We start from the raw sequence: 71844 nt of genomic DNA on the forward strand, positions 1-71844 counted from the left end.
AGAATGTCAGACCCGCAAGACCTGCCGTGATTGGCGGGCCTGAGGCACTCAGGCTCCACGGCACGTGCCGAGAGCGGGCGTCGGTCTGACTCTGCGGCCTTAAGAGTTGAGATCCTGCGCATCCTTCGTAGCTCGGCTTTTGCGCCTTTCTCCACCCAGATGAGCCCCCCAAATTGAATTTATCAACGGATGGTGAACATCAACTGTGAAAGGGTTGCTGGGCTCCAGTGTGGTTCACTAGCAACGTGTTGACAGTCTGACTCAGCACTCTAGAGACAACAAGACCTGGCGTCGCGGGCAAAACAGGAGAAATTGGCGACTAGTCGGCCAGGAGACAGACTAACTGCACCTAAATCCTTCCAGACATGGGTGTTTGACCTGGCACGGCGTTCTGGAGAATGCGAGGCCACGCAGGTTAGAGTCCTTCGTCTAGCCCTCTAGTGTGCAGATAGGCTGAAGAATCCCTGTACGTGGCGTCAAATAACTCTTCTGCAATAAATTCGTCAATCTTACGACGTATGGCAGGTAACTCCCTGAGGAGCCGTTATTAATACCAAGCTCTTTTAATGAACGGGAGGGAAGAGCTGATGGTGCGGTTATTAATTTATTATTCCCACGGGGCCGATCGTCATACTCGAGATGCTATATATAGTCGATAATCTTGACAGGAGACCGGTCAATATTAACAGCACTAGGAGATGGTCTATCGAGCCCAACAGATCGATTAAAAGACTAGGATGGTCTCGATGGCATTCCGCCCAGGAAACGCTATAGTGTATCCGATTGCGTTCTGCGCCAGATCGAACGGCGACCAAGAGACAGGCCATCGCACCATCCAACTCCCGAGGAGAAAGTAGGTAGGGACCGCGTAGATTAGCTTGCTGATGCTCGGGTTATACCCTATAGGGTATCGTGCCTGCCCTGAATGCTGTCAGTGGCGCTGTATTTTTCATTTCCGGTAGAGAGCCCGCGGGATATTCACGCCCAAAGGACTGGAATCCCTGTCATGGCCGAGAAACTACGGGCTTGACAGCCGCCTTCGTCTGTTCCTGGCGAGCGCCTCGGCTATGTGGTCGACGCTCCATTGAACCATGGTCAATGGTCAAAACCAAGTTCTCCTGACGATCGTCTTTAGCATTCCAAAGATGGACCGAAAGAAAAATGAAGGAATCTGGATATGTACGCCGTAGATAAAACCATGCTCGAACGCACGTAGCAGTTCACGTTCTGTTCGAAGAACTGCCCGTATTTCGTCTCGATATGGATCTCGACGGGCCAGCTCTTGCGCCTCCCAAGGGTATCAAGCCAAATTTCGACAACCCTCCGAATCAAAATGGAATGGCACAGGCTATATTGACTGTTTGTGCGGCCGTGGCTTCAATATGCCTTTTCCTACGTGCATATGCAAGAGTGTACTTGTTGAGGAAGGTTCAGGTTGAAGAAAGTAGGTGCATTGAAATCAATTCCCGTGCTTTTATCGGACTACCGCAGGCTTCAAATGAAGAGCAAGGTGGAAGAGATCTTTACAAGTTGACTGCTACTAACACTTCATTAAATCTAGTCCTGGCTGTTTGTGCCTTTGTTCGTGTCACACTTGACCATAAAACATACACCAATTAACAATCTTGACTCTAGGGATGTTTCTGGGGAGCAATTTGGGCCACTTTCGCCATGGTCAAAATCCCTGGATATTTCGTTCATCAATGGAATATTCGCCTCCGAGACACCGACGCCGTCAACTACGTGAGTGGTGGGACCATATAATCCCCCTCTCCCTTGTGACTAATAGAAATCACATCTAGTACGTTCTAGTCTTCGGCGTCTGCTATTCCATCGTCCTACCCCTTCTCAAGGTCGCCATCCTGGTCGAATGGTGTCGCATGTTCGCCCCTCGAGGCCGACAATCTGAAGGATATTTCTGGTGGGGTTGTGTCATCGTCATCTTTGTTCAAGTCACAGCGGGAATCGCCATCGTGATTGCCTTGAACACGCAATGTATTCCTCACCAGGCGATCTATAATCTCGCCATCGAGGGGAAATGTTTCGATTTGTATAAGCTGGAAGTGAGCTCGGCTACTATTCAGCTGGCATCCGACATTGCTATCATGTTGTTGCCGCAGCAGGTGATCTGGACGTTGAAAATGACATGGCGCAAGCGTATGGGTGTGTCTGTTATTTTTGGCCTGGGTTTGTTGTACGTACACCCCGTGCTTGAGACTACAGCTTCCTCCCAAGCTAACATCCCGTCTAAAGAGCCTGCGTCTCAGCCGCCTTCCGACTAGCCGTGACAGTCCAACACAGCGAAGCCCAGGACTCGATATACCACCTCGCCCCTTTGGTATTTTGGGCTACGGCCGAAATGTCATGCGGCTTCTTCATCGTCTGCCTTCCGTGTATACCTAAGATTTTGAAAGAAACCGGAGTCAGCCGAAACATCAAGCGGGCTTTTGGGATGAAGACATCGGGAAGCAATTCTAAGGGGGTAGAACACTACGGCACTGGCCGATCAAATGGACATGCCAAGGTGGCCTCGAAGTCTGACACTTATCACAAGATTGACGAGGACGGACTTCCGTTGGGGACGCTGAAGGGATCCGAGTCAACAGAGCATTTAAATGCTGGTATTACTCGCACGACGAGGATCACTGTCACGCAGGACCCTCGGACTATCAGTGATGATGGGACTCGCGGTATTCTCTATCCATAGATTAGGTGTCCATTGTGATCAGGGTAGAAAGGTATTGGAGCATTGCGAAAAGTCATTTTCGTTTGTAATATCAATATGTATTCACTGCGTTAAGCAGCACACGGGGTGTTAGTTAAACATGAGTGAAAAGAACAAGTGGGGATCAATTTCGGCTGCCCCGTCATATGAAGTGGCACAATTCAATTAAAGAATGACTGTACTTTTGACAAGTTCTGATACATGCTCTTCAGTGTATCCTGAAAATCTGACAAGCAGCAGTCTTCCTCTTAAATATGCGGTTTCTATGCTTGCATGGCCGGGGGACATGTGCAAAGGTATGTTCAGAGGTTTACCTGCCATCCCTGTCGAAAGGAGACTGAAGCATGTCGCCAGATTCTAGAGATGCAAACAGGTAAATATATCCAGTCCTAAGTCCCAAAAGTCTACAAACTAATATTGGCAATAGCACGACTTCGTGGCAACCTTGAAGACCACGAATTCATATTCATTGATGGCACCGTAAACACAGAGCCTAGCGAAGGTCTGTTCACCTCTCCAAACCACTTCATGAATTGACTCCGCCAATAAGGCTAACAAGAAGCGATAACAGGGAGCTCCGACTTGATAGAGCAAGCCTACGGCTTCCTCCCCAACCCACTGACCTCCCTCGCGGTCAGAACCGCCTTCACCGACCTAATCGAGTACATCCAAACCGCCGGCCCCTTCGATGCGCTTCTCGGCTTTTCCGAAGGCGGTATTCTAGCAGCAACCCTCCTTGCCGAGGACACGCGCCGTCCCTTTGCAGATTTCAAATGCGGTGTGTTTTTCAGCGCCGCGACACCGTTGGATCCAGATGTGCTCCACACCGACAGTCACAATCTACGAGCTCTCGACCCAGCCATCGACAAGGTGGTTATCCGAGTCCCGACGGTGCATGTGCTGGAGGAAGACCTGAATCGGCTCAGGGGGGCGTCGCCGATGGCCCCTCTATGGGATCGAGAGGGGACGACGGATCCACAGGAAGGGCTGGTGGGGATCTGTGACGCGAGTGTCATTGAGGTAGTGAGGCACAGCCTGGGACATACAGTGCCGGGGGCGAAAGGGAAGGTTGAGTTGACGGACGTGGTTAGGGCTATTGAGAGAACGGTTGAGAGAGCTTTGGAGTAATTGGTGGAATCTTGCACATAGGTAGATACAGCGTTAGCCTAGAAACAAAAAGGAAACTGTTATTCGATCTCAGGAATGTACTCCGTACTCCGTACTACGAAGAATGCCCAGAGATACAACTAAAACGTGTCGGGAATATGGATCTTTCCTGGCGTTCAGTTCTACTCGTATTCCGTACTACTCCGGAGTACGCACCCTGACCGGAAACCACTCCACTCGACACCATCGACTCAAACTGACACTAGCTCACTGGAAGACTCGTCGAGACTGACGAATGCCTTCTCCGCGCCTATAATACTCACTTTATACCTCAAAAAGGTTAGTTAATCACTCCGTAACCCATGCAGCTAGTTCACCGGCAAAACACGGCTATTTTCCGGAGGAAACAACGCCAACAACGCCATGTGGGACGTCTCCACAAGCCAAGGGCCCTAAGTCGATTCAATTTCCATGACACAACATGACATGTCCATCTCTTTCCTGATCAGTGTAGCCCGGACTTTGTAGAACAGGCACGTACTGCGTACTGCGTAGAGCATCGCTGAGGCGAAGCCCGGCATTGGACACGCCACGGAGTGGGTCGATTCGGTACTCCGTAAGTAAGGTGGATTTGGATACAGATCCACTTTTATTGGGCCGTTGGCAAGTTTCTTGATACCCGCTAAGATTGCAGTTGGACTGGAAGGAATGCCACGGGCTTGAACATTCCACGGAATGGCTGAAGGCACGCTAGGCATAGTAGTGAGGGATATTCGGTAGTTGATCGCTTCCAGCGAGTCGGGGATATACGGCAGGCTTGTGCTAGGGGAATTTTTAATTTTGTATTTCGAATCATGGGGCGAGGATCAGCCCGCTTTGGATTCCTGTGGGTGGGTAGTGGGTGATGGTCGGGTCTAGGTTCTTGGTTTGGTCCACGAGGTGGTCAGTGTATCTCGTATGTGAATGCCATCGGAATCGGGACGGGGTGATTGTATGAATCATTGAATTACTACTGGTTCATCGGACAGGATTATTGCATGAACCTAGTGGTCGTGGTGAAACCTGTTTGTGGCATCTGAGTCCGTGTACAAACGCTGTTCTCCTCTGTATTATTGGGAATAAAAAGATGCTAATGATTTAGTGTTATGACGGCCTAGGAACTGGGTAGCATAGAACTCTTCATTGATCGCTGGGAACCCCCCAAATTACTATTCTCCTTCTGCTCTTGGTCATGTTCTCTCAGGACATGCGTTTTCACAACAATATACTTGTGAAGACATATTAGCAAAACACCACCCAAAATTAGACATGAAGATTTCTAGCAGTGGAAACTCATTATCTGCATAATCTTATATGTCGGATTAAGGTAGTCCGGCGTAGTATACATTGAAATCAACAGCTAGAAACTTGAAATACTATTTCAAAACGACTGTCAATGCCAGAGATATTATCTGACTATACGGAATAAATTTCAACGAGGTGGACCTTGTGTACTCAGCCTCCACCTCGTAAGATACTTTCTTTACGCCTTCAGATGTCAGGTTGACTCGACATAGTAAGCCAATGTTGTTGAGTGAATTTACAAAACCCGCCCGATCTGAAATTTCCAAAATATTACAACACAGAACTCTGGTCCGATCTTCCGACAAGCTGGCTAGACCAAAGGTGATGAACTGAGAAACATACGGAATGCCTAGATAGGATAGACCACAGCCACAATTAGAACAGGTTTCAGAGTCCCAATCAAATGGTCACGCCTGGGCTATCGGTTGGAACAGGGAGGGGAGAAGCAACGCCATTTGGAGCGTTTCAAAATGAATCCAGATCGCACGGTAGCACGGTAGCACGCTATGGTCAATTGATGTCGCCTAGAAAGTTCGGAGCGTTGACCCCACTGGGCAGTGACAAGTTGCATACACTGCGAAGGATGAGAACGGAAAGTTTGTTGAATATGAAGACTAGAGGTCATTTATTCCTCGTCGGCTGTTAACGGAAGGTGGTTGACGATACACCTCTTGACAGCCAACGATCCATCAACTCGTCAAGCGATTTCCAAGTCAATTCAAACTTCCTAGTGGGTTTCGTTCTCTCCGAATACCGGAAATCATCAAAAATTGGCCATGCTTACCTCTATATTCAATGGGGCCGTGGGCCCCATAAACCAGCCCTTGTCTCAAGATTTAGACATTGACCCCATGACAGAAATTACAGAGTAAACTATGCTAGTTGAAGCTTGCCGTCGTTCATTACGATTGGCTGGTACAAAAGTCAATCCGAACCCAAGACAATGGACGATGTCGATTGACTAAAACATGATGACGATCTGTCTCATGTACAAGCAACTATGAGGAAGCCCACAGACTCAGAGTCCTCTATCATGAATGAAAAGATGGTAGAGCTAGATGATATTGCTATCGTCGGGTATTCCTTCAAGCTTCCGCAGGATGTGGACGACGACTTGAGCTTTTGGAAGATTCTTCAGGATCGAAGAAATCTTATGACTGATTGGCCGGAGTCTCGAATGAATGGGGAGGCTTTTGTCAACAGCAGTCACAGTGCCGTACGATGCCACAGCCATTTGAATAACCACTTGGACTGACGAGATAATAGGTGCATGGCTTAGGCGGTCATTTCATCAATGAAGATGTGCGCGCTTTTGACGCTCCGTTTTTCTCGGTCACGGCAAAAGAGGCAGCAGCCATGGATCCAATGCAGCGTTGGACCTTGGAGGTTTCATATCGCGCTTTTGAGAAATGTGAGGAAATTCCGCGAATGACGACGTAAGGGAATCTAAACTAATTACTCATGCAGCTGGAATCCCCGTAGAGACCCTGAAAGCCTCGCGAACCGCAGTCTTTTCCGCCACTATGATCCAGGATTACTCCAATATGATGGCCATGGATCCAGAAAATGCAGAACGTACAGCTGTGACTGGCAGTGTGGTTCCATGTATCATTCCGAATCGCATCAGTTGGTACTTCGACCTACGGGGGCCAAGTATCCATGTGAACACAGCCTGTTCGAGTAGCTTGGCAGCGGTTGACATGGCCTGTAAGACCCTGCGAAGCGGTGATGCTTCTTGTGTGAGTGACGAAGCTTTTAGGTCTTCAAAGGCCACGTGCTGACCCAACAGGCCATTGTCACGGGATCCAACTTGCTGCTCGACCCCGCCGTCTTCCAGATGTTGTCCGCTCAGAACTTCTTGTCTCCCGACAGCAAGTGCTACAGCTTCGACCATCGTGCCAATGGGTATGCTAGAGGAGAAGGCATTCTTGCTGTCGTTCTGAAGCCACTCGCTGCAGCCCTAAAAGCTGGTGATACAATTCGTGCAGTTATCCGTTCAACGGGGTCGAACCAAGATGGACGCACTCCTGTACTCACGCAGCCGAGCTCTCAGGCACAAGAGGACCTCATCCGGCATGTCTACAGGAAGGCCAGTCTTTCTTTCGAGCAGACAAGATATTTCGAAGCCCATGGTAAGTGGATGCATCATTCTTAATTTACTGGAAATGGTCTAATGAGATGTGATAAGGAACTGGGACACCGGTCGGGGACCCAATTGAGATGAGAGCAATTGGCCGAGTGTTCCGCAAAAGCCGGTCACTACAAAGTCCTCTCTATGTGTAAGTGAAGATGGAATAGAAGAACAACTAGGCCATTCCAAGAGAAATCTAACAGGTTGTATAGGGGCTCGGTGAAAGCAAATATAGGCCATCTGGAAGCAGCAAGCGCATTGGCCAGTGTAGTTAAGGCAATATGTAAGCTCTCCTGGGTACACATTCCTTTCTACCAAATAATTCCGACATAACCATCTTGAGGATGACAGTGATGCTTGAAAGAGGTGTCATTCTACCCAATGCGCTTTTTGAAAAAGTCAATTCCTCTATGGATCTCGACTTTTACAATATCAAGGCTCGTTCCCCGGACTCCGAATATCTCATGGTCATACCCACGTTCCAACTAACATACCATTTAGGTCCCCACTGAAAACATACCATGGCCAAGTCCCGGTCTACGTCGGATATCGGTAAATTCATTTGGATTTGGAGGCTCCAACACACATATAATACTCGACGATGCGTTTCATTACTTGCAAGATCGGGGTTTGACAGCACTTCATTGCACGATTTCCGATCGAGTCACTATATCATCTCCCTTGCCTGCTTTCAACGGCACGGCAGATGTGAATGGAAAGACCCATACCAAGAGCAACAATTTTCCAGATGAAATAGGGCATCAAGATGAATCACATACTAATGGAGATCAACACCTGAACGGTCAGTCTCATGTCAATGGAGTTGCCAGCACAACCAACAAGATACGCAGCAACGGGGTCAAAAAAGCCCTTATCGATGGGAATTCTCGAAATAACGGCGCTCTCAATGGGTTGGATAGTAACCATACAGGAACAAGCCGAATGGTTAATTCCAAGGTACTGGTCTTTTCTGCTGCTGATGAGAAAAGCGTTAAGCGGATGGTGAAAAACTACAGCAATTTCTACAGCAAGGCAATTGCCGATGATGCTGTCAGACTCGAGAGATTGAGCTTTACACTTGCCGCTCGGCGAAGCCATATGCTTTGGAGAGGTTTCGCCATAGTCACGAGCCCATCAGACAAGGAAGGGGAAAATAGCCTAGCAATGGCTAAACCAATCAGAAGTTCAACTGAGATTGGTCTCGCTTTTGTGTTCACAGGCCAAGGGGCACAATACGTGGATATGGGATGTGGTCTTATCCAATTTCCTGTGTTTGCTGACACGTTGAAACAAGTTGATAATATATATGGTGAACTTGGATGCTCATGGTCGGTATTTGGTACGTCCAAATGAGTAAAAGATACTTAAAGAAGTCAGTATCCACTGACTATGATGAGTTACAGATGCGCTGCGGCACAAGGAGACAATCGACAGTCCTGAATATAGCCAGCCTCTATCAACGGCTGTACAAATTGCTCTAGTGGAACTATTGCGGAGTTTCGGTATCATGCCTAAGGCCGTTGTCGGCCACTCTTCCGGCGAGATTGCTGCTGCGTGAGTTAAAGCCCTTGACCAAACCGGATGGGTAGCAAATGATGCTAATTATGGTCTGAAATTGGAAGATATTCTGTCGGTGCTTTATCACTATTTTCAGCTTGCAAGGTCGCATACTTCCGAGGGAAACTAGCAAGAAACTTGATCAATACCAGGCTGTCTTCCACAGGCGCCATGATGTCTGTCAATTTAGCCGAGGAGCAGATTCCAGAATATTTGGAAAAGTTCGAAGACCAAACTATGACTAGTTCCATCAACACTGCTTGCGTCAACAGCCCCAACAACTGCACTCTATCCGGCCTCGAACAATCCATTGATGTGATCAAGAGACAAATGGATAAAGATGGCATATTTGCGCAGAAACTCAAGACAGGTGTTGCCTATCACTCTCCTATAATGCAAACCATTGCAGCCGATTACTTCTCACTTATCGGGAAGCTCGAAGGGGTGGATCGTCGAGAGTCAAAAGCTGTAGCGGTGATTCCGATGGTTTCTTCGGTGACAGGCAAGGCCGTCCGGTCCGCTGTGTTGACTGAAGCACAGTATTGGGTGGATAACATGGTTCTTCCGGTTAGATTTAGCGACGCCGTGCAAACTTTGACACAGAAATCATCTTCTCTCAAGGTTGGTCTGGGCAATATTACTGATTTAGTTGAAGTCGGCCCCCATCCAGCCCTACGCCGGCCAGTGCAAGACACGATAGAACAAGAGAAGAATCGCAACAAGCAAATACGATACTCGAGCGTGCTACACCGATCACAACCGGCGATTCAATCTACCTTAGATCTCGCCGGGCGGTTGTTCTGCTTGGGATATCCGGTCACCATAACAGCAGTAAACCAACAAGATGCTGAGAAACCACAACCCTTTCTAGTTGACTGCCCTGAGTACCCTTTTGATCGGTCTCAGCATTATTGGGCCGAGTCCCGACTCAGCCGCAACTTCAGACTTCGCGGAACAGTTAAAGGAGAGACACTAGGGGTCCGGGTGTCAGATTGGAACCCCTTTGAGCCGCGTTGGAGGAATTTCCTTAGCGTTGAATCATCTCCGTGGATTGGGCACCATATGGTATGTTTAGCTGTGATATACAGGCAAGTTGGGATGCAAGCTGACATTGAGAGGTGAAGATCAGTGATACGGTAATTTATCCAGCTGCAGGTATGCTTGTTATGGCTATTGAGGCCGTACAGCAAATGGTCCCAGAAGGCCGAACTGCTGCCGGTTACTTGGTCAAAAAGGCCGAGTTTACAAGCCCAATTATTGTCTCGGAAGCATGGGAGGATCGAACAGAAACGCAAGTGCGACTGTTACCAGTTCAACGGCAGCACCAGAATGAGGTCGTGAGTTCATCTGACGTTGCTATCTTCGCATGCTCCCGCGGAGAATGGGCTGAGTGCTTCCGTGCTAAAATTGATGTGGATTACGAAAGTCTGTCATGTGTGGACGAGGGTCTCGAAAAGTGCCTGTCAAACGAAGCAGTTAGGAAGCAATTTAGACGAGCAACACAATCATGCAAACGTCCGGTCGACCCCCGTGTTTTGTACCGCGATGCTAACGAACATGGCCTACAATATGGTGATTGGTTTCAACTGGTGCAAGATGTCAATTGGGATGGCAAATCAAATGCTGTGGCGCATGTTGATGTATCCAGGGCAAGATATGGAAGCACTAGTTTCGTGCATCCCGCCGTATTGGACCAAGCCTTCCATGTTCTGCGGGTGTGCTCGGGGCAGCAGCCAGCGGCCAATGTTCCCGTTATCCTGGAGGATGCCTGGTTTTCATCTTCAGGGTGGCAACATCCCCAGACGAACTCAATCAGCTGGCTGGCAACTTCGACAACGGGTGAAAAACAAGGGTTCAATTTCGGTGAACAAGGAAGCCTTCAGGCTTTGGCCGACAATGGAGCCGTTTTGTGCACAATTCGAAAAGCGGTGACGGCAGCAGTATCAGCCGTTTCCACTGACATAGACCAGAAAGAGAGGAGATTGATATACGGCATAGAGTGGAAACCGCAACTTAGTCTGATGGATCCTGAGCAGATTTCAAAGATGCTAGCCAGTGGTACTGTCGCCGAAACGGAGAGGATCCTGGTCAGCAACTATAGAAAGCTGCGCTTTATTTTGAACATCACAGCTGTCCATGCATTAAGAGCTATCAACGATGCCAAGGTGCCTGAGAGCCTAAAGCGGCATGTTTCCTGGATGAAGCATCATGTCAAGAAACTGCCTTTATCGATGAGGGAAAACGCAGAAATGGCTAACATAGTCGATGTTGAGCGCTTGTTGAACGAGGTTGAAATGCTGCTTCCGACGTGGAAACTGTACACGACTTGTGCGCGGAGCTTGCCAGACGTCTTTGCAGGCGAGATTGACCCTCTCGAAATTGTTTTCGGGTCGGACTTGGCTGATATATTTTACGCTGATTTGTTCCAAAATCTATGCACTGATGGGCGGCTCTCGACCATTCTTGACTTAGCTTCTCATGAGAATCCAGGAATGCGCATTCTCGAAGTCGGTGCCGGGACGGGCGGTATGACGGGGCACGTTCTGGCAGCGCTGCAAATGCGTGAGAAGCGCACCGGAACGCTCAGCTTCGCTGAATATGATTATACTGATATCTCGCCATCTTTCTTCACTCGAGCAAGCGAGCGATGGGCCGACTTGCAGGCCGAGGGTCGAATGAAATTCAAGACACTGAACTTGGAACAGGCTATTGACAGCCAGGGTTTCAAGCCAGGATCTTATGATTTAGTGATCGCAGCCAGTGTATTGCACGCCACGCCGTACCTGGAAGCTACTATACAAAACGTTCGACGCGCTTTGAAGCCGGGAGGCCGTCTTGTGCTTCTTGAGGTCGTCAAGCCGGACGATATTCTGACGAGCTTCATGGCGGGACTGGTTCCCGGTTGGTGGTTAGCTCGTGAAGACTGGCGGTCTCTTTCCCCCGCGGTGTCAGAAGACTTGTGGGATCAGTGTTTACGAGAGAACGGCTTCTCGGGAAACGATATAGTGCTCCGCGATTACCAAGCTGATGAATGCCATATCACCAGCATTATCATCAGTACAGCACTGGAAACTACAGCTGTGACCGGCCCATTGCTCGAAACACGTCGTCTGGTAATTCTTGTTGACCAAGATCAATCACCCCAGCAGCTGCACTTGGCAGACTTGATACGATGTCACATCGACCCTAGCAACCTGATGGCGATAAGCATCTGCGCGTTTTCTTCGGAACACATGAAAAATATCCTGCCAGCTTTGAGCAAAGACGACACCATATGTTGCGTGGCTGAAGTTAATAACAGACCATGCCTCACACTGTTGTCGGACGAAAGTTTCAATGCCCTGCAGCAGTTGATTAAATTTGCACCCAATATGCTGTGGGCTACATCGTCCAGCATTAATAGTCCTGACTTCCCGAGTTATGGTGCGGTTCAAGGTTTCTTACGCTCCATACGGGCCGAGCAACCTGATAGCCAGATTGTGACTATGGCAATCGAGGGTGAAACAAATGACAACGAAAGCGCAGGATTCATAGCAAAGGCATTTCACGCAGCATTTGAGTTCCCGTCGTCAAAGGAAGTAGAATACATCGTCCGTGATGGATTCCTTGTGACAGGTCGAGCTGTCGAAGATATTGCTGGAAATGAGGCGATCCGACCTCTTCTATCACAGCAACTAAAACAAAGGCCCTGGAGGGAAAGAGAAGACTTGAAACTTTCAGCCAGAATACGTGGTGATATTGACTCGTTGTGCTTCGTTCAAGACAACCTTGGAAGTGAAATTGGCCCTGATGAGATCGAGATCGAGGCCCACTTTTGGGGGCTGAGCCACAGAGACATTCGTTCTGTCCTTGGTCACTGGGCCGATGACAATGATCGTTTGGTTGGGGATTGTGCAGGTATAGTGATTCGAGTTGGAAGGGATTGTGACCCATCAATCCAGTTAGGTGACCATGTCTGTATGGTAGCCCCATGCTGCATGCGCAAGTATCCTCGTGCGCACGAAGATTGTGTGATAAAGATACCCAACTTTCTGTCGACAGGGGTTACTATCGCAAACCTCCTTCCGGTTATGACCGCTTGTCATGCACTGTTAGAAGTCGCCCGGCTTGAAAAGGGAGACCGTGTTCTAATCCACTCGGCTGCCAGTGCCGTTGGTCAGGCTGCGGTTCATCTTGCCAAAGCACAAGGAGCTGATGTTTTCGTTACTGCGTCTTCAAGCGAGGAGAAGCAAATCTTGGTGGATGTCGTGGGAATTCCTGAAAATCACGTTTTCTCAAGCCGACACACCTCGTTTTCCAAAGGGCTCATGCGTGTCACGCGTGGATACGGAGTCGATGTTCTGTTGAACTCACTTGCAGGCGAGGACATGCAATATGCCTCATATAAATGCCTTGCTCCTGGTGGGCGATTTGTTGACATCGGCCGCGCGACGAGTGACTCCAACACAATGCTGCCTACCGGAGTATTTGCGCAAAACGTCACATTTTCCACGGTCGATGTTTTGGAGCTTCCTCGTCGAAAAACAGCTAAGATGCTAAACAAAGCTATGCAGTTGCTGGCTGAGGAAAAGATCCAACACTGCCAGCCATTGCGCGTTTTCAACTTATCAGAAGTTGGACAGGCATTCCGGCAATTTCAGGCTGGGGAAGTTATCGGTCGCGTACTGGTGCGCCTAAGACCCGAAGATGTAGTTCCGGTAAGTTGTTTGTCCATGCGGAATCCATTTACTTGTGCATCTGAACTAACTGACGTATCGCACAGCAATTCGGACATGAAAGACTGATTTGGACCTTCGACGAGCACGCATCCTACCTGATCGCCGGCGGAACGGGTGGTCTAGGCCGAGCAATTATGCAATGGATGGCTGATAGAGGGGCTAAACATTTAATAGTTCTGTCTCGATCAGGTCCTACTTCAACGGCTGCTGCGAACAAAATAGCTGAGCTTACTGCGCGTGGTGTCAAAATCTTCGCCCCGAAGTGCGACGTCTCCTCAGAAGCATGCTTTCGCCAGGTCCTGGAGGACTGCGAACTCACCATGCCACCCATCAGGGGATGTATCAACGCCAGTATGGTTCTTCAGGACGCGATCTTTCAGGATAGTATGACATTTGAGCAGTGGGAACTTACGATGCGCTCCAAGGTGCAGACGTCATGGAACCTGCATCGATTCCTTCCCGGAGATCTGGACTTTTTCATTCTTTGTTCGTCCCTTGCCGGTGTGGTCGGCCAAATGGCGAGTGCCAACTATGCCAGCGGGTGCTCATTCCAGGATGCCCTGGCGCATTACCGCATTTCTCAGGGGCAAGAAGCTCTCTCGCTCGATCTCGGATGGATGCGGAATATCGGCATCATCGCCGAAACAAGCACATATCAGCGACAGCGCGAGGGAGCCGACGACATGAACCCGATCGATGATACCGAGCTTCTCGCTTTGTTAGACCTATATTGCGACCCAAGCCATCAATTTGCCGTGACACCCCAAGCGCGAGGCCAGATTTTGTTCGGGCTGCGCACACCAGCCGACGTCCTCAGGCAGGGACGAAAGCCTCCAGCCATTCTCGAGCGACCCCTGTTTTCCACATTCTCATACATCACCGACCGTGGTGCGAGTACAAACACAGATAGGTCCCAGGCAGCAAGCGCGGCAGCTCTGTTCTACCAGTCAAACGATTCAACCGAGCGAATTCAAATTGTGCTGCGCGCTCTGGCAGTTAAACTGGCCCGGGCCATGTCCATTTCACCAGATGATGTCGAGCCGAGCAAGCCGTTATCGGCCTATGGTGTTGACTCACTGATGGCAGTGGAGCTGCGAAACTGGGCAGGGAGAGATTTTGGGGCTTCTGTGGCCGTGTTTGATTTTATGGGTGGCGTTTCTATGGCGCATTTTGCTGATTTGATTGTTGCGAAGAGCAGTGTGGGAAAGGAAGCAGATTGAACTAGAGAATAGCGAGCGAATTCTTGACAGTAAGGGCTTTCGTACTATGGAGCATCCATCATGCCATAAAATTCAGAGCAATGTATTTAGTAGGAAGATAACTGGTTCATCCTCACTTTAGTCTTTTGCGGATGCAACTATGAATGTAACGCCGAGTGAATATATATTCTGGGATGCCCCATAGTTCGGTGGAGCACTGCCAGTTCTTAGTCATCCACAAAAACCCGAGGCAACCACGGAGTCCGGAGAGAAAGATGTTCCGGAAGCAAGATGCGCTAACCACAATCAGCCTAGTGATTTATGCCCGATCAGGAAGGTGCGTCCCTGGATCCCGTGATCGCGACACGCAGCGCCGCTCCTTCTTCCTGCATTTCCCTCAGTTCCATCATTCCGCCTTCCTGCAATCGCCAGAGTTTCGCGGAGAGACACTTTGCGGAGCACAGTTACATCGTCCATTTCCCCTGTTTCGTGCTGCACAGGCGCCAGCATACCTGCTAGTGCCATCACTATTCCGGACCCTCGCTCAGACACCGCCAGAACCCACACGGATGGCACCGGCTCCTCCTTACCTTCCGGCGTGCCTCGTCATTGGCCATTGGCCATCCCTCCGACCGGCGGCGATGGCTCCTCGATGGTGTAAGCGAAGGGGGGGGGGATCTCGGACATGTTCGTTCTGATCTCGCTTGTCTCATTCCTGCCGTACCGTTGGCCCATCCACACTGAAGCCCATTCTCCCTGACCATCCCTGATTCCTGGCATCGGACCCTCTCCATCATCGCTTGTCCGCCCATGGTTCATTACGATTCGCGAGCTCAGCTCCCCGAGGAATCTGAGGAGCCGTCGCCGGTTAATGCCAGTCGAGCCTCCCGCCAAACGCGGTCCTGCAAGGTCTGCCGGTCCCGCAAGGTCAAGGTGCGTTTCGATCCCCTGTTCCTTCTTGCCTTAGCTTGGCGATGTCATCGCCGGGGCGAGAAATTATTTTGGCTTCATCCTGTTTTCGTTCCTGGTGATGTTTTTTTTTTTCTGGCTTTTTATTTTACTTCGTGTTTGTCGGTCTTTCCACGTTGCATTAATGTAGAAGGTTAAATAAATTAATTACTTTGGATGCTGCAAAATCTCATTGGTTTCCTGCGCGTGAGCCCAACTGAGAAGCCCAATTGACCACTGATAATAGTGTGACCGCGTCAAGCCCTGTCATGCATGCTGCGCCCATGGGTACCCGTCGAAATGTGTCTACGAAACGGCGCCAGACGAGGATCTCCAGCCTATCACCCAGGCCGAGGAGATACGTCATTTGCGGACGGAGATCCGTGAGTTAACGGCGCGACTGAATAATCGCGGTGAGTGTTGTTCCCACATGGAGTAAGCGAGACGCCTGTCATAATAGTTCCTGAGCTAATTTGCCGTCATCCTCTTCCAGAACAACGGAACCAAGCCCAACGGGGATTTGCTGAGCTCCAGGAGCTCTTCGACTCCATTCGCTCCGCCCCGCTCAATGTTGTCGATCACCTTATTGCGAACATTCGGGCCTCTCGGAGGGAATTAGACGCGGTTTCGACCGGTCTGTGGGAAGGAGCACAAGGTGCGTAGCGCTTGGGCCAATGTGGAGTATACTTGGGGGCAAACGGAACCCACTGACTTGCTGCGAAGGAAACGACGGTGCACTAGTCCCGCGCCTCTCATGCGAGAACGTCGATGACGAGGGGGATGACGAAGGGTATGTCAGTAATCGACCTGGCCATGTGGATTTCAATCGGAGCCCTTCAGAGGATTCCGATAGCTCGTCTATTAGCTCGATGATGTGCATGAGCGCGGCGCGGCCGATGCTCGATATCTTTATCGAGCGGTTTGTGGACGCTTTCAGCCCGGAGGTAGGCGTCAAATCCGGCCAGGCAGGGGCCTTGCGGCGCGCGGCCGAAATCCGAATGTTCTCGCCTATTCTTACCGACGCTTTCGAAACCGTTTCGGTTGCATTTTTCGGTCGATCTATCCAAGACAAGGGTATTGAGGCCTCGGGTTTCCGCACTTATCCCCGCGTCCTACGAAGTCTCCAAGAGGCTTTGCAGGATCCGGAACGCAGCAAGGCTGAATCTACTTTGGTGACGGTCATTCTTTTAATGGCCTTTGAGGTTCGCTGTCCTGATATTTTCATATTGCCCAAATTCATACTGACGGTACATGTAGAGTGTTGAGCGTACTACTCAGGGATCATTGTCAGCACATGTACAAGGTGCAGTACGACTGATCGAACATAGAGGCCCTGAAAACCACATCTACGGTGTAGAGCACTTATTATTTACGGAACTTCGTCCATATTGGGTATGTTCCCATATGTCTGGTGTGCTTATTTGGCCGTTTCTTAATCTCACGTTTGTCTTCAGGTTGGGGCTGCACTCGTCACACGAGAGCCATCATTCCTTGCCCAGGAAGAATGGAAAACAATTCCCTGGTCGGCTGGTACGACCAAGAAGGATATCCTACATCATCTCCTAGATTTGACGGTGGAGATCCCAGCCTTGCTTTCGCAACATGATGCCCTCGAAGCTGAGTTGCAGTCGGGCATTATGATGGGTGCGCACGAAACAGCGGTCAAGCAAACCACCTTGTGGAACAGCATTGCGGATTTGACGGCTCGATTTGTGCAGTGGAAAATCACATGGGTTGATAATTATCCTGATGGTCCACCGAAGGAAGTTGAAACAGAACCCAATGATCAATTTCCCACATTCTACTGCCGGGATCTGCGGACTGGTGCCATAATAAAACCTACGAAATTCGCTTATCCAAACCTCCGCCTGGCTCAGACCATGTGCTTGTATTACTCTACGCGGCTTGTCTTGTCATCCGTGGACACCCGACCGGATCGTGTTAGCCCCGCAGAGCAATACGGCCTGGGATGCGGCATTTGCCGGAGTCTGGAATGGTACATCCTCACCGCGCCGGGAAATATGATCAATCGCCTGGCTTTTCCTGTCCGTGTAGGATGGGAAGCGTTCCCTGACGGTGGTCCTGAACGCAAGTTCATGTATGAGGTGCTGAAGCTGGTAGAAAAACGGCATGCACTGGGTCTTTGGGGAAGTGCGATGCCTGAGCTATCTACTCGTTCCGGCTCACCACCAAAATCAACTTAGCATCGAAGTTTGTTGGCTCTATAATATCTTGGATACTGATAAAGAGACTGGGGAGGTTGCAGTGTTTTTCTTGGTTGGCAATCGCAGGACGAGCGCTAGCAAGGCCGCACAAATGAAGTAATGATTTATGTCAGCGCGATTCGACTCTACAAGCATTCGGCATTCATTCATCCAGGAGGGATAAGTTCAAAAGTCTGGGTTACAGTTCACCCCTTTTACGGCTTGTACAGTATGTCTACCGCTGGGGTTAATGTTGGTCTTTTTGGGTGTTGCGGCACTCGAGGCAGAAAAATGATCTGCCACACGTGTGTAAATATCTCACGGGTTTTGTTTCCTGATTTTCTCGGGTCTAATATTCACCTTCGTCCGTTCAATGATATGTGAGGACGCACTAGTTACATTTAAAGGGTGTGGCTACCTAGACCTCTCGTTATCTAGATTATAACTCAGTATCATCGCTCGGGCCCGTCCCAAACCTACTTGTGGTCAAATGGCTCTTCTTTGGCACGCTTTTTATAAGCCTGCTGGAACGGGTGACTATAATACCTACGGGGAAGGCGTGTGCTCCCGACTCGACACCAACCTTCTCAAGATCCCCCGCAGCAACAGCCAAAAGGCACTCCGTAACCATATAGTTCTTCAATGCCAGCGACAGAAGATATGCCAAAAACCTCGCGCCATCCGAGATGCGGATCCAGGAGATCCACCTCAGGCAACATTCAATGAAGTGCAAGATGAGACGGTCATGCTGGGCACCGCGAAGACCGTCATGCAGCTGCCAATTTCTGACGGAGCTGAAAAGTCCTTGTTATAGCTCGGTGGTCGATGAACTATTTGCGTTCAGGACGACTTTTCCCCCACCAACACTCGATATCTTGCCTGCAGATGGGACGCAACTCGTCGCATGTCTTCTTGCGTTGACGACACGTCAAGCAGTCGATTTGCAAGCGTTTGCCGTATCGGTCGGAATTCATGATCGCATGTAACGTTGGATACTGATCCTGGTGTGACGACCTCAGCGAGGCTCTTGTCGCGCATATTCCGCAGAAAAGCTAGTCAAATTCGAGACGAGGGCTGGACACGGATGTGAAAGCAGAGGATATGCAGGTACCTGCAGTGTGACATGATCTGGGGATAGTCATGGGTGGACTGTCACTGTCGAGATATGATATATATCATCGAAATAGCATCGCAAGCTTTCATGGCTAAATTCCAGCGCGGCAATTTGGAGCCAGAAATGGCTTAGCGGGACGATCCGCTGTCCCGGATGTGGGGACTGGTCTAGCCTTGTTGAGTACTGCTGCGGGATAAGGTCCCGAAAAAGATACAGTGATGAGTATACTACGCGTAGGAAAGGCATTCCGCAGGGATAATTAGAGCCAAGACCCAGATGGAGGAGGGTAGGTCGCCAATATTGGCAAAGAAGGCATGACTGTACATAATCACGGTTAAAGGTAATCAATGTCTTGCCGAAACCTGGCTTCAGTGGAATGTTTGCCAGCCGGGTGAATTCGGGCTGAAGGTTGATAAAGTAACATGCTCAATGGGCTACCAGGTAAGACAGCCCCATCCAAAGAATAGAAACTGCAAAATATTAATTGCCACCATGTTAGCCGTGGGTTGATTTGAGCACCAAACATACGATATACCCGGTACCCTGGTTCAAAGTATCAACAGAGAGTACGGTTTCCCACGAGATAGGTTCAATAATAAAGTATATAGCCGCTCGGTAAATATCATTTGTCATGTTCTACCCATATGCAAATAAACACGTACGTAAGCTCTGTGACCAATATGCACTTACGCACAGATAAGGCTAGTGGCGAGCATTATGCGGCAAATATTCCAGGTTCAGCGGATCATATGCACAGTCAAACGGGGTGGGAACAAGGACAATATTACAAGTGCGGTCGTTTCCGCGCATTGTAGGACCCTCCCCGGCCATGTCGACCAAAAGCACTGTCCTGGGGTTTATATCAAACGTGTCAAGTGAAGGAAATGATAGTGGTGACAGTAAGTTTAGACATCATTCTTCCCATCTATATATCAATTACGTCCCAGCCAAGCGCCATACTAGCCCAGTACTTGGTGCTCCATTCCAGCTCGAATCCTTCCATATTGCCACCAATAAAGCGAGGCTGTTTGGATCCCCACGGGTTTCAGGCTAATCTATTCAATCCCCTCCTAACAGGGTGGCACTAGACTTCAATTGGCGACATCATGCCAGACGTTACTCCCTTATTTTCCAGTCTAGAATAAACCCCGAGTTGCTTTAATCCAATGAGGACTTGGTGAGATAATGAATCAAGTGCTCTTGTTACGTCTAGACTATTCTAGAAATGGAAATAGATATGCTGGGGCTGGTCAAGCCGCGTGGAGACCTATCAGGCAGGTAAAGAATCGCGGGGTGAGGTTACATCCTATATTAATCTGGTGGGTTCGTTACTGAATCCATTGCATTGCAGGAGCCTAGAATTTAGCCAGCATTGTTAGCCCGAACGTCGCCCCATTTGCTAATATCACAATCTGAGGGGCTTGTCTAAGGACTTAAAACATTTCAGCCTGTCCGTCTTAGCACAATATGAAAGGTCTGTTTAAGGGCGTAGCGGAGTAGATTGTAACTTCTTGTATGAAAGAAGAGATCTCAAGTCGACCTTCTCTCCAGTAAATCTATTCTTATTGCATATCCAAATGACGCGCATAAAATGAAGGTTACCTCAATTAGTCCCTAAAGTTTACTCATTTCAGCGGTTTGTCAGGCGAGGCGAGTTAGATCAAGACGGGCATTGGCCAGAGTCGTTGTCTCTGGCGCCCCCAATGATAAAAGCCCCTGTCATTGATCTAGCCAGGTCTTTCAGTGATCATCTTGAAGATCGAAAAGCCGTCGCCCGCGAAATCCACATGGCATGCGCTAATATCGGCTTTCTCTATAAGTGGCCACGACATGACCAGACCACTATCGAAGAGTGCTAGCGTGAACAGTTCCGTCTCACAGGAAAAGCTGGAATGTAGCATGTCCAAGAACGTAAAGGACGAATGTGGCTATGCGCATGTAAGAAAAGGTCCACTGGAGGTACCAAGAGGAGCTTGATCCCGGTGCTACTGAGACTGTTGACTCTTCGCATAGCTTCTGGTCGTCTGACGAGGCCTCTTCTGTGTTTAAGACATAGATGCAAAAGTACTGATCTAGAATTATGCCTCCTAGCACGCCATTTGCCGAGGTTTTTCGCTCTTTCGCTCGATCTGGGAGATACATCTTTCGATTAATTTCCGAAGCATCCCTCGGTATGACTGGCTCTGAATTGCTACGAAGCAGCTGCGCCACAGAAGCCTGAAGGGTCTGTAATTTTGTTTATAGTGATTTGAAGATAAGTACTTTTTGTACCTCCATCGTATGGAGGGAAGTGTGTGACTGAACTGACCTGTTTGCCATAGTTTTCACCATCCTGTACCAGGACGATGTCAGATCATTGAAAGTACTGTCGAACGATCGCATTTGGATATCTGCCAACCCAATCCCTGGTACGTGTTCCACGCTGGCCCCTAACTGGCCTCATGAAACCGGCGGTCTCTGTTGTAGATCGCAGATCGGGATTATGGCAATCATTCCCAGGACGTTCGTAGTCAACGTCGGTGACACCTTGAGTATGTGGACCAACAATATCTTCCAGTCGACAGTCCACCGGGCGTATAATATCGAATGAAAGCACGACTGGGCATTCCGTTCTTCTTTGGCACAAACCACGACGCGATCATAGGAACCTGCCATCGTGTCTTTTGCGTCAACGGCCAGCGAAATCCCACCGGATTCGCAATGGAGACCACCAGAAAGAACGTATCTCTCTCCAGTATCGCGAAGGGAAAGAAGCGGTGCCGACATCAGACGTGTTGAAGAGCGGGAGATGGACAGCGTATATTGTCGGTCAGGGTGGGTGACATGGCTTTTGGACTAGGGCCAATAGTGATCACGGTAATTTGCCATGCCAGCCAATCGGAGACGCGCATTTACGGGCTCGGGCCATGTACTTCGACTAGTGTTGCGGATATGAGAAATTGGCCGCGAATCGCGGCAATGGCAAATTGTCGAATCTCCACTCTGCATTCCTGTTCGGGTTGGAATTAGCCGCCCTGTTTGTGATCTTGGAGTGATCAAGTGGATACCCAACGACCTGGGAGAGCCTGGACTGCGCTTTGGAATGCATTCCTCGCCCTTCCATTTCGAATTCTGCAGTCTAGCGCCTCCTAGCTTTTCGCCATGATGTCACATTCCAGCGTAGAGGCTTCCTTTAAATCAACCCAAACAACAATTATTGATCTTAGCCGCGACAGGCGTCACAATGGACTTGCTCATTCTGATAAATTACGGGCGAGCGCAACTCGAAGGACTTGCTCCTCGAGAAAACATTTCTCGCTCTTGATACCCGTCGCAAAGGAATAGACAAAATCTCTGAAGTGTATGGTTAGGAAGCTCGACGGTTCGATTATCGCAGGCACTTGGACTAACATGATTTGAAATGCGCAGTGAAAAAAATAAAATAAACCGCAGAAGGATGCTTTCGCTCCTAGACTTTTTCGCCACTTACGTTCTGCATGGAAGACAAACCTCGGCTGCAGATCAGACGCCTGCCCCCTCCTTCAAATGCACGCGACAAGAATCCCAGAAAACCTGGGAAAATGAGCTATCTGGGCTGATGCAAAGAGTCCATGCGCTCCACTGCAGGTCCAGGCAACAATCAAAGCTAGGCGCCCATGGAATCACCGACGCCGTGCAAATATGGAACGACCTTGCAAGCTGGACGCCGTTGAAGGAGCAGTTCACGACAGAAGAACAAGTGAGGCTGTTCGGAGCCTGCCGCTCTGCGATCTTCCTCTGGGCGTACTTTCTCATGCACCCGGACGACATGGAGGGATGGAAGGCCCAGGACTCGCTAAAAGATATATTGGCGAACGTGTCGGAAATCGAGGCCCCGGAGATCGCGCCTCTGCTGGTCATTCCGCTTTTCTTTGGTGGACTGACTGCGACAGACCCGGAGGATCTAGACGTCGTCAACGAGATGTATGAGCAGCTGGAGGGATCTATTCAACATAACGCCCTAAGAGATTCGTGGCATATTCTCCAGATGGTCTGGGATGAGGATGACAAAGGCACTCGACCCAGCTGGGACTGGATCCGGTAGCATTAATGTATAGAATAATATCGATTCTGGCCTCGCGGCCGTAGGAGTTTCACACTGCCTGCGGATGATAGAGTTAAGGTAGTGGGGGTTTCAAGAGAAATATAGATTCAGTCTCCACCGACAAGTTTTAAGTAGCTAGATGCATCCACTGTAGCATATCAGTTCTTGAGGAAACCATTTCCGGCCGTGCTCAAGCCTCCAAGTCCTTGGGTATGATAGGCTGTGGCTGGCCAGGATAATTAAATCGCGCTGCAACATTGGAAACCGTTGAGTTACCCAGATGCGCGGCTCGATCCTGACTCTGAAACAGATATGTCATCGGAAACCCCAGGTTAGCATCATACGCGCGCTCAATCTCCAAGAGATCGTCACGCGAAAGCACCAACCCCAATGTCTCCATATTGCCGAGAAGGTGCTCAATCTTCCGTCCACCAATGACAGGAGGAACACGGGGCACCTTGTGCATCACATACACTAGCGCTACACTAGTCACAGATGTATTGTGCCACGCTGCAACCCCCTCTAGTACCTTCGAAACCTGGACATCAACGTCCGGGGCTTGGCTTGTCGCCTTAGCTGCCGTAACGAGCTCGTGCAGCGAGGCCATGATTTCCTCGGTTGAGGTAGGAAAATCCCACCAGTGGAAGTACAGCTAGGTCACGGGTTGACCTAATCTTGTCTCTCGAGGCCGGGAAAAATGGCATCTTAACCAAGTTGATATATTTTGTCCGTAATTTCCGAAGCCATTTCTCAACGGAATATTTGAGACTTCTCACAGTGTTTCCCACGGGGTTTGCCTGGATCTCGTCTCTTTTGTATGTACGATAACTTGAAGAGAAGTTTGTGGCTAGAGCTTCTTAATATATTGACTCGGAGAAGGTCCTGAAGACAATCGAATCTGCTTTAACTATCGCTATCCAAGTTCAATTTGAAACAAATCATGTTCTGAGGGTCGGAAGGGATATAAGTTCAGCGGGGTATGTGGTCATTTATAGTCACTGAAAGGATCAAGGCCGGTCGAGATCCTCAACGTTTCGCTCAAGTCCGTGAGATTCTTCACCCAAAACCCATCAATGGATGTTACTCTCTCACGACGCGACCTCAAGATGCTGCACCACTTCGAATGCTTGGTAGGCCGAAGCTTTCATATTGGTATAGACTTTATAAGAGAACCAAGTCAATAGTTCTGAAATTTAACCTTACTCTTAGATGAAAGACCGGAATAATTTCCTACGTAGAACAACTATTTGCTTAGGTTTCAATACTCATTTTCAAGGCACGAAGACTAAACTCTTTTCGGAAGGTTTTTCATAATACCTATGAACATGAATACAACGAAGTTAGTATGTTAAAGGAGAGTCCACATTACCGATATCAAAATATACTGTCCAGCATATTTCTATATAAGATGATTGCGGCAAGAACCATTTATGGTTCGACAAAAAATAGCTAGATATTTTAACACGAATTGAGAGACATGAACACAGCCCGTTTGGTTGGTCAAATAAGTCATCTTTCTGTCCGAGCTGTATATCAGAAAGATGGAAAGCGGGAGGATGTAATTGGCGCTCCAGGACAACTTCGATCATAGTAAAAATAATGAGATACCGTTTTCTAGTCGATGTTAAAAAAGATACCAAATAAAAAAACATACAACAGCCGGGATTCGCTGGTGGTCACCCACCCAACTACTAACCGGCCGGCGGGAGGCTTGTGTGTGGTTAATAGTCGGGTGGGTGCCTCTAAACCGGCGACCCTGGCGATCGCCGGCGCCGTCGCGCGACCTCCTTGGGTGCGCTTTAGATGGCACCGGAGTCGCCCGGCGACACCGGCGACGGGCGCGACCTATCTGATTGCCCCACTTGGTGCTCCTTATTCCTGCAGCTAAAAGGAAATTATCAGAGCCATTGGTTTAGTATCCCACTTCCTGAAACAGCCGGTGCCTGAACTAGAGTTGCTGCGCTTCTGTGTTTGTTTAGGAAATAATATTCGCCGGTAGGTAGGCGGGATGCTACGGATAGGTGACTATGCAGAGTTATCCTTCTGCGAGCCCTGTGGCGTGCGACTTTAAAAGTCAGGAAAGCATCCTTAAAGCCTAGCGCAATATTTAATTGTGGCTTATGGAGGTGTTTCTGCCTTGACACCCTTACTGCAGCACCTGCTCAAAAGCACTTGAAAGTGATAGTTAAATTGATGATAAGATGTTGTTTGAAAATACTGCGATAAAGCCGCAGTGTTGGGGGCGGCCTCTATAGCAAGCTGTAGAGACCTTGGCCGCAGCACCAAGCTGCAACACTTACCTTTGTGACTCCCTCCTATCATCTAACGTAAACCACAAGCGAGCCGCGAATTTTCAATCAAGATTCACAAGCCTGAAATTTACGCGCATTATGCAGCTGTTAACCTACAATATTCTGGCAAAGTATTCCAAATTATTTATACCCATCACATTCCAATATAACAGTTCATCACTGTCGTACCTCGAAAGGTTTATAAGGAGTCGGAATGATGGAGGATCCATTGGTGAGAGGCATCGGAGTATTGAACATCGAATCCGTGACACTCCAAGCATATATCGAAATTATGGCAAGATTTGCAACAGTAGTAGGCGTCACCTAATGAAATGAAACACGTGCATACATCGCAATATCGAGAAGATGGGTTAAGTAGAACAGTAGCGCTGATCATACCGAAGTGATCATCCTCTAACTCAATACCTATTTTCTGGGCCCATTGGACCGCAAGATTAATGATATTCGGATTTCCGGTTTTGCTCGCCCACCAAAGCAAGTTCTGGCCTAATCCATCCTTAAATCCGGCTATAGTTTGTGTCAATGGAAACAAGAGCTGGACGACTTCTTCATGCCCGTTCCGTATCGCGGCGCAGATGGGAGTGGCATAATAGCTGTCTTTCATGTTTAAACAGGCAGAATATGAGAGGAGCAAGCGTATAACTTCGCTATGGCCTCTCGCGGCAGCAAGAAAGAGAGAAGTCCGACCTTTGGCGTCACAAATTTCAATTACCTTACTTGAGGATTGGAGGAGTAGCTGAACCGTCCTGAGATGACTGTTTTGTGAAGCTGAATTTAATGGCGTGCGGCCATCTTTGTTTGGGATGGTGATGTCGGCCCTGTTTTCAAGAAGGAGCTTGACCACCTCAAGATGGCTGTTCAATGAGGCAGTATTAACTGGCGTCCAACCATTATTGTTTGAGGTTATAATGTTAGCCCCCTACTCAAGAAGAAGCTTAACCACCTCAAGATAGCTATTTAATAATGCTAAATATAATAGTATACAGCCATCTTTATCTAGGATAATAATATCAGCCCTGTTTTTAAGAAGAAGCTTGACTACCTTAAGATGGCTGTTTAATAAGGCAGTATTAACTGGCGTCCAACCATTATTATTTAAGGTTGTAATATTAGTCCCTTACTTAAGAAGCAGTCTGACCACCTCAAGATAGCTGTTTAATAAGGCAGTATTAACTGGCGTCCAACTATTATTATTTAAGGTTGTAATATTAGTCCCCTGCTTAAGAAGCAGTCTGACTACCTCAAGATAGCTATTTAATAAGATAGTATTGACTGGCGTCCAATTATTATTGTTTAAGGTTGTAATATTAGCCCCTTACTTAAGAAGTAGTCTGACCACCTCAAGATAGCCTTTATGTGATGCTAAATTTAATAGTGTCAAGCTATGGTTGTTTATAATCATGATGTCGGCCCTTTTCTCAAGAAGTAGTTTAACTACCTCAAGATAGCTATTTAATAAGGCAGCAATAACTAGCGTCTAACCATTATTATTTAAGATTATAATATTAGTCCCCTGCTTAAGAAGGAGCTTAACCACCTCAAGATAGCCATTTAATGATATATTATTTACTGGCATCCAACCATCATTACTTAAGGTTGTAATATCGGCCCCCTGCTTAAGAAGCAGTTTGACTACCTCAAGATAGCCTTTATATAATACTGAATTCAATGGCATGCAGCTAACTTTATTTCAGATAGTGATGTCAGCCCTATTTTTAAGAAGAAGCTTAACCATCTCAAGATGGCCATTTAATAAAGCAGTATTGACTGGCGTCCAACCATTATTATTTAAGGTTATAATATTAGCCCTTTACTTAAGAAGCAGTTTGACTACCTTAAGATGGCCATTTAATGAGGCAGTAATAACTGGTATCTAACTATTATTATTTAAGGTTGTAATATTAGCCCCCTTCTTAAGAAGAAGTCTGACCACCTCAAGATGGCTGTTAAATAAAACAGTATTGACTGGCGTCCAACTATTATTATTTAAGGTTATAATATTAGCCCCCTGCTTAAGAAGCAGTTTAACTACCTTAAGATAGCTTTTACATGATACTAAATATAATAGTATACAGCCAACTTTGTTTTAGATAATAATATCAGCCCTATTTTCAAGAAAAAGCTTAATTATCTTAAGATGGCTGTTTAATAAGGCAGCATTAACTGGTGTCTAACTATTATTATTTGAGGTTATAATATTAGCCCCTTGCTTAAAAAGCAGTCTGACCATCTTAAGATAGCTGTTTAATAAGATAGTATTAACTGGCGTCCAACTATTATTATTTAAGGTTATAATATTAGTCCTTTACTTAAGAAGGAGCTTAACCACCTTAAGATAGCTATTTAATAATATATTATTAACTGGCGTCTAACTATTATTATTTAAGATTATAATATTAGCCCCCTGCTTAAGAAGCAGTTTAACTACCTTAAGATAGCTTTTACATGATACTAAATATAATAGTATGCAGCCAACTTTGTTTTAGATAATAATATCAGCCCTATTTTCAAGAAAAAGCTTAATTATCTTAAGATGGCTGTTTAATAAGGCAGCATTAACTGGTGTCTAACTATTATTATTTAAGGTTATAATATTAGCCCCTTGCTTAAAAAGCAGTCTGACCATCTTAAGATAGCTGTTTAATAAGATAGTATTAACTGGCGTCCAACTATTATTATTTAAGGTTATAATATTAGTCCTTTACTTAAGAAGGAGCTTAACCACCTTAAGATAGCTATTTAATAATATATTATTAACTGGCGTCTAACTATTATTATTTAAGATTATAATATTAGCCCCCTTTTTAAGAAGCAGTCTGACCATCTCAAGATGGCTTTTATATAATATTAAATATAATAGCATGCAGCTATCTTTGTCTAGGATAATAATGTCAGTCCTATTTTCAAGAAGAAGCTTGACCACCTCCAGATAGCTGTTTAATAAGGCAGTAATAACTAGTGTCCAACTATTATTATTTAAGGTTATAATATTAGCCCCTTTCTTAAGAAGAAGTCTGACCACCTCAAGATAGCTGTTAAATAAGGCAGTATTGACTGGCGTCGAGCCATGGTTATTTATGATTATGATGTCGGCCCCCTTCTCAAGAAGTAGTTGGACTACCTCCAGGTGGCCGTATAATGATGCTGAATAGACAGGCGACCGGCCGATTTTGCCCGTAATTGTGACAGACGCACCACTTGCAAGTAGATCCTCAACTATCTGGTAATGACCTTTTTCACTGGCTGCTACTAAAGCTGTCCGTCCCAGGATGACTTTCTCCTCAGCGGAAAACTTGTTCCCAGCCGTTAAAAACTGAACTGTGTGAGTCAAGCCAAGCAATGCTGCGTAATACACCGGGCTAGCTTGGCTATCCTTAATCCTGGATTCGGCATTTCCGCCTTCATTATGGTTCATATCAAATTATTCTCTCTATATTGCCCAAGACGGCTTCTTTATGTCAAAAAGCTGATTTATTAGTTCTACTATCTTGGCGTTCTTCGGGTCGCCAAGAGCAGCGTGCTGTTGCCAAGACCCCGCTGAGTAGTTCAAGAGAAAGCCGAGGGTTGGATTCTGTTCCTCTTGATAATCTTCTTGCCGGGCTGTCAGACTGTTTATATAACGCAGGTATATCTTGGCAAGCGAGGTATTCTTAACTGCTTCTGAAAAACAGCCCAAGGTATTCTGAGACTAGATAAATCCACTCTGGGTTGGAATATTGTAAAGTAAGAATTGTTTAATAGAGAAGTGTGCTAAATACACAGTCTTTAGTCCAGCCTTGCTTTTAGATTGAGGGCTCCGAACCTCGAGGAGTGATCCGTAGTAGTACGATAACCCGTTCTTAATGTAGTCTTCGTCAATTATTTCTGGCAGTTCGTCTACTCGCACTTCATCGCAATTTTCATCGATAAGCAGGGCTTCAGTTATCTCGTTAACTGTCAGCGGTCGCAGGGAAAATGCCGTCCAGCGTAGTAAAGATAGTGCTCGCTCGCGATCTTCCTCGGGGAGGCTCGTAATTTTAGTCCAGTTCTGCTCGTAGAGACTTTGAAGCCCAGTTGGTGTGGAATTAATTGCTTGTTCTATCTCCTTCTGGCTTCTCCAGCTGTTCCGACGCAGGGATTCTTATTGTAATGTGATCCAAAGGAACTGTTTTTTGCATCGATCAGCTAATTTCTGGGTAATAATATTCTTGGCGGCCTCCTTGCTTTTCTTCAGCTCTTTATAGACGATCTTTCGGCAATATGACGTGAGGTCAGTCCGAATATCTTTGGGAGTAATTTTATGCTCTATCACAGAGCAATTGCACGCATGGTTATGCAGCCAATTTCGTATCTCTGGTTCGTCGCGGCTTAGAATCAGAAGCCGTGTAGTTGAACCTTCAATAACTCGCCTTAGTGTCTCTAAAAAAGCGGAAATTGAATCGCTGACCCCAGCCTTCTGATGTTTATTCAGCCAAGTGCATTCATTAAGCCCATCTATGATGAGCGTGCTCCCAGGAATTTCCGTCACAATCTGTCGTAGAAGGTCCACGAGGTCCTTGCGGGTTGCCTTTGGTCCTTGCTGAGCGGTCTACATTTCGCGAGCTAATTTGAATGCCGTTGGATGAGACGTTATTTGAGATATCCACGACCTCATCGCTATGAAAGGGTCCTCTTGCTCTAAATCTGTTGAGAAAAAGAAATATGTGATATTTTTCTCTTGAATCGAAGACAGATGGTCAATTATTTTCGTGCTTAGAACTGTTTTTCCGAATCCCGCAGGGCCGTTGATCCAAAGAATCTTGGCAGACCCGTTTGGGAAGTCAGGTGAGGACTAATCCTGAAACCATTGCCGGGGTAGTACCCATTTACAGGTGCCTTCCATCCGTTTTCCCTTGTATGCCTCGTAGCGGTTGTTTGGAGTATGATTGCCCAGCAGCCATATTTGTAAATCTCGTCTTGCCTCGGCTTTATCCTTTAAGTCAGTGGAGTTGCGAGCAGTTATTGGGGGTTGAAAACAAACCTTCAATCTCGCTTTCGATTCTTATCAGCATGGATCTAAAATCGGCAAGCCAATCACCTTGAACTCCAGTTGCATCTAATGAATCAGTCAAATCGATTTGAGTAGGATGGTCGCCCAATACATACCACCTGTGTCCCTTAAAGAACTGGCTCTATGTGTATGTCTGTTGTGCCCCGAGATTGCCTCTGTATTGATAGGAATTAAACTATGCAGAATCTGCACTATCGATGAAAATTGCTTAACTTGTATAATCTGCTTCACTTTGACCCCCAAAGCCCAACTGAGCCTTTGACGTTTTGATTCGAATGGAGGAAAGTGGTCATCAGGGCCGCAAATGTAGCTGATGGCTGAAAGGAGGTCTTTGACTATACTCAGCGTGCGCGGATCGTTGAGAAGCTTATTGTGCTGGGCTGACATATTCCTATTTTTAATTCCGACAGCGTGTCCCTATTTTTCTAGCTGAAGCTTATAGGCTTTGAACTGTGCCATTAGTGCTTGAGAATCACTTTTATAGTCTCTCTAAGAGTCAAACTTGCTGAGGATGTCCAAGCAAGTATTGAAGAGACCAGCCAGCCTTATAATCCTGATAGCAAGACCTATTGGTTCCATGGTTGCTTGTTCGATATCAGAAAGTTGTTATGGCAAGAAAAGAATCAGGAGTGGCTTAAAACAGTTATGCTACGTTCTGGATTTTGAGTTGCAAAGAGTGGGGAACTATGGTTGACGCCTTAGGATATAGGAGCCTTGGGAGGGGTTAACACGAAGAGCGGTGTACGCCTTATTTTACGCGACCAATGATAAAGAAGGAAATTCCGAATTCCAAAATAAGCTGGTACGATACCCAGATATGATAAGAATAGGAGTCCTAAACATTGTAAGAGTTATAGAGAATGTGATGAACTGACCAAGGACCACTATATAAAGTGATGCGCATATCAAGTCTGTTGACTTGGTATTTTAGCCTTTTGGTTGGCTTCATCTATTCACTATTCCTGTGGATAACCATCGGCATAACATCACCATATTCTTGGACTAATATCGAGCCTGTTAACAGGGTTGTGTTATATCTTAACTTTTCGGATTCTTCCAGAACGGAGCTATGCCTGACCACCTCTTGTCTAACATGCATGTAAGTGAAGCTGAATATCTTTCCGAGTTGTAACTGTTATATCGCAGTAAGGACATGGCCGCTGAGCTACTGTTTGCTCTATGATGAGATGAGAAGTGCTTTCCGTAGTTTTACACTGACAGGAAAAGAGTCTGAGGGAGGGTAAGAAAACTGGATTGTCACCCTTTTAGAATGTAAGGCATACACATCAACCGTGGCGTGCGGGGAAATTGGAAAGCGCTTACATGTAGAGTTTGATTGATAGATTAATGAGCTGTCATGATTCCGGGATGCGTTTATTTTGTTTCCAAAGAGTGGGATAATATTTAAATTCCGTTGAGTAGGAGATAGGGCAGAAGGGAGATGATGATTTGACTCTGTAATTACAAGGAAGGGGCTTTGCGCACTAGTCAAGAAAGCACGTGATCTTTACTGCCTGGGGCATCAAAGGGCCTGGGCAAATGCCCAACTGGAGCCAAGCCCTCGATTTATGCAAACATCAGAGATGTAAATAGGTATTGCTCACAAGCGGTGGGGCAGTTCCCGCATAGCAATCGACTATAATAGGCTGGGACGGCGAATGAATAATACCGATACCGATACCGATACCGACCCCGCTTTTGGAAAGCGCCCAGACCATGAGCAATTGGGAACATCTTTCAACTCTCAACAAGTGTCAATCTCAATACTGGATAACTTGTGCTGTCGAGTTACCCATGTTTGGCATGAGATATTTTCAGAGCATTATATTCCATAGGCGAGGTTTTTATCGGCAAAGGTCAGCCCCTCGTGCAAACAATCCCATCGTCTCGTCGCTAAGATACATTCCCGTACATGAAAGCCATTTACCTTGCATAACAGCCAGCTTCCGACCCAACAGATTTGTCCAAGAGAGCTGATACTTTGCACGCCTTTTTCAATAAATTGTCGATAAAAAAGCGCCATAATAAGCATAATGGGTCTTTCAGAGAGTAAAATTGTCCTTGAAAGACTCAAGTCCGCGTGTATTGAAGTAGATTATAGGGGATGCGACAACATTCAGGATCTTATTTCTGATGATGAAGTATGTGACTACTACTACTGTCAATCTTTGCGCTAACATATTCAAGTTCCTGAGCCTTCTCAATTCTCTTTAGAGCTAACTTTCCCCTACTTCAAGGACAAAAATCTACAAAAGCACTCGTGCTAGGCCGAGAAAGCCAGCAATTCTTCCAAAGGCTGATGCCTCAAAGACCTTACTCGAATGTCTCCCGCGATGGCGAAACAATATACAAATATTCTTTACAGATGAAAAAACTCTTGCGCTAGATTGGAATCATCCTATAGCTGGTTCCTATAAATACCTATTACATTTGGAGAGACGGGGATAAATAGATATCTGGCGCGCAAGGTTTCTCAAGGTTGTTTTCAGTTGGCTCTTGGAAGCAACGTGTGGTAAACGCAAGCAGTCGGCCGGTATGAAGAGGGCCAAAACAATCATCGAAAAATCAGGGATTGTCAATGACAGTTCGGAACAAATTGACAACCATCTTACAGCCTGGGGTAACGCCGGAAGGAGATTAGAGTTGCTTTGTGGAGATTTCCGAGATATTGCGGGTCCAGGCTATAATATACATGTCAGAGACGACCAAACCCTGGAACATTGTGAAAACAACACAGAGTATTTAGGGTTTTTTTTTCGCTTGCCTGAATCCGTGACAGATGACTAGTAAGTACCCTAAATGATGTTTGTTCTTTGGTGTGTGTCTATATATTGAGTGATATTAGCTTAAGAAAGCTTCCGCTGAATGGACCAAAGCGGGGACCGGAAATAAAGCGCTTGAAGGAGAGTAGTCTGCACGCAGATGTCGAATATAATGCGCTTACAAACGTGGCTTCCCGGATATTCAACTTTTTGTGGGGATTGATCAAAACATTGCTGGCACAGGAGGATTTTATCTTACAAGGAGACCTAATGTAACGCAATCACCAAGCATCTCAGACCCCAAACGGAACGGCTAGTCTCGGTAACATTGAATCGCAGAGAAGCCAAAGGAGTATGAATTACAGCAGGCTGAGATCTCTTACAGGAACTCCTTCAAACCACAGACACGAGCTAGAGAATGAGGATACCGAAATGTTTTATAGCAATCCCCTATTGGTCGCTGAGAGCATGACTCATTCCTTTGGAGAAGCAGATGATCCAAATTATTCTGGCTCTGAACCAAGTCAACACAACCTACCAGATCTACCACCTTAAAGGCTGGAAATAACGCAGAGCACCTCTTCCGGATAAGCAAGTATTCCGTTTTCTCTCTCGAACACTCAAGCCGAGTATGTTCAAATGGATGTTGACACTGATGATTTTAATCCGCGCCCATATTTATTTTTTATGCCAACACCTATGGCACCCGTCCAACAGAACACTCTGCAGCCAAATCCTGTCCCTTCTCACACTTAATTTCTGCAGCAACCGCGGATGTTATTATATCAGATGTACAATCATACTGGGCATATTCCAGTTGATGGAGCCCCTGATGATTTCAATCCCCGACTTTATCTACGGTTTATGTTAACGCCTATGGAACCAATTCAGCCCCTTATTTCAGAGTCCGATTCTATTATGCCCCCAATCTAATTTCAGCAGCAAGTTCCTATGGTACTACCTCAGCCAGACAATGGCGAACAGATTCTGACGAATACAAACCCTTACGAATTTAACCCGCGATCTTATTTATAGTACACACTAACAGCTGAGTTTAGCCAAGCCAGTTAAGAATATTATTACTCACACCGAGATATGTTGAGCCAACAAACAAGTCTGATGTATCGCACTCCCCACGAAAACCCCTATCCTACGCAGGCTGATACGGCTCAGGGACACGTAATAGATCTTCAAGGATGCTCTCCACAGATGTTAACGGATGCATATGTAGACGGCTTTCGTGCATAGTAACATCATCAATCCCCATCTTCAATCGAAGAATGCGGTAATCGGTCGGTTGGCCTGCGCAATCATTTATCCTGCTCAGGCCCGATAGGGGTGTGTGTATGAACACTTGGAATGACAGCTAAAATGTTATTTTTGTCTCGGATCAATGTAACTAGGGAGCTCGAGGATAAGAAAACTTGAATATGATTATTTTAGTATAACCCGTGATTTCCTATTTGTAACCTGAATCTGGAAAAATGACTAACTGAGGAGTTACTTCATATAGATTATAACTGTTGCCCCTGGACTAAGACTTGGTTTATCGGTGACATATATAAGATGGCCCTCGGCTAGTGACCCGCCTGGCGTTAAACTTGAGCCGCTAGAAAGGGGTACCAGGTACATCGAGTTGTTGTCGTTGACCAGCTCTTTTGCTGTGGGGAAATGCCAGAGAGTCCACCCTAGTTCCTATTCAAGGATGAGTATTGTAGCTAGTATTGCGCGCAGTATAGCCTACCGTGCTAATATTTAAATAATCTCGTAGCTTAACAACTTTGTTGCCAAGTTCCGTTCCAGTGTATATTATCCTACTATCTTTACTTCGAAGGCTGTCCGTCTGTTGAGTATTTTTATTCTTTTTGGAGGCTGTTTCTGGTATCATTTGTTTGATTTTTTTTCGGATCTTTTCGGCTTCAGCATCGAGAGAACGGCTCATCTTGAGTTATAGTAATCTCGCGATTATCGCACAAATGTCAACTGCCTATAAAGATGTTAGTATTGAGAAAGTGACTTTTTAACTGAACAAACCTTTCTAGATATTTTATTAAGTTGGTCTAGTGCACGAGTCTATTATGGGGGAACATGTGAAGGGTGAGGGGCAAGGAGGGGCATGGAAACCGGCAAAACTGAACAATCCTCTAGCTTTGCCCGTTGGGCAATGAAGTCATGTGAAAACGTGCTACTTATTATTGAGTCTGCACCTTAATTTTCGCTTTGGCGTTGTAATGTTTCCTTTCCCTCATGTTCTATATCTATAATCCCTCCTCCAAACTATCTCTCGTATATTTTTGAAAGAGTGACTTTTAGACGACCGCGCTAGTGCATTGTTTGGATCTAATTTTTTGATTCCAAGGGTATTTGTGTAATTATGCATAGATTGATACATCTTGGACTTGTAATGGTATCAATAAAGATATCTGCTATCATGAGAGGCCCGGGTCCTTATCCATGTTGAACTGCTAGCTTTTTAGTTGTCTAAAATTTTGAGATGATTAATAGATGCCTACCACTTTCAAATAACAGTTGACATCTTTGATAAAAAGCTGAAATATTTCAGAAATGTATTTCTTCAGAACTTGCATATCCGAAAGGTATGAATTGTGGAAGAAAGAAAGATATTTTATTCTCTTCGATCATTTTTAGGGTAGGTGATACTATCGATTAGGACGCATGGTTTGTGCGCGTGGTTTAAAGGAAATCAGTGGTTTGATAGGAAATAATAGCTCTTATACCCGAACGCGATATTACGAAGCAAGCCTGGAGCCAACAGCAATTGGCAGATTTGAAGTGGTCTGTAATTATGGTAATTTTTGAAGTGGAAGTCCAGGGCAGTAATTTATCACATGTTATACTGTTCTTTTTTTTAAGGGAGGGAAAGCAAGCAAGGAGAGAGGGAATAAGTATTGTGACATCCTGGCTGAGGTTCGGTTCATGTTTGCATTGTTCGCTGCGTTTGTTCTGTTTGTCTTATTATTCCCCGCCTGTATAATATGATCGCCACTACTGCAGCGATCTCTCTCTCTTCTTTTCTCCTCTCCAGCTTAGTATTTTCGTTAGCTATTGTGAATGAGATCTACTTCTTACTTCTTTGGATTGTGGCAAGTATCACCAAGATGAAATTAGAGAAGAATATCTGAAGGGCATAACCATTTGATCGGGAGTATGAAACCAAAACTAGTCTAACGAAATTCGGGACGAGTTTTACTGAGCCCAGTATTATATTGTTCCCGGGCTATATAATGAATAAATTTGCTCCTTCATCAGTACACTGAGTTCGGCCAGTCTCCCAAATCCAGCACTTTCTACCTACGATAGCAACCAAGTCTCTCCGCGGCTTTTTGGCCAGGGAAGCTCTTCCCAGGCTATCTACAGAATATTTCAACCAGATCAAACACAACAAATACCAAGTACAATTGGAGAGATATCCGCAATGTTTCTTCCTGGTCCGACTTCAATTTCGAACAGGTTCTCCAGGGGTACGGACTTATTTTGGATAACTCAACTATTGTCGCCAATCTGACGCGTAACTCACTGCCACGCGCTATTCGAGACGAGCCAATGTTCTACGCACGGTTTATTGAATACATATGTCCACGTATACGTCGAGCATTGCGAGCTACTTTTGCAAACTCACCAGACCGGGCTCATGCCCAGCACCAAGTGGAAATCATGTTCGATCGTGGCTCAGCAGCCATTCTACTGACCTAGATGATATTGAGAAATATAAACAAGCCTGGTCTCAACTTAATTTTTACACGAGACAGCATAAAGCCAAACATGGCTACCTTGTTACAGACAACGAGTTGGTAGTCGTGAAGAGGTTGCCGGGAAACGAAGCTTTAGCTTTCTCAGAAGCGGTAACCTGGTCTTTTTATGCCGAACATATATTGACAGTGTCTTTGGGTCTCTGAGTATCTCGGGATGTTGGTAGCTAGGGATGACTGGGAGATGTGATGTTACATTTGCGGTGTTGATCATTTCCCCTTTACAAGCAATACTTGTCTCCGAGAAATGACAGCCATATTCGCTATCCGCGGCCTTGAACATTTAGCCACAAGGACAAAAGGCATTGGGTACAATTTTTTTGTTCAATTCTTCAAACGATTATTTGAAACTGTACTAATTGATGTTGTAGTAATGTCGATCTTAGAGCTAATTGACGTCTTGTTACGCACGGGACTTACGATATTGTGGCCGTGGAAGTTGACTAATCCGGCATTTCATCGCCTCGCTCAAGCCGAAATAATTGCGTCTTATGAAGAAATGAATAATCATTTTCATTGCATTTTGGTCATCATCTTGGAAGCTCTAGTTAGAGATTGTCAGTGATCACGTAATTCAGCGCTTTAGTCATTTCCTGCCAAGCCCTCCGAACTGCCACAAATATTGAGTGGGCAGCGCTTTTCCTAAAGTGGCCAGAAGTTGTACCCGGGTACAACTTCTGGCCACTTTAGGAAAAGCGCCATCCGATTTCTGGATAGTTTTAGATTAGCCAGTATGAGAGCAACCTGCAGCGGGCCAGATACGTAGCCGACATTGTAAAGGTGGCGGGCTTGTCTAACTCAACTCATCGTGCGTATTTGTAAGGAAGATACTCTCCAAGGTTAGACTCATTTACAGGCTTCACAACAACTCGATCGGCACAAACTTCCCCCCTTCCCCCCTTTCCCCCAATTGCCATCATCTGTATCAAGTAAAGGGTGCTTCAAATCTCTCGTACCTACTCCTCTGGATCACCAAAGTAAGATTGAACCCGATGACGAATCCCAATACACAAAACTTCCTATCATAAGATTCGGGGCTGGAAATGGCTGACTCTAAAGACCCTTCTACCTCTAAATAAGTGAAGTAATCTCACGCGGTCTATAGAGCGATGGCCTTGTCAAGCTCTCACTGCCAGTTGGTATTGGACAACTCGTCATCTTTGTCAGTTTCCTGCATGAAATCACCATGGATGGCTTGAAGGTTGTCATTACTATCGAAATCACTCTTTCAACTACACAAACTTTCTCACGAGAAACGCGAGTCAATGATATGCTAGGTAAATTTATTTCTGATAGCCATATTCCATTTTATTAACCTCCTACAGTATCTTCGGAACAAGCAGGTGTCTGTACCTACAGCGTTAAACATACAACCCGTTCAACAACAGATCTAGCGTTGGAAAGCAACGATCGACATGAGAATTGGCGTACGTAGCTGATTAACACAACAGACTGTATCTGTGCTAACATGTTAGTAGGTCTCCTCAACACGGCCTTTTACGGTGAGGGTCCTAGCTGAATTGGGGGTGGCCAGTATATGTGTACATGGAAGAAATTTAGGCTTATTTCGGGTGCAAACCGGTCCATGTTGAATACTCGGAATCAGGATAACGAAGCTGAACAATCTTAAATGATCTACGTTCATTTAGTGGTAACGATCAGCAACTCTACGCGGAAAATGCATAACGCGCATGGTTATAGATTGAATCTTGCCATATATTACTCTTCTTCCCAGGTCTCAAGATACCTAGACTTTCCCTAGGTGCTCACCGCATGTACACCAAATACCAGCTAATTATGGTCCTTCAAATCTTGCTATATCGATTCCATTTGGGGATCTCTTGCCTATATAGCCAGATGTTCAAAGAACCTGCAGAAGGTACGCCAACGCATTCAGAATCAACAGCATATGTCTCTCAGCCCCCGAACCCAATCAACCAACTCCGAGCTTCGCAAACGCCCGACTATGAGCATTTAAATATGCGGGAGGCCATCACGAACAAGAATCCTAGCTAAAAAAAGCCTTTGAAAATAATAGCCGAGATAACTCGAGTTGTGAGCAGTAAGTATTTCCCCTAGTTATTTAAAACTTCGCGTAAACTTATCCTCCTTCCTGACCCAAGGACGAGCCTATTTTCCGATAATAAAATTATTTATATCTATGGATCTAGACCAATTCCGGGTAATAGTGAAGAGTATAGGGTTTATATTCGTGACAGAGATAAGGATGAAGTTGTATTCTGGGCTTATTAGGCTGTAAAATCTTGCCCGGACTTTCAACGCCTTAATAACTTGAAAAGATTAACTGTATAGATTTTCTCTTTCTTGTACTTTAGGTAATTCGACTCGGGAATAGTAGGCAATTACGGGGACCTATAATAATATACGATATTGGATCGCAAGTACAAACAATCCATTGGCAGCCTACCAATATATAGTCGGAGGACTTTTCCTCCTGGGACTCGTTATTATCTATTCTAAATCACCTTTTTCCAAAGCTTGAATTATTAGGATTGTTTTGTCGCTCGCTCTAATTACTGTGTGGAGTTTTTGCTTTATACCGCTGAAAGAAGTAAGAAGTCTAGGAAATATTTACTGCTTTTGCTAATACTACTGTGTTACAGAATATATTACCACGGTTATTATAAATATAGTTGCGGCTTCCAGGAACACGAACCTTATCTTATTCTATATTACTAAAGTTGCTACTCAATGATTCTAATTAATATATATAAAGTGGGATATACTTACAAACAGCCGGATTGCCATTTCTGTAACCTGCTAGTAAAATAATAATAAAATATATAACTTAGTATGTTTTCTACAAGTTGTATTTAAGTAATCCTGTGGTTAGTAATAGACGGCAGCAGATCTACCCTAACCTGCTTTGGAACTAGTGATGAATCAAGTCAAATATATATTTACATAATTTCAGCTTATATACCTATAGCGGCTAAATCTCTAATATTACCACTGTATTAATAATAGAACTGTTTATTTAATCCTGTAGAAGTTAGTAATTCTTAAAGAAAATTCGGAAATCTATAGTAGTATACTCTATCCCTGAGAATATTACAGAGTATATTTATTAAATAATTCAAACCGGTCTAGTGACTTCTTTTATCATATAATATGGCATAGCCTCTCCAGGAATTCTACCCTGACCACCTAATTAGGAATTGCCCTTATTTTGTTGCTGAGGATGTCCCGCCCCTCCTACTATTAATGCATAGTTAAGAAAGATTCTATTATACTAGTACTTTGGATCTCTATATTTAACTCCAGGTTTCACTATGTATTTTCAGTATATACTGGGCGAAGGTATATACAAAAGACGAGATATCTACACCTATAAGTTTTTCCTCTTATATATCTCTTTACTTAAAGATTAAGTAAGTATAGCATCTAGTATTAAATACTTGATTATTGAATATTGACCCCTTCAGAGCACTGATTGATATTTTATCTGTGTTAAATATGGGATGAGATACATATAATACTACGGGAGTCAAAAAACCGGGAGTACTATTATTACCGCCTATAACCAGATAAAACATCCTTCAGAGAAACACAGGATTAATAAATTAGGGAGGGACTCTATCAGGTTTTAATAAGAAGATACGTGAGATAAGAAGAGAGTAGGCGTGGGCTATTACCGTAATATATAATATGGGATTGTATATAATAGATTAGAGAGAGTGTATTTATATTACTGTATTAAAATAATCCACTGGTCATAGTTATAGATAATAATATTCTAGAATAGCAATAATCCTTTATTAAAAGATATCTAGAATCTCCTTACTTCTTCTGTTTCCTTATAGGATGTCTATGGAAATAAATTTATCCCCACAGGGCGAAGATATTGGACTCGGCTATGTGTATGGACAAGGGCCTAGGGCTATTCCTGGTGCGGGAGTAGACAAGGGATATATTACTGTAGCTAATGCCTTGGTCATAGGTTTCCTTATCATAATATTTTCTATATATTTAGTCGGCTTATTAGTACCAGGAGATGCTTTTAATCTTACCCAGATATCGCATCCCTTGGTTTCTTCCGATATATTTTATCAATTACGAGGTTTATATACGAGATTGAGTGGTTATAACTATAGAAGGGCGGTATCCATATATAATATAGAGATTAAAAAGAGATTACATGAGCTGAGAGAATAAATATCTCTATGTTACTGTTAAATAGCTTTAACTATTTTTTCTTCTATGTTAGTTTTTCTTCTATTATTCGGTAAGGTCAGTAATTATTTGTATATCCTCGGCAGCATTAGTCATTATAGAGTTATTAATGGGAATGTGGGGGACAGATTCTTTAACCTGGTTTAAGCTCTTTATAATAGAACATGTGGGTTGGATATGTTTCTGAGACAAAACACCAGATAAAGAAAATATAAGGGAAGTAGAAAGTATTCTATTTTAAGGACTAATTTTCTATGCTCCGCTATTTTCTTATTATAAAGGAGGAGATGAGTATAAACGCTTCTTAGATTCGGGAAAACAGGTAGATCTTATTAAACCGGGCGAGGTGTCCTTGTTAACATGTGAATAGATCTAAATAATTATAAAAAGTTTCTTCTAAAAATTATTTAATAAAATTAAGAAACTGGGGCCTGTTATAGTTAAATTTAATAATAACATAAATAATAAGGAGCCAAAGTCGCGGGTGATAAGAGTACACCTGATATGTGATGTATGATTATTTTTTATTTTTTGCGTACTTAGACAGAAGGCAGATTAAAAGACCAGACTCTTTAAAGTCTATTTATTTAACAATAGCCTTACAGAACATGAGTTTGAAAGAAGTACTGAGAAAAATATCTATAAAATTATATTTAAAACTGACAAGCTTCTCGTCCTCGCGGGCAGTCTTTATATTAAACTATTGCCAAACTTAGGATCCTGGATTGTTTAGTAAGGATTTTCTAAATATCTAATATATAATAATATTTATTTGCCAGTCGCTCTGCTGTTTATAAAGATATAGCTATACCATATCTAACTCTGAGCTGTGAAGCTTTAGGCTTTTAAATAAAATATCTAAATAAAGTCAGTTATCAGGCCCTTTAATAGGACTTAATCGGACAAACCTATACATTTACGGTAAAAAATAGTGTATTTTATAAATTCTTCTGAGATTTTTTTTGCGAATTTCATAATAATCTGGTACTAGACTTGGTTAAGCAGGTGGATAGTATACTTAATTTTACTGTCGTAGAAATAGGGGAATCTTAGGAAGGTAAATATTATTACTAGGGAAATCCTTATATTTTCTGTCCTCTGCTTTAACCTGAGTAGCTTCTACCTATACTCAAGCTAATTTTGAGTCTATAATATATCTAATAAATAGTTCTCTTTTATAAAGATTTTGTACTGGCCGTGGTTATCCGGACATCTATTATTAAATTTGTATTCTAACTTGTCCTGTTATTTTAGCTAATCCTCGTATTTTAATATAAGGAACCGGATGGCGAGCAGATAAGTAAAGATTATATTAAGAGTTAGATATTATTATTAAGCTGGACTAATCCACAGGCAAACTGTTCGCGGGTCTTATTTATCTTTGGTTAAATAGATTCTAGTAATTAAAGCTATTTAGTTATCTTTAAAGAAACTTTCTATATTAGATAATAAATTTATAGTAATCCGCAGGATCTCACGAGCACTAATAGCTTATTTTTATGTTATAGGACCCTTTATAACTGTTAAGGTAGCCAGGGACTTGATATATGGTCTGGGATGCTTAAGAGAAGTCATGAGGTCACCTAGTCAGCCATTATTTAAGTTGCTTATATCACGTTATTCTAGTTAAAATTAGTCTTCTTACTATTATATAAAGAAGCTCTTCGGAAATACTTCTATCTAGCATGTAGATAGCCTGCGCACTAATTAAAAAAGCTAAAGGTTTTTTTACCTGGAAAGCCTTCTAAGATGCCCGTTGTTGCCTATGGGGATCTTTTGTGGAGTGGTCGAGATCCTTGATTGCTTGTGTGCTGGGAAGGAGATTTACTAGTATATTTAGACTCTAAATATTATAATATCACTAGGTTAATAGGGTCTCTGTCTCTTCCACTTGTCCCCCAGTTCTATTAAATTCCCACAGATCAGAGAAGCTATGCGTATCCTTCAGAGTATTCTAAATATAGTTTATATCTGTTTTGGTCTGTCCGATTCAGGACTGGGGGAGTATAAATTAGTATATATATTATTTATCTCTATAAGAGAGTTAAAAGTAAGTACTTTAACTGGATGTGCTGCCTTCTTTAACCGGAAACTAGGAATTCCTGTTATAATACACGGACATATATATCTTAAAGAAAATACTACTAACTCTATCTAATTTTAAAGTATATTATTATATTTCTCGACAGCACACAGCACTAGTTTATAGAATCTCGCGCTTAGAGGCTATATAATCGCCTGACATGTTAGAATTACTTGAAAGATAGTAGAAGATAGATATAACTCTCCTAAGAAATACAAGGAAAGCTGCTCTGGTATAGAAGCTCCGCGAAAGCTTTTAAAAGGACTACAAATTCTTACTTTATAATATGTAAAGAAATTTCCTGTATTTGGAAAATTAGGCTTTTAAGTGGTTTACAGAGAGGATCTGATATTTTTATAAGATTAAAATTTAGTTTTATGAAAATAATACCATATATTTAATATAGTTTTATCTGTTTTATAAAATAAAATTAATCTATTACAGGCAATAATATACAGACAGTAAAATATCCTAGGTAATAAATATAGACTTAATAATTTAATTAAAGTCTTTTCTTTGTATTAATAGGCGCGTCCAGCATGCGGGATAAACATAATACATCACAGGCTGTATAGATTTACTGTATGTCACCTGTATAGATTAGGTTATATCTCCATATTTCTTGGCATTTTGGGAGCCACCTATAACATAATTAGTTATGAGCACACGAATTGTCAAAGTATAAATTATATAAGATATTAATATGAGATGGCTCAGGCATAGATAGCCAATAAATAATATAACACGCTGGGGAAGCAGAAGGTCCGCTATTAGAAATAATACTCTTTACTAGAGTTACTCCTAATATCCAAGTTTACTAGTGGCCATAACTTCCGTGCTAGACTATTATGGTTAGTCTTCCTACTATATTATAGAAAAGCTGTAAATTATAAAACAGGATATAATAATTTTAATATAATAGAAATAACAGCCAGGGGTATATATTAAGGAGAGAAGCTAGATTTATTAGCCTTAGAAGGGGGAATTTTAATTTTATTACAGTATTAACACTAAATTTTCTTTTATTTAGTTAAGTCCCGCAGTATCTGTCTTCTGCCCCTTGTAATCCACCTCTAACAAGAATCTACCTAATTTCTTCTGGTATATAATAGAAATCTAGTCCGATACTACCGCGATTGCTTTCCTTTGTAGTGGTTACTATAAACTAGTAAAGATTACTATTTTCAGAAACTAAAAAGTAACCCATGAGAGGCTATAATCCTGATACTTCTATTGTGGGGATGAGCAGCCCTATGGTGTTATAGTGAGCTAATTGTTATCTAAAAAGTATTATTATTACTTACTTCTTACTAGATATCAGTCAACCATATAAGAAGGGTGAATAATGCTCGCGACATGATTATAAGGATAGATTAGCTGTTTTAGAGGGAGAAAGAGGAATGTATATTATTTCAGATTTAGTAGACCAGGATTCTGCAATATTTTTTTTGGATCCGGGGCAAGAAAATTGTAAGAAAAAATCATATCTAGGGGCTAAGTTAAAACCTAATATGAAGCTATCTAATTTAATATAACTATAAGAAGATAAGTTCCAAGATAATAATGGTAACAAAAGAATCTTAATTTACTTACTGAAGGCTGTTTACCATCCCTTATACTTAGCCTTTATATATAATTAAAGTATATATATGCTTCCTGTAAGACCGAAAGCACCCCTATATAAAGAAAGGGTCCCCGTGGGAGAAATAAGTACTATAATACCTGTGGATTGCAATAGCTCAAAGAGGAGAAAGAAGAAAATATAAAAATATATAATAAATCTATAAACTACAGCACATTAGATAGGTAGCCCTACTTATATCTAATACTAACCTTGTTAGTTCTCTAATTTACCTTAAGTAGAGATAGTAATAAAATATATATCTGGGGAGATGACCCCGGCTGAGGTAGACTCGGAGTATATAGTTTACTTATATCACCGGGCTTAATTAGTGATAATTAACGTACCAGGTTCAAAATCTAGTAGATTCCTGGTTAATTTAACACTTAAGGTGTTAAACTTGCCGGATTCCCCGGGTTATCTAATTAGGTTTTTATATATCTGGGTATATATCTAAAAGCACGCCTAAAATTTTAAGGGCCTTAACGCAAATCTTTACTAGATTAAGGAAGATATTAGGCAGTAAATTAAACCAGCCTTGCTTATTTCATATTATTAATTACACAGATCTGTTATTATTACTCAGCTATCTACTAGCTTTAAATACCAACTTTCAGTCCGCAGCCGAAAGATGCTTAAAGGGTAACTAAGTATTCGTGATATTTTTATAAATAGTTATTATATAATAAATTATTCACTACTGTTGCTGAGTAATAAGATTTATATTATAATACTAGGCCGGTGATTAGCCTGGCCTTAAATTACTTAATCTTTATCTTTATAAGTAATAATACCCGTGGTCGAGTTATTTCCATAAAGAACAAGGCCTATTAATTCTTAAATCTAATACACATCCCTATCAGCTAGATCTAAAGTATTCTAGTAAGAAGGACAGGGGCTCTCACTGGCTTCAAGCAGAAGATATAATATAGGAGGTAACAAAAAGTATAATAAGAAATAGATTCTGTCATACTTCGCATTATACTACTGTATCTCTTTTACTTAGCCTATTACTTTGCCTCTGCTACATAGCAAATGTATAAATTTTACATATATTTCTTACTTAAGTGACCTTTGGGGATACTAAATAGACTTAACTATAAGGTAAAATTCTCTTTAATCTTCTTTGTTTTAAAATTTGCTAGGTACTAATATAAAAAAGTGGTTTCTTAGAATAGCTTTATCTTAGTCTAAAATAAAAGAGTTTCCTTTTAGATCGCCTATCCACAAACTAAATATACCAGTTATATCTTTCTCGGCCGGCTCTAGATCTAGAGCTAAAATGTCTACTAATAAGCAAAGACTAGATTAGGCTTTTAATCAGGATTACTATTTACCTCTTCCTTTTATATCCGGAGCAGCCTTATAGTTTACCTGTTAATGATTCTTTTAATACCTGACTTACCGTATACTACACTATTACTAGGGTGGAAAACCCGGTGCCAGGAGTTATAATAATAGTAATTTTAGGCTGGCTGGTACAGATAATTATTAAAGATGTTAATTGTAGCTTCTCCCTGGCGTCAGTCCAGCTAGTAAAAGCCTGTTTTAGAATTATATAAGTACTAACATTATACTATGCACCTAATTTCCTCTATGCTTATTACTAAGATAAAAGTACAGGAGAAGACCACAAAGAGACCCTATAAAAAACCTTGGGCTATAGGCCCTATACAGTACTTATACTGGACGATCTTTTTGCTCCTTTGAAAAAAACAAGCATAATTATTACTTCTATCTATCTCTATAACTATTAGATTATATACAAGATTTTCAAGCACACTAGCAATATACTTGCCAGTCTTAGGGACAGGTAGTTATTAATCATGGATTTATCTACTTTTCAGCACGCGGAATTACTGATTTGGGCGTGTAGAAGATATGATATAATATAAAGCTAAGCAAAGGATCTGGGTAATAAGAGTCTAACACAGCTACTCCCCGACTTGCAACAGAATCTGAGAATGCTTATTATATTAATTAAAGATATAATTTATAATCTTTATAACAATCCCGGTTTATCCAGACTATTCTGGCTTGCAGGGAAAGAAAATAATATCACTTATTTTTATTACTATACTTAGCAGCTTTATATTAATATATTATAGTTACAGCTCTGGGGCTGGCCTGATTATACAGTAATAAACAAGAACAGTAAAGTTAATAAATTATCCCTAGTAGATTATCTAAATAGTGCGAGAGAGAGTCTTTTAGATATAAAAGTAATAACAGGATAATATTCAGGTATCCCAAGTTCCTATAGTAGCCTCCCACAGCCTAAAGAAGGGGCTTACTTCGATAACATATATCCTGCTTTTATCTATAAATGCCTCCTTTATTTACCTGAAGAAGGACTAAATATTCATAAGCTATATGATTAGTTTTTAAAATATATATTAAAATCAACAGAGCCCGTGCTTAAGAGCTGTATTAGCAAGGTACTTTCCGCTAACCCTGTAAGTACTAGACCTTGACTTGCTAGGTCCTATTGAACTAACTGTCTAGAATTTTACTATAGTTAATAAAAAAATAAATAGGTTATTGTTGTGGTCTCTTATTAAAGAAAGAGAAGAAAAAAGAGTAAAATAAGGAGCTTATTTAGTGTAAAAATGTCTGGAGAAAGAATATGTTATTTAATAAAACAGGTATATATATATCTTTGTATGATTCATTAAATTGTCTGTTTAATTAATAATAATTAGCTGCTAGAGGGGCTTTAGTAAAAACTATAAATTTAAAAATAATTAGTTCTAATAGACTATTAGTCCGGAACCGGGGCTAGTATATATAATAAGTATGGCTGCCGCTTCCTGGATCACCCAAGCCTAACTATTAAAAAGATCTGGAGTCAACTATTCTAATCTGTTAATACTATTATTCTCCTTTAATAAATATCGTCTAATATGAACCATCTATTGCCTAAAATAGTACTGATGCCCTTTATTCCTGATCTATAGAATTACTTACTACTTCTAGGTTTATCTTCCCCTTAGGACCACTTGGATCGTCACATCACCACAAATCTACTATATAATACCGATTTTAATCATAATACTTATATTATAAAAGCCCTTTTATAAAGCCTCTGTTCCTAATCTAATATTAACTAGTCTATAGGCTGGCAAAGTACTTAATCAAATGTTCTAAGCCTTAGTAGGATATAAATAGGTATAAATTAGCAGCTAAGAGATTAAAAAAAACTAAAATAATTAGATTCTATTAAAGCTGCTCTGGGTCTACAATGGCCCTAATTTTATATTAAAGTGGCTACTTCTATCTGTCTGTATCTTCTTAAGGCCTGTTATAGCGGCCCATGCGGTGAATAAAACTAGGGTGCTGTTACATAAAAGTATATATAATAATAAATTGGCCTAGTACCTTGTAGCTAGAGCTAATATTGCGGTAGACATTTTTGTATTAGAAGGGATCCTGTTTTTATTATAATCAGAATTAGCCATCTTTATTATCTTTATATATCTAGAGAGGGAGATATGGGCTAAACTTATAATATAACTTTAAACAGCAGCTGTTAAACTTACTTTTAATCTAATTATTAATAATAAGTTAGAACCCTAAGGTCAGGACCCGAGCAGATTACTATCCGCGGTTACTAACTTATAATCTGTATTTGTGTTGGCGGCCCTAAAGCTCGTTCCTTCGGTTCTTAGGCTAGCGCTATTATACTATAGTATATTTAGCTAGTTTAGGTGCAAGCCTTTTATAATAATACTAATCACAGCTTTCTTATAGGCTGTGGTATGGCAAGTGGCTGCGCGTGGAATTAACAGTCCTCAAAATAGATACATTACCGTGAGAGACAGCTGTAATAAAGTACTACACGGACAAATGTCTTTCTGGGAGTTAATTATACTAAATAATAGATAGCCTGACAAATAAGCAAAACTATATTATGTTAAAAATAAGGAGGATCATAAACTAAGCTACTTTAACCTGTATAGTATATATTAGGAGCTTGTTCTTGATACTATTATAGTATTTGGACGGGTATTATACCTAGTTACTATAAGCACGGAAAATATATTACTGTTAGCTGAATACTGGACAGACCTTCTTGCTTTTTTTATGTCTGTTTAGTATATAGTAATGGCCTTTTAGATATCGCTTGATGCAGAAATTATATTAAATACTCTAGTAAATTCTACGCCTCGCAGCTTGTCAGGAGATGTCCTTATATAATATTTAGGCAACATCTTATTTAATAGCGTGTATTTTACTTATAAAGAAGGCGCCCCCGCTCTCAACAGTATAATCTTTAAAGTCCACCCAGGGCAGGCTGTGGCTATTATTAGTAGAAATAATACTAGAAAGACTACTATCCTGCGTCTTATTTCACAGCTTATAAAGTATAGCTGTGGTTATATCCAGATTAATAAATATAATACAAGGGATCTAAATAAATATTTAATTAGATCATATATTGGCTTTGTATCGCAGGACCCGGGACTGGTTCACAGCTTATTAATCCGCGATAATCTGATATATGGTCTTGAAAACAACATGAATCTAGAAGATATTTAAGGTTTATATTAATAGCTTGGGCTTGATCAGCATATCTTTAGATTTCTAGCGGGGTATAATACTCTTATCAGCCCCGGAGTTAACCTTTCCGGTGGGCAGAGGCAGCTTGTTGCCCTAGCCCGGGTCCTTTTATATTAATCTTTTATTTTGTTACTTGATAAACCTACTAGCCAGTTGGATAATAGGATGTAGAATAGGGTCTGGCAGCTTCTAAAAGTGAAGGGAGTGATTATATTATTAACTATGTATATTTATCTCTTACTATATACTGGCAATTCTGACTTATTATACTATAGCTATTAACTATCTTTCCTAAGCAATATTAATGAAATCCTTGTACTAGAAGAAGGCAGAATTATTAAAAAAGGGTCCTATAAGATGCTTATAACTGGTTAGACTTATTACCAAGATTTATTTTATAATAATAAATAGTACCAGGGACTCTCAGATCTTTTTATTATAGTATACTCAGAACTTCTGAGGAATAAGGAGAATCTAAAGAGAAATAGAGAAAGTATAATAAATTAAATAATATAGGGCTATTTAATTAATTTCTCTAAGATGCTAATAATAGGTTGCCTGGGCTATATTGATAACTGTTTTGTGCTAATACTCACATATATCTTATATATAGATCTACTTTGTAGTTTGGCATTATATATTATGCCCTCTCTTCCTTCTACTTAGTAATCTTGTGCTGCCCTCGATCCAACCTAACTACTAACACTTTTTATCTATTTCCTACTCTTATACTAAATAAATAAATAGTGCACTCGCCCTTGTTATATTAATTATAGTCCTAGCTTTCTTATATCCTTAGTTAAAATCTCTTTCCGCCCCGTAGAGACAAGCTTATATCCAAATCTAAGTATTAAGGCCCCACTTCATGCACGTGTCCTATTTAGGAAGAAGGTATCCTATATATATATAGAACTTGTAAATAATACATAAATAAACTAAATTAACTAAAAGATTCTTATTTTATATTATTACAGATACTGATCTTTTTTTTTATTTTATATTATCTATTTTTAACTTCTTTCTTTATTCTATGGGAGCTCTGCGCTATAGGATGCTACCTTGAACCCTGGAAGTATATGTTTATCTGAGATATATTATACAGAAAATATTATACTAATTTACAGATTACTGATGCTGCTGAATATAATAAATATTCTGTTAGAAATATTTATATGTATTTATATATATTTAGTAGTAAGAGTCCGCTAGTGTATCCCGGAGGTTGACCACAGAGTATAACCTTATTAATGCTTAAAGCACTCCTCGAGTATTTTATTAAAAAGCCCAGTCTATACCTTAACAAGATGGCAGCTTTTTTATAAGATAATTTTAATATTATAATCTTGCCCTTAAGTATAAAAAAAGCCCTGTTTTTTGCAGGTTAGATTAAAAAGATAGCCTGTAACAAAACACAAGAAAGGAACTATGATCTGTGAGATTTCTACTTCTATAAATTATCTGAATACTAATTATATCAACTAGTCTTTGTTGATAAATCTAGATATAATAAATAGATAGGGTTTAGGAGGACTGGTTGGTCTTTTTTAAAAATAAAATCTATTTAAGTAGTAAAGTTTCATTAAAGCTAATACTACTAAATATTATCTACTTATGCCCAAGACAGTATAATCCTCTCTTGTGTTTTTGCAGGCTTAACAGATATTATTATTTTTAAAGATTTTATTAAGCAGCTTCTGTAATACTATAAAAGATAGCCCGAACCAAAGTTAGTCCTAGTTATAAATAATATATTTTTTTACTATTCTGATAGAATAAAGGAAATATATTCTAAAGCTGGAGTAAAATTATTATACCTACTATTATATTTACCTGACCTGAACCCTATTAAAGAATTCTTCTCGGAACTAAAAGGCTATATCAAGTGTAACTAGAAGTAATATAAAGCCGAGCCTGACCAGGGCTTTAATAATTTCTTACAGGTATATATAGATACTATTAGCGTAAAGAAAGCCAGTACCAAAGCCTACTTTTAATACTCCAGTATAATAATTAAAGAATTTAAGGAATAAATAGAAGAAAGGCCTTATTATACAGCTAGAGTTACTTAGTTCCTAGCTAGTATAAATTTTTCTTTAGGGCAGATTTATATTCATTCTAATATATCTTATTATATAATTATTAGTTATTTCATTAATATACTATCCAAGGGATTAAAATATAAATAACTTTATTCCGGATCTTCCTTATTATCTAAGAGATACTTACTTGCCAGTCACAAAACAGGCACCTGCTGGTGTAAACTTTTATAGGTTTAAAATAATATATAAGTAATACTAGACAGTTTTATACTATAAGAGAGAAATAAGTTTCTGAGTATATTATTTTATAAAGCTAACCTAATAAATACAGATATTTAAATAATAAAAAATAAACTTTTACAAGTCCTTATTATTATCTTAAATAAAAACTAATATTAAAGTAGATTATAATTAGCTTCAGAGGAGATATTACTAGCAGCCTATAAAATTCTAAAAAATAGTAATTTAATACAGTGTTTATATAGCTATAAGCCTAAAATATAATTGCTAGTAAAGCAAAAATAGTAAATGTGTGTATCTTTTATTTTTGATATTACAGATATCTTATATAATCCAGAGATAGCCTATTACTAGAGCAAAATAATCTACCTGTTACTATTATATAGCTAAACTAAAAAATACAGGCTTATCTGGCAAATCCTCTCACATAAAATAAAGTGAATAATAATATTATCTGTGTTTATAATAATAACAGAATAAACAGTATACTATTTTTTGTTACAAATTATACCTCCAGGTCACTACTATATAGTAATCCTTGAGAGCTGTTATTACTTTTATAATATTATTTTAATTTATATTATTATTAGCTCTTAGCTAGGAGTTATAAACCGGCATCTTAATAGGACTCTAGAGTAAATAAACTATAAAAAGTATAAATATCATATTATTATATAATATTAGAGTTTACTCTGTTACCAGGATTATAAATTTTATTGCAGCAGGTGTTAATTTATTTACTATTAATAATATTATTATATCTAATGCAAGTAGTCACTACAGCGCTTTATTAGTTAGGTTTTAAAAAATTATAATTTTTTAACTTTTTCTTAGCGCCACTCCTGTAACCTAATATATATTAGTATTAGTCTATATCTGTGGTAATCACAAGTGCTGTATAGAATATAAGAATACTAAAGACTTTATAAGGCATGTATGGTATGGTAAATATATAAATCTAGTAATATATTATTACGTGTATATTTACCACGAACCAATCTTAGTATTATAACTGATTTTATTAGTTAAGGATTAGTTAAAATAAATACAAATAATATATGTAAATCTAGCCCATAATTATATATTAGGCGGCCCAGAATAATAATCTGACCAGTAATATATCCTCTTTAATCTACTATGTGCAGGTCCTGGCTATTTATAAAAGATAAGGGTGTTCTAGGAGCTATAATAAAAAAATGGTTTTTAATAAATAACCCCCTGAGCAAGTGTTACTAGGCTATTATAACTAAAGTATAAAAGCCTAATAATACTTTCTGTAAATATAGTAAATATCTAATTTAAGTAGTTTCTAAATATAGCTGTTAGCTTTAGGATGAATTATACTCATCTTTCTAATTTAAGAAAGTATTAAAGCAGGATTTAGTCTTTAGATAATCAGGCCCTAATATTTTAGTATATAATTTAAAATATTTCTCTATCAGCATTAATAAAGCTTGGTACTTGCTCTAACATTTCCAAGTACAGGCCAGATTTGCTATACTAGTCAGGATGTTAGGATGCTCAGCACCCAGCACTGTCTTAGATATTTTTATAACCTACATCTCCAGCTGCTCTGCTTTATTCTATTATTCCTAATTCTAAAAGATTAAAGCTAGGTTCGCTATATTAATCAGGGTAGAGGGATGCTCAGCATCCAGCACTGTCTTTCTTATCTCCATAACTTGTATAAACAGTTGCTCTGCTTTATTCCATTATCCCTGATTCTAAAAGGTTGAAGTTAGGTTCGCTATACTAGTCAGGGTATCAGGATGCTCAGCACCCAGTACTGTCTTAGATATCTCTATGACCTGTACCTCCAGCTGCTCTGCTTTATTCCATTGTCCCTGATTCTAAAAGGTTAAAGCTAGGTTTACTATACTAGTCAGGGTGGAGGGATGCTCAGCACCCAGCATTGTCTTAGATGTCTCTATGACCTATATAAACAGCTGCTCTGCTTTATTCCATCATCCCTGATTCTAAAAGGTTGAAGCTAGGTTTGCCATGCTAATCAGGGTATCAGAATACTTAGCATCCAGTACTGCCTTTCTTGTCTCTATAACCTGTATAAACAGCTGCTCTGCTTTATTCCATTATCCCTGATTCCAGTAGGTTAAAGCTAGGTTCGCCATACTGGTTAGGGTAGAGGGATGCTCAGCATCCAGCACTGTCTTCCTTATTTTTATAACCTATATAAACAGCTGCTCTGCTTTATTCCATTGTCCTTGATTCCAGTAGGTTAAAGCTAGGTTCGCCATACTGGTTAGGGTAGAGGGATGCTCAGCATCCAGCACTGTCTTCCTTATTTTTATAACCTATATAAACAGCTGCTCTGCTTTATTCCATTGTCCTTGATTCCAGTAGGTTAAAGCTAAGTTCACCATACTAGTTAGGGTAGAGGGATGCATGGCGCTATTTTTCTTCTGTTTTATTTATATTAGCTAAGCATAAAGCACCTCCGCCTCTTTAAATTATTTATTACTAGTAAGATAATTTGCAATCCTGCCAGTCAAACTAGTATAATTTATTTAAAATGTTTTAAACTTATTTTTATAAATAATAGTTAGGGTATAAGAAAGATAGTCTTACTATAATACTTGATTAGTATAGTTATTATCAGGAAAAACTATTTCTATTTAATCCGCCATCTTATGGACCTAATAATTAAGCAGCCTATTCTTTCTTAGCTAATTTCGCATTATAATATATATAAGTCTGTGTATACTTATATCCATATTATAAATACTAATAAATAAGTATGCATTTAGCAGTCCTAGAGCATCTAGTATTAACTTTTTAGCAGCTTATAATAAGAGAGACTAGGGAATCTTCCGTAGATTAATACAGGCTATAAAAAATAGATAATTTGCTACTAATTTATTTTATTACTAAATTTAATTAAATAATATTAACCAAGTAATTATAACCAGATTCTGAATCTCTTTATAATACCTTGGATCCCGGAAATCTTTATTAAAAAATTTAACTATATCTTGTTCTGTCTCCTTTAATAATTTTAAGTATATAAACAAACTAAACTACTTTTTATTAATATATACTAACACCTATATAATTACCAAGGGAAGATATACCAATTATTTAAGTAAACTAATTATTTTTAGATAATCATTAAGTAACTCCTTTTGTACTAATAACTTCTACAGGATTTCTAGCGCAGTTTTTTTATTAATATTAGGAATAATAATAATAATTAAAAAAGTCAGATCTACTACAAGTTCTAAATTACACAAAATAAATAAAATACAGCCTTATATACTTCTAGGGAGAAACTCCTCAAGGGCTGGACCCGCCTTATTATTTATTAACTATATCTCTATATTATCTATATTATTAAAAATCAGAAGCCATCTGCCTGCACACTCAGAGCTAAAATATATCTTAATATATTTTTTAGTCTTATTAGGCTTCACATCTGGAATCCCGAGGGTCTGTATAATATTAAGAAATACTTGTTTAATTATTACATAACTAATATATAAGACCCAAAAAATAGAGTACTCCTTATTATAATCTTATACATAGTATACTACCTCTAAAGCAACTTATGTCTTCTTAACTCCTCCTAATCCAGTAATTACAACCCGTAGATATATATTTTATATTATTATTATCTTTTCTAGCTCCGAGACTTTATACTAATAGCTAATAAATTTTAAATTTCTTATAAATAAAATTATCTAGTACTGCACTTTCTAGTTCGGCAAGCCGGCCTCTGTATAATATATAAGTATAATTAATATTAATGATTTAGCAAAGGCAGCAGCTATTAATACTATATACCCCTGTTATTCTTTCTGTTTATAAGAGTCGCAGTAATCACATATCCCTCAGATTACTAAGGTTAGAAACTTATTTATAAGGCCTGCAGCCTCTATCTTAAAACAAAATATCCTATATTATTAGGCGAGACAATCTCATGTTTCTAAGTCTTTTATCACCTAATCTCCGGATATAATTAATCTATAGTAAATATATAATATCCTAATACCACAGAATTAATATTAAACTAATTTCTTTTTATTACACTTTTTGTAATTCTCTTCCTTATTAGTATAATAATAACTAAAGTAAAAAAAAAGATCTATCTGCTGCTCTGGGGACCAAAACCTATCACTTATATAAAAATTCTATTTTAAAATATTTTATATAATTTTTAATACTGTATCTCTGCCATTAGTTATTTTTTTTATTTTTAATTAATTTATATATATTAAAAGTATCAGTAGGGATTTATTTAAAATTCCAGTTAACTTAAATATCCCACCCTGGACTGCCTTACTATAATTATATTAAACTACCCTATTATATATTCTAATTGGTTTGCTAACCACTATATCACCTAATTAAATATTATTATCTATATTTAGAACTCCGCCTCCAATTCCCACTATAAGCACATATTAAAGCCGAGGAAAAATAATACACATACGAGATACCACAGATACAGCAGAAACTGTTCTATAAATACCAGCTGATAGGCAGGTAATAATAATATAATAGCCGTTCAGTTCGCCAAGCTCATAGGCATTTAGATCAGAGGAGGTTTTAAGTAATAAATTATAGATTTTATTTAGTATAACACAAGCAGTCACAAGCTCTAGCGATAAGGCGCATATCCATGCAATTATATAGTTATTTTACGTTAAGAAAGATATTATTAACTAAAAAGAAATAAAAAACAGAAAGTTATATTATACCTTCTAACTCTAGATATACTGGAATTAGCAAACTAGAATATAAAAAAATAGTAATTATAAAAAAAAAATACAAAATAATATTCACAAGCCTAAAAAAAGGGATTACAGTAATATATATAAGCAAGACTAAACACTCTAACTATTAGTTATCTAGCCATAGGTAATATTACAGTGTACCAAAGATAGTCTATACTAAAGCCATATCAAAGAATTATAATATATATTCTTTTTATAATTTATGTATATCTTTTAAGGAATTTCTACAGCTTATCCTGTTCTTAAGTCTATAAAAAATTAATCTAGCTTAATATATGGGCCGGAGCTTTTATTATCCGACAGTAGTCTATAATTGCAGCGAACACTGATAAATGGTTAGTGTACTTATAATATAGGAGGCAGCCATATATTTTATTAAGTTATATTACTTACTGTCTGTAAATTACTTGTAATACTAGACTAATCCTAATAGGGATTAGTCTGCGGGAGTGGTGCTAGGAAAGAGTTAAAAAGTAATAATTATATAAATCTAATCTGTAAGGGCTCTCTGTATGTATTAGTATATCTGTCGTATATTTTTAGTTACTGCTTTCAGAAGAACTAGGGTATTATAATATTTTAGTGGTTTTTTTTAACTTAAATAAAAGAGCTGATTTGGCAACCTAGCTTTTAAGAATAAAAAATTAAATAAGCTCATAATATTATTGCTCGCTAAAGGTACTTTATATAATCCCACTTTATTTTAATGGGTTTGAGCACTCAGATATTATAAATAGCTAATCCTGCAGATTATTATTCATCTTATATCTTTTTTAAAACACAGCCGGTAATATTATATAATACCACTTTAATGGAGCCAGTATTATAATATAAAAAGGATTTTTAAAGGACCTACCAGACTAATTTTTATACTTACTATATCTTATCTATAGCTATATTTTCTATCCGTATAATAACCCTCCTGAACTTACAGGTCGGATTAGTATATTATATTATTTACTCTTAGTATTTTATGCCTGACTTGCATAAAATCTATTAGCTAATAATATAAAACTATAAGACTTACTATTAGGCTAGTTAACAGTGTGTCAGGTTAATAATATTCTAACATAAGAAGGTTCATAATCAAATAAAAGTAGACTTCTATTTAAAATATATTACTGACAGGCCAAATTATAAATATAAAAATAATTTTATAAAATATAAGTATTAAACAAAAATAATATAATAAGTTAAATAAAAACTAGATTATATTATACAGCCAGCGCAGCGATAATATAGCCCCAAATACTTATTATTTATTAAATAAGACAGAAATAATCCTGCTTAATAATAAAAGAATATTTAATTATCTGAATCAGAGAGACCTTAACTATATTACTCTAGTAAGAGCTTTTTCATATATTTAAACTATTTATAAATATCACGGATAAATTACTAGACAGTCCCTTTTATTACACCCTATTTAATCAGGAACTGTATATACTCTTGATCTTCTTTTACTAACTTAAGATCAAGACTATTAAATAAAATTATCTTACATACCTTATACTAGTCGGCCTTCTGCTTCTTATTAGTTACTTATAGTTTATATTATCTATAATATATCCTAACAGCATCATCTCAAGGCCCAGAAATCTTAACTCTTTTATTTAAGATCACAGGTTTCAGAGGCAACAGAGGCATAACAGGCTTATATATATTAGAGGGAGCCAAGAGATTAATATTAATTAAATATAAAGCCCTAAAGCAAGCTAATTATTTATTTTATTTAAGTTTTATTTAAGTTTCTACTAAACCTCTATATAAAGAGCTTGTCAAATACTTTCTAGGACATTATTATAATTAATAAGTATCCCCCCTATATCTGTATAAGAGATAAGTTTCATAAAGTGGGATTTTTATAGTCTATAATATTTTTGACCCTTTAGGTCCTGCCAGCACTACTTATTAAAGTTATTATATAAAATTATAAAATATTATATAAATTTGTACATATATCTCTAAAATAAGAGCTAATTTAACTCTTCTTTAGTACTAATAACTGTATCTTATTTAGTAAACATTCTTTTAGTAGCTAAAGAGCCTTATTTATCACATACTTTAGCCGCATTATTATCTCTTATATATTTAACAATAATAACAATCTGAGGTATCCTGCCCTGGCAGACCAGATTATTCTACTTATAAAGCTTTATTTCTACTAGTCTCTAATTAATATTTAAGTTAGTATTATCAGAGCACTTTTTAAAAAGGCCCTTATTATAATAATTTATTAATACTATAATCTCCGAGTCTTCAAACCGGATTTACCAGTTATATTTCTTAGTATATATTAACCTGTTAATCTTTTATTTCAGATACTTCTTTTAATATTTACTTAAAACTATAACTAAGTCCTGTTTAGTCTTCTTAGCTTCAGTTGTCCGGTTAATCTTTAATTTTTAAATAATAATATAATAAAATAAGTCCTGCTCTCCTAGCTTATTATAGTTATTATCCCTCTTTCTCTTCTACTTATTAAACAGAAAAAACCTAAGATTATCAGATTATATTTAACAGAAAGTAAGGTCCAGAATAGAAATAGAACTTATTAAATATATTATACCAGGGGTCTAACCAAAGTTTCCTAATATTAATAAAGTATTCTGCGAGTCTTCATCCTATGGCTTAATTATCTAAGACTGACAGTTTCTATTATTATAATTAAAAAGGCCATTAGTCATACTTTAAAAAAAAAATAAATCTAATAGACCTATAATACCGCAAGGTATTAGCCCATACCCGCCTAATGCCTAGGACAGGTCAATAACACAAGATTATACATAATAATAAGCAGAGCAGGGTTTAAGGAATAAATAATAATATAATATTAATAAGCCTAAGCTATTAAACCTTAATTAGTGATCTCTACTCCTCCTGCAGCCCTAACTATAAGATATAAAAAAAGAATATAAAAGACTGAGCAAGCTCCTACTCTTGCCAGCTTACTTAACTAAAGCCTTTACTGCCTGGCAATAAAAATCTTTTATTAAGTTCTGTCTACTATTATATATTAATTATAGCATCTTAGATATAGTATAAAATAATACCAGAATAAAAACAAGGGCATGCCTTTCATGATATTATAAGGATCTAAAAATATAAATCTGTTACTTATTAGCGCCTTGGCGCTAGGGTCTAGAAATAAGCTTATTACTATAAGAAGGAAAGAGGTTTTGACAGAAGATGTATCATAAACTTTAATATTATTTTTTATATAAATCTTCTGTTTCTTAACTCTTATAGATTATATAAAAAGTAATATTGGCTTTTCTGGGTCTATTAGTTTAAGGAAAAAGATATTAAAATTAATTATTATTGTTAGCTGGCAGCAGTTAGCTAAGATCTGATCTAATAAAAATGATTAGATTCTATTATAGAGCTTTCCCGGATAATAGTACATATTTTAAGCTGTACTGAGTTTTATGTAAGCTGTTGCTTCCCTTCCTAACTTGTAGATATAAAAGATAGGTTTATATCTGTCTAAAATGGTATTAGCAAGAAATTATAGGTTTTAAATACCTATAATAGTTTATAGGCTTTAGTATCTTCTGTTTAATAATACTGGGTAGTAAGATCTACCGGTTGTGACTTGTTTATTAGAAAAGTTTTAATCTAAGGAAATACGCGGAGTATTTACAATAACAAGTATTTATCTTAAATATCGTGGAAGATTCTCTGAACTAGTATATACTGGAAAAACTGTTTTATCTTAAAAAACCTAGTATTTTTTATAGTAATCCGAAATTATTCTTGTTTACCAGGAATTAAATCAGAAAAACCTTTATTTATTCTTAAGTATTTCTTCTAATAACTAATTCACCCCTCTATCTAATAAACACTTCAAATAATTACTTAGTTATATTTAGTAATTACTACAGTGCCGAGCATGCCCCACTACTATAGAGCTGGGTAGACTACTTTATAAAAGAGATAAAAACAATATCCTTGCGCTCTGGCTTCTGGTAGAAGTAGATACAGAAGTTAATAGTGTTAGGTAGCTAAATAATACTAATATAATATAGGTATATCTTATAGTAATACTTAGCACCAGTCGTAAATTATGTTCTGTGGTAAGTAACTTTATTTAACTAGGTATTATATTTATTATTACAGTATTAAAAAATAATTTATACAGAAACTACACGAGCTCTGATTTCTCTTATACCCCCCACTATACCTAAGTATCTTGGCCCTGAAACTGTATCTAATTTTTAATATAGTATTATATAAGTAAAAATACTAATTTAGCAGATTCTATTGAGAACTATATAATACTAAATAATTAGATTAGAAGTCTCTAATGCCACTCAATGTAAATTCGGCCAGACTAAGTAGCATAGGGAACAAATAATAATTAATATATATATAAGGATTAAAGTACTTAAGCATATATTGCTTGTACTATCTTTATAGTATCTTAGGCCGACCATAGTATTTTCTTTTTAATTATATTGTTAATCCTTTTCTAATATAAGATCTTAGTGCTTTTGGCTTGTTAACAGCTTTTATCTTATATCCCTGTCTACTGCCTGCGGATTCTCGGCTATCTGTAATAGAATATTATTAGAAAATACACACTATATAAATACAACCTGCACGAAAATAGATAACACCCGGAATAAAAGTAGCCTGGATTTAAGCTCTTACTATATTAATAAAAATAAAGTTATTAGATTTAAAAAAGGGTCAGTCCTGCTATTATATAAGGGCTATAGTACTAATATTTAATAGGGGCGGGATGGTAAGGTTCTATTCGTGCAGTATTAATAAAACTTGGCTATTATATAGCTGTATAACTCATAATATGTATTATAACTACCCGCATATTAATCTGGGTAAGTAAGTATCTTCTTATCTTATTTTAGCTAACAAAACCCCTTAAATATTAACCTGTTAAACCTGGATAGCGAGCTAAAGTACTAGATATAATACTTTATTAGTTGTTTTAAATAGGAACTATTCTGTGGGTACTTGCCAGCTTGCTATTTTATATATGCTTGATACTTTAAAACTATTTATCACTGGGGGTTATTATGAATTTAGATTCAATTTAAAATAATTCTTGAAAAGAAATAAAAAGACTTAAGCCTTCAACAAGAGAATAATGTCAGGAGATCTTTCATGTGCTGTAGCTCGCATGTAATGTCAGACAGTTGAAATCTAGTGGTGAGAGGAAATTCAGACTGGGAGGCGTAACTGACATATTTATGTAAGATCAGATACTAGCTAAAGGGGGTCTTTGGGCTCTATATACGTGTAATATATAAAAGCTATAAGCACTCTAATTAGATGCTTCTGCTTTTACTTAAGTAGTAAGCCTGTGGATCTTATTAGGGACTCTACTAAACCTGTAATTAAAAGAACTAAGATTTAATAATTTAATAACCTATAGAAATACTAGACTGTATTAGCAACTAATTATTTATTAGTGAGAATCAGACAGCCATTGGTTTAATAATAACTGGATTCTTTGGTAGCATATTTCTGTAAAGCTAGTGGTTTATAAAAGGCCTAGTATCTTTTAAGTATTATAAGTTAATAGCTGTATAAACTTTATAGTAGCATGCTTAAAGGCATAATACTACTGTTTTAAAGGCAAGTACTCAGGAGGACTGGTTAAAAAATATAGTTTAAAATCTATCTTAACCTGTTTAAACCAGCCATCCGGACATAGGTATGTAAAAACCCTCTAATAAAGACTAGGCTAATCTAATATACTATTGTATCCTATCCTAAGATATACCATATCCTATAAATCCTCTCTTATCTGCCACTGGCGTTCAAAATCAAATATAGTATAGAATTTATAATTGGGAGGATGCTGCTTAGGCTGGATTAAATAAAGATTAACCCTTACAACAAATATATCTGGATATCTTTCAGCCATATCTATAGCCTATATTCCAGTCCCACAGCCTAGGTCTATAACCCTGCTATTATCCGGGTGCAGAGTATAAATAAAAGTATTAAACTGTTTTGCTCTAAAAAATACTTCATAAAAAAAATTAAGTAAGTCTTGCTCTTTATTATTATACAGTAAGTAAAACCCTTTCTAGTAAATAAACTTTATCTATTTATAATTGCTCCCGTGAAGCAAACACTAGAATATTTTAGAGTCATCTTACTAACTATCTAAGCAAGCTAGTAAAGCCCTACTAATACTGGTATATAGGCAGCCACTTAGCAAAGCATGGACACCAGGAAGCCAGAAACTTGGATTACTTAGATTAATTTTTTTTTAGCCAATTCTATAATTATTACGCCCTTAGTCTGCGTAATTTTTATAATATATTAATTTAGTTATTGACCCCTTATATATAATTTTTTTGATACTTATTATTTTAGCTGGGTTCAAGTAATTTTTATTCTGGATTCGGGGTACAGCTGTATTTTGCGGATATTTTGAAGCTATTAAATTTATTATTAGATAATAAAATATAGATAATATTATATACTTTACACTTGACTTAAATAATAAAAGATAATTAATAAACCATTATATAAGGCTGTTCCTGGCAATTTTAAGGAAAGGAATTATTAGTAGAAATAGGCGGTAAAGGGCCAGATTCAAATATATTAACTATTTATAATACCGTACCCCGAGCAACCCTATCCTGTAACAGGTATAATTCGCGCCACTATATGTAGCCAGATATACATTCTATAATTATATAGTATACAGGCGGGCCTTGCTCTGTCTTAAGCATTAATACCAGTATTATTTATTTAATATTATCTAAGGCTAACAAAAGCATTGTATATTTTACTGATCTAATAGGTTTATTATATAGTACTATAACTCAGAAAGATTATAAAATAGCTTTATACTTTATTAATAAGAGATATCTTATTATTTTAGTTTGTGCGCAGTTACACCCAGATGTTAATATAGTTTTATAGGATCTACTTAAGCAAAATCTGGATTCTGCTATAAAACAAAGATATAGCAGGATTAACAGCCTGTATTACAGACACCTCCTGATATTTGTTAATACTAATAATAGCTATAAAAAGGAATAAATTCAACTTCTAACGAACCGGAGACTATATAAAAATATAATAGAATATACTTTTAGTATACCGTCAGGCTTAGTAGGTATATAGCCTATAAGTAAAAAAGGCTAGTAAAATATCAACCCAGTCTATATTATATCCCTTGTATATTTGGAACTTCTACTAGGTATTAGGCTGTGATTAATTTATTAGATATATTATACTAGCTTAGGCAATCCTTATAGTAAAATTACCTACAGTCACTGAAAACACCTTACTTTAGTGGATATTTTAAGCTTGCACAGCAGGGGAGCTTAGGCTTGTAACTCTGGGTCTTTAGGATATGTTATTTTTTTTAATATAATGCATAGAGTAAAAAAGCCAGCTAATCTTTTAAATAAGAAATATATTAATTTTTAAGTATAAAATATCTGCGCTTTTTTATAAATAAATTACTAAGCTTTCATCAGCTTAGAAATCTAACATAAGTCATAACAATACTAGCTTCCCTCTACTATCTGGGTAATTAAGTATTAGTTCAGAAATAACATCTTGCTAAATTATCAAAGTAGTTATTTATATTATTAATTTAAAATAACCACTAGAAAAAACAAAAAAAGCAAAGCAAAGCCGCTTTAATATTATATTAAAATTAAAATAAAATATCCGGGGAAAAATTAACTCCAGAGCAGCAGAAATTCAAATATATATCTTTTAAAGCTATCTTAGGCAATCTTTATAGTAAAATCATAAAGAATCCCTTTTTATTTAGTATTATTTCAAGGAAAGTTAGATAAATACTTTTAGATCATCTAGCAGATTAGAACTTTGCCAGTCTTAAATTATAATTTAATTACCCCCCGGACTAGTCACAGGAAAAAGTTACATACCAGATTTCAGCCCTAGACAACATTCCCGCCGTAAATTATATTTATAGAACATAGAAGTATTATAATAAGTTAGGTAATTATTATAGTAAAATTACTGCCAGTTATTAAGAGACTTTATTATTTATTTATACTTTTATTTCACGCGTTAGGATTTTTAAAATAAAGAAAGTCATGATTTTAGCTAAAAGACCTGCCTAGCGGGCCTTTTCACTTTATATATATCCTGTATAATAGTCTAAAGGAGCTTTATATATACCATAGCTGCCCCCAAATACCTATTGTTCTCTAATATAAATAATGTTTTCTTTTAGGTTTTCTTCCTTTATCCTGACCCCCCTTTAATTTTTATTTTTTATTATTACAGATTCTTCCTGTTAATAATAAAAAAACTATTAACTATATATATATGTTATCCGGTATCTTAAAAAAATAATCTATTTTAGTAAAAAAATAGTATCTATATACTTTTAACCTAAATAAAATATTTTTACCCTCAAAATAACCTTACCACTAAGTATTAACTAGTAAAATAAGAAATTTTACCAATAATAAAAATAAGACTACAAATAGTATTAAACTATACCCGGGTTTCTGTGGCTCTCGGATTGATTTTCTTATAATATAAGATCTGTCAGAACGGGCGAAATACCTAAGTATAAAAAGATGTGTTATAAGGGAGTTCATATGCATGCACTATTCATTTTATTATTACTCTCATATTTTCAAATAGGTCTTTACTCACCCTAGAAAATTCTTCTATTGATATTTTATTTTAATATAATACTATTACCTATATTTATTTTAATAGTTTTACTCCGTAATTACACTGCCCGAAGGGCAGGTAGTTATATAATTAATAAACAGAGAAACCAGGAGTTAGTACTTAAAATATATTACAGACTATATTAACTGTGTGACTAGGCTAATTTAATTTCTATAATATATTTAAACTATTCTCTTTCTGAGGATTATGAGCAGACTATAGCTAAAAAAAATATTTAAAGCTTCTATTAGAACCATAAAAAAAATACATTCTTTAGGTTCAGTTAAACTATTAACCCCTTATGTCCCTTTACCACCTGCTAGATCCTATTATCTGGCTTATATCTATATCTTACGCGAATTAACTACTTAATTAAATCTTTCTAATTTGCTACTAAAAACACAAATCTATATTTTATTATTAGGATAGCAGGGTTTATCTATAAGACAAGGTCTCCTATACCGTGCTAATAGGAATATTACCCCTAAGAAAAGGGAGCTATATAAGCCAATCTATAATAGATTAGAATCTATAGATGGGCCAACTCGCAGGAATATAAAATATATTAATAGCTTTCCTGTTACATATATATGCCTTGTTTTATATTATATGGTGAAAGACCCCTGCCGATTTACTAATAAAGTAGCGTGATTAAATAAATAAAAAAATATTATATAACAGCCTCTAGTAAATAAAGGTATTTATAGAGTATATGTAGGACAGGCTCAGTATTTAAATAATATAAAGCCTTTTGACTCCTCCTGCGCAGACTACTAAAAATATAAAAAAGAGATTAAGCATTAAGTGGATCACTCAGCAAAAAAGATAAGATATTAACCAAAGTCTAAGTTTATATTCCGGAATGCTTTAAATTCCTGTAGATTCCAAGATAGTTTAAAAATAATCCTGAGTAATAGAAAGCTTCAAGAAATCTGCTTTATAAGAAATTAATATTTTACTGTTAATAAACCGCAAGATTATTTCCAAAGATATCTCTAGAAATATCAGAAAGATTTAGAAGCTAGTTATTATATCCTGGGGTATCTAGCGCCGGCGGAATTACTTAATATAGGTATAAAGTATTTCATAGCATTCTACTCTGGTTGTCTCTCTAATATAATTAATATTTATTTTATATATATATCTTTATACTTTACCGTCTGGTATATCTGTCAAGATCCAGGGAAATATATAAGGGAATCACATAGAAAGGGTAAATATGTACTGACCTCTATCCTAAGTTATATTTTAGGGATATTAGGTAACAGGTATACTAAAGATTAGTATTATTACTATGCTATAAGTAGCTATTTGCGGCTAGGGAAGCGATAAATATTTATTACTGCTAATTTAAGGTATGGTAGTTTGCTCATCTGTAGTAATAAACTGGTGTTTTATATATAAGGGTCTATCTTTCTCTGGATTATTAGGTTATACTTATTATATAAATCTCTAGAAATATATCACATTTTATTAATAGTCAAATAGGGGCTCTTATAACTTATATTTTTAAAACCTGACCAGGAACTGTGGCTTTATATAAATCCACGGAACCCATAGTTATAAGCATATTATAAGGACAGATAATAACTGATATTACTGTATATTTTTTATTTTTAGATGTTAAATTAGCTCAGTATAAGGAAGCAGATATAAAAGCAACAGAGAACCCTAGTATTAGCTTATTCTAGAAGTTTATATTCTATTAAATAATAAAAGCATAGTTCCCGCCATTAAAAGACATATTATAGTTTATTTCTCCTCTGTCTTGTGACTATGCTTAAAGATATAATAATATATTAAAAAAATTGTGATACTACTGCCTGACTTTATTTAATTAAGTCTTATTTTGTTCTGATACTTCTAAAAGAAGGAAGTTAATATATATTTTAATTTGCTATATATAGTACCAGTTAGAGAGACTAATCATTAGATGGCTTTATCAGTTCTCTAGGGTTCTTATAATACTATATTTAAGACCCGGGTATTTTATTTATATCAGTGAAACCCCCTTGGTTTATTACTAATTTAATTTCACCCTCGCGAGCTAAGGCACAGATTTTGGTAATATACAGCCTATATTTAAAAGATATATAATACCCTGGGCTTTTTATCTTGTATATATTAGGCTATTTTATTGATTTTAAGTTCATGTAGAAATCGATGTTTTTATTGTAAAGCTGATATTAGAGAAAAGCCTTACTATAATAGATCTCTGATTCGCCTACCCGGAAGTTATTTTTACACCTACTCTTATATTATTATTATTAACCTTAGGTACATGCTAAAGGCTACAGTTAGAAGAAGCTATTATTACTATCCTATTTACTGCCTATTCTCTATCTAGGCAAATACAGCTTAACTTCAGATTAAAAAGATATATTTTGCTTTATAATTCACTTATGATTAACTCACGAAGGATATAGTCCGGTATATTATATATATTATTATATTTATACGGTAACTACCACAATTTTTATAGTTATTAACCTAATAGGCTCTACTATAATCTGCGAGAAATAAACAGATTTATGCTTAATTCTGCCAAAAAATTGGCCAGACTGAACTCCTGGATTAAGCGCAAAATAAAATAATAAATAATATCAACAGGTTTTAGCAAAATTGCATATAAGGAACCACGCAGGTTTGGTATCTTATACTATATATAGTATATTATTTTAGCTCTTGTTTTTAATCTGCCTGACTAGTAAATATAGATCTTTAATTATAATATTAAAAATAAAAAAAGATCTATTTAATAACTTAAAAAGGACAGACTCTCTAACAGAAATACTTATATACTTACGGTTAAAAATAACAACTTCGCCCGCTATAAGCTTTATTATATATATAGATATAATAGACAAAACAGAAGGCAAGTGCATAAGGATCAAAGAGGTTTTTCCTGCTACTATAGATAAAAGTAACAAAATAAGCTTTAACACTTTATTAACTAATAGATCTGTTATACTACATAGAATTAACTTTAGGGATAAGGTATTAATTAAGATAAATAATAGGGCCCTAGAACTTTATACCGGCTCTAATACTAAAGTCTAACTTATATCTGACAGACTCGAATAAAAGCTGAAAATAGACTTATCTATTATTAATACCTAAGAAGTTAGGCAAATAAAATATGTAGAGGTTACTATTAAACTTATCAGAAACTTACCTCTAGGATTTAACTTTTCTATTAACTGCTCAAAAGACATTATTTTAATATTAAAATATATAGTATAGATCTACAAGAGTTAATTAGTACTATTATACCATACCTTCTAACAGATTATAAATTTACTTAATATTTAGTTTCTATTATCTTGGTTGTATTCCACAGCCAGTAAATTATATAGATACTTGAGGTTTTTAAATCTTTTGGGATCTGAAATAGAGTCAGGCAACTAGAATAATTAAGTAAGAGATAAGAGTGTATTACAAGAGCTGGCAGTCTATTAGACTTAAATAATATTAATTTATATTTTTTACTAATTTTATCCTGTTCTGTCTTCTGGAAGATTAATAATATCTGAAAGCTTTTTATAGTTAATATAATTATTGTATTTATTTCTATACCAGTAAATTACCCCCCGGCCTATCTAGTCCCTAGTTAACAGTGTATTAAGTACATAGTGCGGGTAAATTGTGAAGCCGGGTCTGGCTTTTAAACAAGGCCATTATGTTTGTTGATACAGCAATCTTTAAGATATACTATAGAAAAAAAATAACAGCTTTATATTAGTTAAGGAATATGGCTCGGCCTAGACCTATTTAGAATCTATCTTGTAAGTAAAAGAGATTATTTCTGCTTTCTGCTTTAAAGGCATATATTAAAATTTCGCGGGAAGCCTAATAGGCCCGAAAATATACTAATTCTGTTATTAATAACTTGAAGTCCTTTTATCTACATAATTTAGTTAAAAGCTTATAAGAACCGCGGCCGACTTACCTGCAAAGAAAAAATAGAAATAGACTAGATAAAAAGAAGGATAATAATTTATAAAGAGAGGAGCTTCTGACAGTTAAAATAATCTATTTTGCTTTTTAGATACTATAATAGAAAGCAGAAAGGGCTTGCGATAGTAATACAGTAGTTTAAGTAGTATTTATATTATTATATAGAACTTTACTATTATGTTAAAAGGATTAATAAAATTTTAATATGATACACTGTTATTTTAGGATTTTATAATTTACTATAAAAATAAAGGCAGGGTTATCAAGTTTTTATTTTGTTTTTTTTTTTTTTTTTTTTTACTTATTAATGAAGCCTCGGTAACTAACAACCTAGAAGGGAAGTTTAAGTAAGTATAGAGACATACTTTATGATAAATAATAAAATTATATATTTTTTTAGCCTATTATATATAGATCCTATTTTAAAATAATTTATTCTGTAATTCTCCTATCCTTTTATCAAAAGTTACTAGCCTATCCTTGTAAGATAAAAATTACTACTTAGTCCAGATTAATTAGATATAAATAACTGATTTACCTTTATAATAAAAGGACTGCTCTCTGAAGCTCCGGATATACTAGATATAAATTAGTAATAAAGGATATTAGATTATCTATTATATAAATTTTATAATACCCTACTAGACAGCCTTTAAACTTTTTTAGATATTTATAAGTATTTATATTTAATAGAAATAATATTAAGTTCCTTAAACCAGCTATAGGCACTAGTTTTATCTATAGAAATATCTATAGTATAAAAAGAGTATTTCCGGCAAAGTAGCCTATATTCTGTCTAGAGTAATTAACTAACCTAGCTGCCAAAATATGGCAAGAGCTACCCCTTTAGGGCCTATCTGATAACATAGTATATAGAAAGAAATATTTTATAAGATTATTATAAGACTGTCACACGGAGGTAATAAATTATTAGCTAAGATTAAAATTATAATATAGTGTTATAATAGACGCCTGACTGATATTGTAATATTTATGATTTTATGAAATATAGTATAATAATAAGAGTAAGTTTATATTAGGAGGAAGTTCGATATATTAACAAGTTAATATTATTTGATAATAGTATAAAGTATCTTATCCAGGAAGACGAGTATATATAATATAAAGTATATCGTGGGTAATTAATTTATGTTATAATATATCTACAACTATAGGGGCAGTAGTATATACAAGCAAAGTTGCATCTATAAACAGTAGCCAAAAAAAGCTAATAATAATAACTATCCACAGTTATATATAAGTTCTGGAACCTGTAAGACTTATTAGCATAATAATACTAGTAGTATAATTAAAGAGGCCTTCTTACTTATATTATTTATTTATTTATTCTAGTACATACCTTAAGACCCCAGAAGCTCAAGTAATAATACTTAGCTTCTTATAAATATATATTGGCTTAGATTAGAGCATCCTCTATTCTATAAAATATATTATATATTTACTCTTAAAGCAGGAGTAGAGTATATTAAGATTTTAAATACTATACTAATTCAGTTTTAAGATAACTAACTTTATATATTAGATTTTTAATCTGCCTCTTCTTGCTCTAGAAAGGGGATTTTATCTGTTATAAGTAAAATAAAAAATATTTAATAGTAGAAGATGTCTTATTATTATAAAGAATTTAATAGTCTTGCGGGGTAATCTCTTCAGAAATAGAATATAGAGAATAGCGCGGGTGCTGCTCTATTGTTACTATGGTATAGATATTAAGCTAAGATATAGTAAGATAGAGCGATTCATCTAATCTTGGGTAGAATATACAGTACTATAGGGGTACTTTAGGTTTAAATATTACTAGTACTATTAGTAATAATATTAGATAACAGGTGTTCATAAAAGCAAGATCTGGCTATACTAAATTTATCACTTTCTTTTTAAAACTGACCGGGTCAGAATGTTAATCCCGTGATAATTTCTACTATGTATAAATATCTTATTTTTTTTATATATATGTCTGACTAAATCCTATTGGACTTTAAAAGCTATAATAGTTACTAAAAATATATATAAGAGCTATTATTTTTTATACTATATCTTTTTTAGTTTATTTATTAATAGTAAAATATCTAAATCTGCCGGTGCTTTCTGGGGGCTCTTATATACTTTACTTATAAAAGTCTTAATAATAATGCCTGAATAATTATTGTTAGTGTAGGAATAGTATAAGAAACACCCTAGTGTGTTATATAGGGTGCTTTGTAGTGTCTGTATAGTATTTTTATATATTAATTTAAGAACTCAAAGCTCTGTGATTAATTCTTGCTATCTTTGAACTTAGAGCTATAACTATAATATATTAACTAATCTATCTGGAGTCTCTTCTCCTAAACTGCTCTTTTATATAGTTTTATAAAATAACAGGGCAGTAGCTAAGTAAGACTTAGTATCTTAAACCTTCCTCTTCTCCTGGATGAGCTCTTGGCAAAAGAAATCACAGTCTTTATATATATAGTGATATATAGACTCTAGCTGCGAGCGTGCCTATTATAATTTAGTTAGCTGATATTCTAATTAACCACAGATATAATATTTTTTTTACAGATATACATACTTATGCTTAATATAAGTTTTAAGGCTAGAGTGATACAGAGATATATTTTATTCCTGATTAAGAAAATCCTAGATTAGTCTAGTAAAATTAATCTTTTGGTTTAATCCTCCAAACATTTCTATCTGGCTAACTATTAATAACTGACTATTAAGATAGCAACAGATATATATTGTTAGAAGAATATTATTT

The 71844-nt window shown here is 38.7% G+C and overlaps 9 protein-coding genes across 9 annotated transcripts; 5 read left to right on the forward strand and 4 right to left on the reverse strand.

Annotated features, from left to right (window-relative positions):
• Nucleotides 1-1260: 1260 nt before the first annotated feature.
• P170DRAFT_442083 (uncharacterized protein) lies at nt 1261-2707 on the forward strand (the record flags this gene model as incomplete). The annotated part of the gene is made up of 5 exons (XM_024850438.1): nt 1261-1444; nt 1562-1581; nt 1636-1743; nt 1803-2194; nt 2254-2707. 5 exons carry the CDS (start codon nt 1261-1263, stop codon nt 2705-2707), a joined length of 1158 nt encoding a protein of 385 aa, XP_024709140.1.
• Nucleotides 2708-6221: 3514 nt separating this feature from the next.
• Nucleotides 6222-14802, forward strand: P170DRAFT_396789 (type I polyketide synthase; the record flags this gene model as incomplete). Its single annotated transcript, XM_024846136.1, has 13 exons — nt 6222-6392; nt 6443-6587; nt 6644-6915; nt 6966-7308; nt 7365-7455; nt 7520-7590; nt 7659-7774; nt 7809-7970; nt 8151-8646; nt 8705-8861; nt 8930-9929; nt 9989-13561; nt 13627-14802. The coding sequence occupies 13 exons, from the start codon at nt 6222-6224 to the stop codon at nt 14800-14802; spliced, it is 7773 nt and encodes a 2590-aa protein (XP_024709141.1).
• A 582-nt stretch (nt 14803-15384) lies between these two features.
• On the forward strand, nt 15385-18321 carry P170DRAFT_431639 (Zn(II)2Cys6 transcription factor domain-containing protein). The gene is made up of 6 exons (XM_024848081.1): nt 15385-15714; nt 15977-16142; nt 16223-16384; nt 16453-16931; nt 16987-17121; nt 17184-18321. Exons 1-6 carry the CDS (start codon nt 15592-15594, stop codon nt 17931-17933), a joined length of 1815 nt encoding a protein of 604 aa, XP_024709142.1. The 5' UTR covers nt 15385-15591; the 3' UTR covers nt 17934-18321.
• Nucleotides 18322-22483: 4162 nt separating this feature from the next.
• Nucleotides 22484-23110, forward strand: P170DRAFT_469328 (uncharacterized protein; the record flags this gene model as incomplete). The annotated part of the gene is made up of 1 exon (XM_024852620.1): nt 22484-23110. The coding sequence occupies one exon, from the start codon at nt 22484-22486 to the stop codon at nt 23108-23110; it is 627 nt and encodes a 208-aa protein (XP_024709143.1).
• A 190-nt stretch (nt 23111-23300) lies between these two features.
• P170DRAFT_347310 (Aldo/keto reductase) lies at nt 23301-23961 on the reverse strand (the record flags this gene model as incomplete). The annotated part of the gene is made up of 2 exons (XM_024843621.1): nt 23301-23762; nt 23821-23961. Coding segments are annotated over 2 exons (603 nt in total), but the record flags the coding sequence as incomplete, so codon positions are not given.
• Nucleotides 23962-25228: 1267 nt separating this feature from the next.
• On the reverse strand, nt 25229-26907 carry P170DRAFT_420648 (ankyrin repeat domain-containing protein; the record flags this gene model as incomplete). The annotated part of the gene is made up of 9 exons (XM_024847308.1): nt 25229-25281; nt 25411-25432; nt 25519-25524; nt 25591-25725; nt 26135-26276; nt 26544-26573; nt 26663-26672; nt 26742-26784; nt 26905-26907. The coding sequence occupies 9 exons, from the start codon at nt 26905-26907 to the stop codon at nt 25229-25231; spliced, it is 444 nt and encodes a 147-aa protein (XP_024709145.1).
• Nucleotides 26908-27257: 350 nt separating this feature from the next.
• P170DRAFT_420649 (uncharacterized protein) lies at nt 27258-28837 on the reverse strand (the record flags this gene model as incomplete). Its single annotated transcript, XM_024847309.1, has 10 exons — nt 27258-27299; nt 27353-27365; nt 27455-27477; nt 27650-27662; nt 27732-27761; nt 27851-27873; nt 28046-28058; nt 28128-28157; nt 28343-28355; nt 28618-28837. The coding sequence occupies 10 exons, from the start codon at nt 28835-28837 to the stop codon at nt 27258-27260; spliced, it is 420 nt and encodes a 139-aa protein (XP_024709146.1).
• A 1316-nt stretch (nt 28838-30153) lies between these two features.
• P170DRAFT_5386 (uncharacterized protein) lies at nt 30154-31100 on the reverse strand. The gene is made up of 3 exons (XM_024855257.1): nt 30547-31100; nt 30422-30496; nt 30154-30366 (listed from the first exon to the last, which is right to left on the reverse strand). Exons 1-3 carry the CDS (start codon nt 30836-30838, stop codon nt 30233-30235), a joined length of 501 nt encoding a protein of 166 aa, XP_024709147.1. The 5' UTR covers nt 30839-31100; the 3' UTR covers nt 30154-30232.
• A 7069-nt stretch (nt 31101-38169) lies between these two features.
• Nucleotides 38170-38999, forward strand: P170DRAFT_420650 (uncharacterized protein; the record flags this gene model as incomplete). Its single annotated transcript, XM_024847310.1, has 4 exons — nt 38170-38260; nt 38309-38410; nt 38462-38485; nt 38719-38999. The coding sequence occupies 4 exons, from the start codon at nt 38170-38172 to the stop codon at nt 38997-38999; spliced, it is 498 nt and encodes a 165-aa protein (XP_024709148.1).
• Nucleotides 39000-71844: the final 32845 nt, after the last annotated feature.

Source organism: Aspergillus steynii, assembly GCF_002849105.1.
Source record: "Aspergillus steynii IBT 23096 chromosome Unknown P170scaffold_1, whole genome shotgun sequence".
NCBI classification, from domain to species: domain Eukaryota; kingdom Fungi; phylum Ascomycota; class Eurotiomycetes; order Eurotiales; family Aspergillaceae; genus Aspergillus; species Aspergillus steynii.

What these genes read in the sequence shown, in the direction of transcription:
- P170DRAFT_5386 (XM_024855257.1), bottom strand. Translation starts at nt 30,838, where the DNA reads ATGTCAGCCCAGCACAATAAGCTTCTCAACGATCCGCGCACGCTGAGT. An exon ending in TTCTTTAAGGGACACAGGTG is followed by an intron (nt 30,497 to 30,546) that starts GTATGTATTGGG and finishes CTGATTCATTAG; the next exon opens with ATGCAACTGGAGTTCAAGGT. An exon ending in AATCGAAAGCGAGATTGAAG is followed by an intron (nt 30,367 to 30,421) that starts GTTTGTTTTCAA and finishes TAAAGGATAAAG; the next exon opens with CCGAGGCAAGACGAGATTTA.
- P170DRAFT_431639 (XM_024848081.1), top strand. Translation starts at nt 15,592, where the DNA reads ATGGTTCATTACGATTCGCGAGCTCAGCTCCCCGAGGAATCTGAGGAG. An exon ending in TTCTTTTAATGGCCTTTGAG is followed by an intron (nt 16,932 to 16,986) that starts GTTCGCTGTCCT and finishes CGGTACATGTAG; the next exon opens with AGTGTTGAGCGTACTACTCA. An exon ending in CGGAACTTCGTCCATATTGG is followed by an intron (nt 17,122 to 17,183) that starts GTATGTTCCCAT and finishes GTTTGTCTTCAG; the next exon opens with GTTGGGGCTGCACTCGTCAC.